Source organism: Chiloscyllium punctatum, chromosome 46 (genome assembly GCF_047496795.1).
Source record: "Chiloscyllium punctatum isolate Juve2018m chromosome 46, sChiPun1.3, whole genome shotgun sequence".
Classification (NCBI taxonomy): domain Eukaryota; kingdom Metazoa; phylum Chordata; class Chondrichthyes; order Orectolobiformes; family Hemiscylliidae; genus Chiloscyllium; species Chiloscyllium punctatum.
The window spans coordinates 31,892,226-31,964,314 of record NC_092784.1 but is presented as its reverse complement, the minus strand read 5'-3'; positions in this window follow the sequence as shown (position 1 = coordinate 31,964,314).

The following is a 72,089-nucleotide window of genomic DNA, read 5'->3' as shown; positions in this document are numbered from 1 at the left end:
AAATATGTTGCTCTGAATTGATTCCATTCTGATTTTTTTTCCTTGATTCTATTGCATTGAGTTGATTGGATTCTTATTCAGTTTGTGGAATTGATCTGTGTTTTCATGCTTTCAGTAATTGGTGTTTTCTTTCTGATGAGGAGGTGGTCTTTCTGGATTACTTTTAAATACCAATTTTTGTGAAGTTCTTTGATTTTCCAGAATCGTTCTGCATTTGTTAAACTTGTATGAATTTTTTTGTTTCTCTGCTTGATTGAAAACATTACATCCAGTTGTAACTGTCTGAAAACCAACTTTAGGCAGAAACACGGAAGTGTGAGAAATGAAAACAAAAATTTTAGTTCATCGACGGTTTTCTTTTTATTTTCAGTTCTGATTGTAAACTAAGTAAAAGTCTGTTTTGAGTCGCCACATTCAAAATAATATTTGGGACTCAGATCTGAAACTGAAGAATTGATCAGATTACATAATTGAAACTAAACTTACGATGACACACAATTATAATGTGGTAATATTTGTCCATTGAACTAATTTTGTTTTGACCTTAAAGTGATTAATCAATATTAATCAACTGTTCTACTGTGCACTGCACAAGATTGTCATGCTCAGAAAAGGTGTTCAGGTTGGAAATAAATTGAGCTGTTGTTGGAAACATTAAAGTTTTACGTGTTGTTAAGAAAATTCCCTCACAAGCGAGGCTGCTGTTATGACTTCTTATTTCTATTCAATTTAATCATTAGTTTGCTTGATAGTGAGCGGTTTTGTGAGAGTTCAATGTGAGATTTTTTTTGTGAGGTTACATCATGTTCTTGGTTCTGTTGAAAATGTTTGCAGAGCCAGTTCTGCTGCAAACACATCGGTGTTCCTCAGCGTTGTGGTTTGGTGATCTTTGTTCTGTTGAGGAGCAAATGTGCTTGGGTAAAATTAACTTTGTTATATTTGTGAAACCGTTTCTGGTTTCTACATTGTTATTGCACTGATTACATGGTTGGTAACAAGTCAACCGCTCCAGTTTCCTTATTCAATGCAATCAGCATGTGAGTTGAAATTTCATCAAGCTTAATATGAAGTTAAAAGCAGATCGCAAAGGGTTTGGAAATGGAGGGAAAACAGATACCTTAGGGTGTGATTTTTACTTCGAATCAATCATTAAGGATTAATCTAATCCACCCTACCATTCCAAATTCAGAGCACAAGTATAGGCGGCACAGTGGCCCAGTGGTTAGCATTCCTGCCTCACAGCGCCAGGTACCTCTGTTTGATTCCATCGTCAGGTGACTGTGTGGAGTTTGCTCTTTCTCTCCTTGTCTGCATGGGTTCCCTCTGCGAGCACTGGTTTCTTCCCTCAATCAATAAGATGTGCAAGTTAGGTGAATTGGCCATGCTAAATTGCCCATTATGTTAGGTGCATTACTCAGGGGTAAACGTAGGGAAATGAGTCAAGGTGGGTTACTCTTCAGAGGGTTGGTGTGGAATTGTTGGGCTGAAGGGTCTGTTTCCACACTGTAGGGAATCTAATCTACCTGTCTATCTCAATCACAAGGTCTGTCTTCAAACAGTTTTCAAGTCACAGAGGAAAAATAAATAGAATTTCAAATGTATAATGTTCTAATAGTTCTTGCTCTGTGACTATGTTATAATTAACCAAGATTCACATTTCAATTCCACAGTACACTACACTCCAGATATATGGCTGTAAAAGATCATTGGCAAAGACCATTTGGAAATTCTGCTCAAAATATTTCGATGAAAAACAGATCAGTTTCACTGCTTGATCAGTTTCACAATTAACTTGAGATAATAAATTGTTATATCCCTGATTAAGCTGGATTTGCAGGGAAAAAGAATAAAGGTTAACTGAATAATTTAATCTACACAGTGCTTTCGGTGTTCCCAATCCGTGCGTTTTAAATAAAATGTTACATTTTACAATAAAATATCAACTGAAGAATCATTCTTTCAGAAACAATTGCTTTCGTGAATTATGTAACCAAGGCCAAATTCCGAATTAAATAAAATAATCCATTCATTAACTCACAGGACAGCGTGGTGGCTCAGTGGTTAGCATTGCTGCCTCACAGCGCCAGGGACCTTGGTTCAGTTCCACCCTCAGGTGACTCTCTGTGTGGAGTTTGCACATTTTCCCTGTGTCTGTGTGGGTTTCCTTTGGGTGCTCCAGTTTCCTCCCTCTGTGTGGGTTAGGTGAATTGACTGTGCTAAAGTGAACACTGTTCAGGGATGGGTAGGTTAGGGTGCATTAGTCAGAGGTAAGTATAGGGTAGGGGGAATGTCTCTGGGTGGGTTACGTACTGTTCAGAGGGTCGGTGTGGAATTGTTGGGCCAAATGGAATGTTTCCATACTGTTGGAAATCTACTCTAAAACTATAGGAATATTTGCATGAAAGCAGAGAATGTATTTTACATCAATGAGTTCAGACATATGCAGAGTTCACAAATTAGCAGAAGACGTGAACTAGAGGATAACAGAGCACATTGTTCATTCAGACTGAAAATGGAGTAATATTTATTTTAATTAATATACTTAGATAGCAATGTACCAATATAGCAATGTACCAATCTGAAGGAGACGGCTCGCATTAGTTAAGTGTGACGATCATTTGGATGAGATTTCCTGCAGTATGGAAGCGGACCATTTGGCCGAACAAGTCCACACCAATCCTCTGAAGAGTAACCCACCCAGACCCATTCCCCTACCCTATATTTACCCCTGAGTAATGCACCTAACATTATGGACAATTTAGCATGACCAATTCACCTAACCTGCACATCTTTGGGCTGTGGGAGGACACCAGAGCACCCAGAGGAAGCCCACACAGACTGCCGCACGAAGCTGGAATCAAACCTGGGTCCATGGTGCTGTGAGGCAGCAATACTAACCACTGAACCACCCCGTGCCACCCACATTTATTTAGACATCAGTTAAAGCGGGCACCGCTGGAGAGAAACATGTTTTCAATTCAAAGAACATTGAACATAGAAAAATACAGCGCAGTACAGGCCCTTTGGCCCTCGATGTTGCACCGATCCAAGCCACCGCACCTACACTAGCACACTATCCTCCATATGCCTATCCAATGCCCGTTTAAATGCCCATAAAGAGGGAGAGTCCACCACTGGCAGGGCATTCCATGAACTCACGACTCGCTGAGTAAAGAGTCTACCCCTAACATCTGTCCTGTACCTAACACCACTTATTTTAAAAGTATGTCCCCTCGTAATAGCTGACTCCATACGTGGAAAAAGGTTCTCATGGTCAACCCTATCTAAACCCCTTATCATCTTGTATATCTATATCAAGTCACCCCTAAACCTTCTTTTCTCCAATGAAAACAGCCCCAAGTGCCTCGGCCTTTTCCTCATACGAACTTCCTACCATACCAGGCAACATGCTGGTAAACCTCCTCTGCACCCGTTCCAGTGCCTCCACATCCTTCCTATAGTATGGCGACCAAAACTGCACACAATACTCCAGATGCGGCCGCTCCAGAGTCTTAGACAACTGCATCATGACCTCAGGACTCCGGAACTCATTTCCTCTACCAATAAAAGCCAGTACGTCATATGCCTTCTTCACCACACTATTTTACCTGGGTGGCAACTTTCAGAGATCTGTGTACATGGACAACAAGATCCCTCTGCTCATCCACACTACCAAGTATCCGACCATTAGCCCAGTACCCCATCTTTTTGTTACTCATACCAAAGTGAATCACCTCACACTTACTCACATTGAACTCCATTTGCCACCTTTCTGCCCAGCTCTGCAGCTTATCTAAATCCCGCTGTAACCTGCCACATCCTTCCTCACTGTCAACAACTCCTACGACTTTCATATCATCCGCAAACTTGCTCACCCAACCTTCAAGCCTCTCATCCAGGTCATTTATAAAAATGGCAAAGAGCAATGGACCCAAAACAGATCCTTGCGGAACACCGCTAGTAACTGCACTCCAAGATGAACCTTTCCCATCACCTACTACCCTTTGTCTTCTTCCAAACAGCCAATTCCTAATCCAATCATCTAATGCACCCTTAATGCCATACCTCCGTATTTTTTGCAGTAGCCGACCATGGGGAACCTTAACAAACGCCTTACTAAAATCCATATACACCACATCTACTGATTTACCCTCGTCCACCTCCTTAGTCACCTTCTCAAAGAATTCAATAAGGTTTGTGAGGCACGACCTGCCCTTCACAAAACCATGCTGACTATCCTTGATCACATTATTCCTATCCAGATGTTCATAAATACTATCCCTTACACTTCTCTCTAATACTTTGACCACAACAGAAGTGAGACTCACTGGCCTATAGTTACTACGGTTATACCTACTCCCCTCCTTGAACAAGGGAACCACATTTTCTATCCTCCAGTCTTCTGGCACTATTCCTGTAGACAATGAGGACATAAAAATCAAGGCCAATGGCTCTGCAATCTCCTCCCTTGCTTCCCAGAGAATCCTAGGATAAATGCCATCAGGCCCAGGGGACTGATCTATTTTCACCCTTTTCAGAATTTCCAACACCTCTTCTCTACATACCTCAAAGCTGTCCATTCTAACTAATTTTCAACGTATATTTGAAGAGATTAGTCCTAGGCTGTGTTGCATTATATTAAACCAGTGTTGTGGCTGAATGTTATTGTTCAATACAGTGGGGTGTCGCTGAATACAACACTTGCAGCAGATGGTGATATCTTTTGAAATGGTCTTCAATCGCTATCTCAGACCATCCAGTACCTCTGCTAGGAATCATTTTCCAACAGGAGTCAAGCCAACACAATCGCTGTCTAACTCAACAGGTGTGTGTCCTTGTGCCAAAAACATGAAAACAATTTGCTGAAGGGGGATCTCTGGATGTAAAACGTTAACCTTGCTTTCTCTCCACAGTAGCTGCCAGACTGGCTGAGTTTCTTCAGAAAGTTCTGTTTTTATTTTCAGTTTTCTAACATTCAAAGTTTGTCGTTACATTTTTTAAAATGTTCTGTTCAATGAAACAAGTTGTTCAGAGAGAAAAAGCATTTGAACAAATTGAGAATGTTCAGAGCTATTTAATATCAGAGAATCATTGAATATGAGCGCACATATCTCAAGCTGTAGTTCTACAAGTAACAACACACTCCAGAGAGCAGTGGCTGCTGTAATTGGATGGTAGGTATTATGATCACTCAAGTGGAGAATGGCAATGCTCCCATTCCAAATACCTGTAATCAACAGAAGTTTTTTCATGAATGTGTGAAACAATTAATTTGCTAAAATATTTTTAAAAAGTGTTCACCACCAGTGCTAGCCTAAGGAATGACGCAATGATAGGAAGGGGCAGGAGTAGGGCACTCAGTCCCTCGAGCTGTTCCACCACTTACTTCGATCATGGTGCATCTGCGTGCTAACTCCACAGGCGTTTATTTGGTTAAAACTCTTTACCACCTTTGATTAACAAGCAAAAACTATCCCAGATTTAATGATTCGACTGCCCATAACAAAGGGAGACACCGTTTTTGAAAGACATTTCAGTGAGAAGTTAAAGTGACACAATGAGGCTAAAATTAATTGGTCATGAAATTAAGCTTTAAATTTCTGATAATTTCCAATTTAAACATCCCAGTCATCATATTCCATTAATTTAACATTATACCTGCCTAGAATAAAGAAATATAAGTTGTGCTTGCCGTGCTAAAAATGAGGGAAGCTTCATTCCCATTATAAGATTAAGAATTCCCACCTCAGGCGACCCTTTGTGAGGAGTTTGCAAATTCTCCCCGTGTCTGCGTGGGTTTCCTCTGGGTGCTCTGGTTCCCTCCCACAGGCCAAAAATGAGCAGGTTGGGTGAATTGGCCATGCTAACTTGCCCATAGTGTTAGGTGAAGCAGTGAATATAGGGGAATGGGTCTGGGTGGTTGCGCTTTGGCGGGTCGGTATGGACATATTGGGCCGAAGGGCCTGTTTCCACACTGTAAGTAGTCTAATCAAGTAGCACTGTTTGTTCAGTGAAATCACAGTCAAACCACACAAAAGGAAACCATTCACAAGTCCCTCAAATAATTTTCAATTCTTCCAGTGATTATCTGCATCTCTAGACAGGTGTGGAAGTGCCAGACTTTGTCTATCTCCTTGAGAAACCAGTCGTCATCGGCCGACTTGAATTGCTGAAGTTTGTGTGGTATGAGGACATTCACAGCGCTGTTAGAAAGTGAGTCCCATGGCTGTGAGGAAGGAAGAGCAAAGGGGAAGGCAAATAGTTGCAAGTCAAGACCGAGTCTAATTTGGAGGAAGGCTCTCAGGTGTAGCATTTACATGCATGCACGCCCTTATCCACAAAGATCACAGTTTTGGAACATGCTGCCGAAAGGATAAGTCAGCATACAAATTAGAAGCTGAAGAGGGTGCCTTAGTCCCTCCAGAATGCTATTCCATTCATGGGGCCATCATAAATCTTGCTGCTCACCAGTCTTTCCAACACCTGCTAAAAATGAATACGATTGTTAACTGCTCAACGAAAGAATGGTGAACATTTGGAATTCTCCACCACAGAAATTGATTGAGGTCAAATCATAAAATGAATTCAAGAAGGAGATAGGTTCCTTCAATCCTAATAAAAAAAAGTTACAGGAATGTGGGGGAAAAGGCAAGCAGGGTACAATATTGGTTAAAAGTCTTGAAAACATTGAATGGGGCATGATTTGTAAGTTTGCACATGACACCAAAATTGGTGGTATAATTGGCAGTGAAAGTTATCTAAAAGTACAACAGGATCTTGATCAGCTGGGCCATTGGGTTGAGGAGTGGCAGATGGAGTTTAATTTAAAAGAATATGACGTGTTGCTTTTTGAGAAAATAAATCCGATCACAACTTACGGAGTTAATGGTAGGGCACTGGGTATTTTTGTCGAATATAGAGACCTGGGCGTTCAGATACATAGATTCTTACAGAGTTAATGGTAGGGCACTGGGTATTTTTGTCGAATATAGAGACTTGGGCCTTCAGATACACAGATTCTTACAGAGTTAATGGTAGGGCACTGGGTAGTGATGTTGAACAGAGGGAAGTGGGGGATCAGACTCATAGATTCATGAAAGCATTGTCTCAAGGAGCTAGCATATTGAAGGTGTTTGGTACATGTGCTTTCATTGGTCAGAGCATTGAGTGAAGCGTTTGGGGCTTCATGTTGTAACTGGACCAGACATTGGAATGAACTGCCAGAAGAAGTGGTAAATGCAGAGACAGGTACAACATGTAGAAGACATTTGGACAGGTGCAGGAGCTGGATAGGTTTGGATGGATATGGGCCGAAGGGAGACAAATGGAATTAGTTTAATTTGGGAACTCTGGTCAGCATGAATGGGCTGGCCAAAAGAACTGTCTCTGTGCTCTATGAATTTATGACTCTCTGACATTATGGTGGAGTAGGCTCAAAGTTGGAAGCTGGTGAGCTAGTGAGGGGATAGATTGGGAATGTGGGAGGGTTTGAGCTGGTAGGTTGTGTGGTGTTGGGTGGCTGCTGGGTAAGCTTGCATGCAGCTGTCTGGCAGGGTGGCATCAAGGCAAATGGTAATGGTCACAAGGATCATTTGGTGAAATTGTGCTTGGTAGGTGAGGGATATTTTAGCTGAAATGTAGGAGGTCTGCCTTTGCAAAGCTTGTTAGTGGTGAGACTGGCAGGGTGCCAGGCTGGTTAGTGGAGAGATTGACAGGATGCCAGGCTGGTTAGTGGAGGGATTGACAGGATGCCAGGCTGGTTAGTGGACAGGTGGGCAGAGTGTCAGGCTGGTTAGTGGAGAGACTGGCAGGGTGCCAGGCTGGTTAGTGGAGAGATTGGCAGGGTGCGAGGCTAGTTAGTGGAGGGATTGGCAGGGTGCCAGGCTGGTTAGGGGAGATGTGGGCAGGGTGACAGGCTGTTTAAGAGGTAGAAGGTCACTGTAATAAAGTAGCAGGTGAACGTGATTTCAAAATGCAAAGCTCAGAGTCTGGCAAAATGGCAGGTGGTAAAGGGCAGATGCGAAAAGAGCTAGGATGCAAAGTGCGAGGCTAGTTAGTGGGTAAGTTGAGATGTCAGTGACCAAGGGATGAGGTCATGGCTGGGGAGTGCGGTTCTGTCAGAAGTTGTGAAAATGATGGTGCCAGGTCCAGTAAGGGCCAGATTCAAAATGTACCAGGTGTAGGGTGGCAGTAGTGGAATTGAGTGAAAGGAATTGAGATTATATGTCCACCTGGATTATAGAACATAGAATGTTACATTGTAGGATAGGCCCTTCAGCCCTCGACGTTGTGTCGACCTGTAGAACCAAACTGAAGTTTATCGATCCTGCACGATTCCATTTTCATCCATATGTTTATCCAATGACATTTTAAATGCCCTTAAAGTTGGTGAGGATATTATGGTTGCAGGCAGTGCATTCCACGTCCCTACTACTCTGAGTAAAGAAACAATCTCTGACATTTATCTATCAGCCCTCAGATTAAAGTTATGTCCTCTCCTGCTGGCCATCACCATCCAAGGAAAAAGAGCCTCACTGTCCACCCCATCTAACCCTCTGATTATCTTATATGTCTCAATTACGTCACCTCTCAACCTTCTTCTCTCAAACAAAAACAGCCTCAAGTCCCTCAGCCTTTCCTCATAAGACCTTCCCGCCATACTAGGCAACATCCTGGTAAACCTCCTCTGAACTCTTTCCAAAGTTTCCACATTCTTCCTATAATGTGGTGACCAGAAGTGTACTCAAGACTCCAACTGCGGCCACACCAGAGTTTTGTACAGCTGCAGCATGACCTCATGGTATTGAAACTCAGTCCTTCTACCAATGAAAGCCAACTCAAATTATGCCTTCTTAACAACCCTATCAACCTGACTGGCAACTTTTAGTGATCGATGTACATGGACACCAGCATCTCTCTGCTCATCTACACGACCAATATGGATTGCCTTGAATATGGTTCTTGTGATCGGGGTGGTGGATTCCGGGCATGAATAGGTGAGTAACAGGGTAGGGTTTGTCAATGTGAGTGGAAATTTAGTTTGAGACAAAGTGGGAGTGGTTAGTTTGAGAAATGAGAGTTTTGGTGGTGATAATTATTAAAGTTAAAGAGTACTTGTTAATTTCTCAAATCATATTGACATAAATAGTCAGCTCAGTTAGTTGTAATGATTCAATGTCTCTGAACCTTGATGGTCCTCCATTTTTCAGAGGCGTCCAGATTTAAGCTAATAATAAATTAGCAGTTTCAACTTCCAGCCAATTGGCATGAGGTCAGTTGTGACTGGCATCCTCCCAGTCCCAGTGCTCAGCTCCTGCCTGTTCTGCTGCTGCTGCAGTGACCTTCGTCCCAGAGAGAACATTCTGACTTGCATTGATCAATGAGGAAGGCTCCCTGGGTCTGAACTGTTCACTCTGATTTCTGTCCAGAGATACTGCCAGCTGTTGGGTTTTTCCAGCAATTTCTGTTTTTGTTTCTGCTTTCCAGCAGCATGGTGGCTCGTGGGGCAGCACACCGGTTCCATGGTTAGCATTGCTGCCTCACAGCGCTAGGGAATCTGGTTCGATTCCAGCTTCGGGTGACTGTCTGTGTCGAGTTTGCATATTCTCCCCATGTTTGTGTGGGTTTCCTTCCAAAGTCCAAAGATATGCAATTTGGGTGAATTTGCCATGTTGTGTTCAGGGATTGGGAGGTTAGGTCCATTAGTCAGGGTTAAATGTAGAGTAATAGGGTAGGTGAATGGAACTGGATGGGTTACTTTTCAGAGGGTGGGTGTGGATTTGTTGGGCCAAATGGCCTTTTGTAAAAACTGTAGAATTTTAATGAATCCCCATTTCCTTGGTTTGTATTTTGTGAAACCTCTCTGCTCTTCACTTGCAATCCAGTGAAAGTGTCAGTTGATGAGATTTTCAAACAATTACTGGTGGTGGGATCCAGATGTTCTTCTTCCCAAAATATATGGTAATGGCCAAGGTAGAGGGAATGTTTCTGAAGAGGGAACCAATAGATCATGATCAGCAACTGGTAAGAAACAAAAATAACCGCCATTTATACTGTAGACTTCAGTAGGAGCTTACTGCCAAACGTTTACAGCTGAGGATACATTTGAGTAACTGATATGGTCAAATTAACAGGAACTAACGTACTCAATTGGTCATTCTATCCTCGAGACATCGTCTCCCCACACACTTTATGGCCTGGTCTCCTCCTGTCAGGACTACAACACCGGTTCTGTGATCTTAGGTTGTTTGGCGATGGACTATTCCCCTGCCGTCACGCAGGGAACCTGGAAGAACGGTGGGGAGCTAATCACGACTGGATTGAAGACTTACCCAACAGTGAGAAACAAGATGGGAACCTACACCCAGAGCAGCTCGTTAACCCTCCCCGGGTCAGCGGTACATTGCCCCAGCAAAATCTACTGTGAGGTTCAACACAGCGGGTCACACAAGAGCAAAGAAATGTCATGTCCAGGTACGTGTTGTGGGAACTGAGATAAACAGAACATCTGTGATTCACATGAATTAGGCATTATTGATAACGGTTTTCACAGAATCACCTTATAGAGCACAGGAAAAGGCCCTTTGGTTCATCCAGTCCACGCCTGTAAATAACAGCCACCATGGGCGGCACGGTGGCACAGAGTTTCCACTGCTGCCTCACAGCGGCAGAGACCTGGGTTCCATTCCTGCCTCGGGCAACTGTCTGTGCGGAGTTTGCACATTCTCCCCGTGTCTGCATGGGTTTCCTCCGGGTGCTCCAGTTTCCTCCCACAGTCCAAAAATGTGCAGGTTAGTTGAATTCGCCATGCTAGTGTGAGGTGAAAGAGTAAATGTAGGGGAATGGGTATGGGTAGGTTGCTCTTCGGAGGATCACTGTGGATTTGTTGGGCCGAAGGGCCTGTTTCCACAATGTAAGTAATCTCATCTAACTGTTACAGTCTCATGTGCCATTGCCTTGTGTGACTTGCCTTTGCAAGTATGCATCTAAATACTTCATACATGGTGTGAGGGGTTCAATTTCTACATGACTTGTCGGCTCTGAACTCCAGACTCACACCACCCTCTGTTTGATTTTGTTTTCCCCTAAACCACCTGGCGTTACCTTCACCTTGTGCCCCTGAGGCATTAATCTCTCCCTCAAGGGGAAAGGTTTTGTACAATTTCCCCTGTCTGGAATTATTTTATGCATGGACATCACAATCAGCTTCTCCGTAATTCTCCTCTGTTCCAAGGAAAATCCCCGTCTATCTTATCTAGTTTCATAACTAAAATCCACCAACCCAGGCAAAATCCTGGCAAATCTCCACAATGCTGTCTTCAGTATAATCACATTCCATCGATAACGTGCACACAATGCTTCAGTATGGCCTAACCAGTGTTTTATTTAGTTCCAGTATCATCTCCCTACTCTTCATTGTCAATGTCTCGGCTAATCAAAACAAACCTTCTTAGCCTCTTTATCCAGCCAACACAGTACTATAGGGGACCGGTGGGCATGTACACCAAAGACCCTCAGTCACGGTGGTTAGCACTGCTGCCCCACAGTGCCAGAGATGCCTCATTCTGATCCTCTATCTTATGATCTTGTGGTCTCAAAATGACATGCTAAAAAATATGAAGTGTCCTTTACTTGAAAATAAATCAAAATTCGTTCAATACTTCATTCCCTGCTCAGGAATGAATTCTTAGCCTTGGGCATTGTACGACACAGTTTTTTGTTTAATATCTGGTACTGAGCTCTTTATCTTCATTTATGGGATCAGACCACAGACCAAATGGGTTTCACATTTGATTAACTAGGAGAAACCTGCTCTCACTGAGCTACTTTAAGATGCTCTCTGTAATTAGAGAGTGAGGCAGGAGGATAAATTCTGGGAGGAATGCGACAATTGGGACAAATGAACTAGGAATTCGAGACATGCTGATTCAGCCTGATTTGGGATGGAGATGTTTGCACAGTGAGTAGTAGACATCTGAATAAAACCTGTGCACATTTCCATCGAGTTTGGAAGTGAATTTAAGATGCTTCTGCTTGTTTTTTTTGTTCAATGAAGAAATTAAAAAATGCAGCTTGGTAAAGAAAGTGAATGTACAGACCAGTCATGAACTCATTGAATGGATGAAAAGACTTGAGGGGATGGGTGTCCTTCATGATGTCCAGTGCTGCACTCAGTGTCTTGTTTTCAGATCTACTCCAAATTCAGCCCATGAGGAATAATGTCATAAATTAGAGAATGATCTCATACCAATAATGCCAAGTATATTTGATCGCATTAAATATAATGAACAGAATTTCCATGGCCATTCACCGCTCCTGTAACACTTTAGAACCTCTGCAAATGCATGAAGCCAAAGAGAATAATTAGGATGAATTACAATTTGTCCAAAATTCGGGATCTGATTTGGCACTCAGCGTGACCAGCAGCATTTGCACGTAACGTTCATGGACATATTAATGAACTCATTATATACAGATTACTCTTGTCCATTTATCAATAGATGGTCTGAAGTGAGAGACCAACTCAGAAAGAAAATTAACTTAATGGATTAGATTATGGTATCTTTGATGATTTTACTTTTTTTCACAGGTTTCACTTGTGACAAAGCCAGTGTTCTTTCGGAATAATTACACAGATTACGTTATAAGTAATCATGAATGCTTTCACAGATCAAAATATGTAAACAATAGTAAGCATCGTTTCAGCAATATTTGGAAGTTGCCATTTCGAAGGTGGTTATTTCACCTTGTGAGGAAATAACATGAAGAGTGGGTGTTTTCATCGTGAAGAGGCATTTTCCATTGATTTTGATTTCTGTATCATAGGAGATACTGTGTGCCGTGATTACACAGTTAATATCCTCCCACCGCCAGTAGAACAGGTCTTACTGGAGGCAACGGTGACGTTAACTTGTGTTGTGTCCAATCTTCCTTCTGGAGTCAGCGTCATCTGGATACAAGAAAAGAAGCCTCTGAAATAAGAAATTGCTGACCAGCCTGGACAGAATCCCGACAGCGTGATCCGCAAATTAGACATTTCGACTGAAGCCTGGCTGAGTGGCGTTACTTTTGAATGTGTGGTGTACTATCAGAAATCGCGATATTGATTCTGGATTATTATACTTGATATATATTTGTCTCAAATATTCTGCAGTGAATAATCCATTGGAGCCATCAGTGTCTGTGCTCCTGCCACCAACAGAAGAAATCTCCGCTGAAAGGTTTCTCTCCCTCACCTGTTTAGTGAGAGGTTTCTCCCCCTGAGAGATCTTCGTCAAGTGGACAAACAATGGCAAGCCTGTAAATCCCAGTAACGACAAGAACACCGAGGTGATAGCAGAGAGCAACATCACCTCCTTCTCCATGTCCAGCTGTTATCCATTACAGCGGAAGTCTGGGCCAGTGGTGCTTCGTTCTCCTGTGTGGTGGGACATAAAGTGATTACATTGAAGATCATCAACAGAACAGTCAATAAGTCCAACGGTAAACCGAGTTTTGTAAACATTTCACTTGCACTGATGGACACTGTTTATTCATGTCAATAAAAATCTCAAAGTTGTATTTAATAATTCAACAAAAGTAATATTTTTTTCCCACCCGTTTTGAGTTAAATACACAACCACTGAATTAATTGTCTCCCACTCTTCTATTCCATCTGTGTAGTTTAGATTAGATTAGATTCCCTACAGTGTGGAAACAGGCCCTTCTGCACAGCAAGTCCACACCTGACTCCGAAGAGCGACCCACCCAGACCCATTCTCCTTCATCTCCCCCTGAGTAATGCACCTAACACTACGGGCAATTTAGCATGGCCAATTCACCTAACCTGCACATCTTTGGACTCTGTGAGAAAACCGGAGCACCCAGAGGAAACCCACACAGACACAGGGAGAATGTGCAAACTCCACAGAGTTAAATTGGATTATTAACAAGTCTGGGAAGTACGTCTTGAGCAGTTAATGTTCCCGCTCAGATTCACCCTGGGTGAGGAACAGATTATAGCTCACTCATTGCAGGATATCACCAAGTACCTATTCCAACCTAAATCCCACTGTGGTGAAATTGGACAATGTCCATTCTACGTCAAGGGTAGACCATTTCTTTTGAACTTCGTGTTCCTGATTCCCCGATTGGCCATTCTTACAAAATTTAGGTTACAGTGGTGCTGGAAAAGCACAACATCTCAGGCAGCATCCGAGGAGCAGGAAAATCAACGTTTCGGGCAAAAGCCCTTCATGAAACATCGATGTTCCTGCTCCTCGGATCCTGCCTGAACTGCAGTGCTTTTCCAGTACCACTCTAATCTTGAATCTGGTTTCCAGCATCTGCAATCCTTGTTTTTACCCATTCTTACAAAATTCACATCAGTCTTAAACTGCCACATTGCACCAATTGGAACCGTAAATTCAAGAGACTTTTAATCTCTTAAAGCGATACCAATCATAAAGAGTGCAGAGCAATTTGAATGTAACCTTTGTTTCTGGGGAAGTGCCAGGATCTTGCACCAGCGCATGAGTTGACAGAATGTATCTTCACTTTCACACCAAAGAGAACCAACAGATAAGTTGTTGTGGAGCACAGGGAAGAGGAGAGTGGAACGATGAATGGTCTGTACTCTTACTCACAGTGCAGACTTTTCACAGTAGGGGTCCTCTGTAATGTAACCCAGTTCCTAACAGGAACATTCAGCTTCTTGCTTACTATTTGAAGATGTAAAATTTCCATTAAAATTAGAACAATAAAATTAGAATAATAAAAATTGCAGTCTGGTATAACAGCAGAAACACACACAGATACAGAGACACACGTAAAGGCACATATACAGGCTCTCACCTAAAGACATATTTATACACACACGCACACACGCACACACACACACACACACAGATGTGCATTCAATAAGACGTCACATATGCATACACACACAGAGCCACACAGGGAAATGGTACTTGAACATTCATCTAAGCTCTTACAAAAACCCACACGCACCAAAAGAAAAGCTCATACACAAATAAACAGGGGTACTCACACATAACCATGAAAAACATAGACACACGGTAACACACAAATGGACACAAATACCTATGCATTCATACAGCACAATGCACACTGACATAGATGCATGAACACAGATACAACATGCGAAAAATGCCCTCCTGCATGTCGACTCACACAGGCACATAAGTGCACAGAGATAGACATTAATATAATTATTCTCCCATTTTCATAATCAAAAACATATGATGACAGAGGCACCTTAATTATTTATTTTTAAACCACTTTGATCAGCACGTATACACTGTCTCACATGCACGCAAATTCAGACACACAAGTGCACAGATCAACAAATAGTGGGGCATTTATTAAACAAGGATAATGGCACAAGCATTAGCAACAATCCACACACAATAACACAAACAAGCTTATCAGGAGTTGGTTTAGGATAGATTTCCACACAGGCAGACATCATCACATAAATATAAACATCCATCAAAACATGATGTTGCATGCTAACGTTTATTAACAATAAACAGGAAAATAACCGAGTGTAGGTAGGATCTCAAATAGACACATAAACACACATTTTAGATAGCACTAACGAAAAGTGAACAGTCACAAAGACATTACCAGGCGTCAACAAAGTGGCATATTAGCATAATGATGCTTATAATTGTGAATTGAACAAAATTTTCCTGCACAAACACGTGAGCACATCAGCAGTAAAGGAGCATGAATATCTTTATTCATGTACAGACTCCAACATGGGCAAGAGTGAAGTCAGAGTACCTCATAACCACAAACACAAACATCAAAGGAAAACTATACACATCAAGCAGTGGATCAAATACATTAAAGGACACATGCACAAAAACGTATTCCTAAATATAGAGTCCCTACAAACAAATATATGAAGCAATATAAGTGGGTGCAACTTATATTCATGATTTGCCAAGCAATTGGTCACCAATAACTAAAGATGAGAATCACATTTGAATTTTTATCCAATGATGGCCACAATTTTCAACTAAATTGCTGTCACAGCCTATATATAAAATATAATGATATAATTAACATAATCAAATAGGCATTCCTCAAATAATAATATCATTCAATAATAGATTAAAAGAAAAAAAATTAAAATGTTCTGACACGCACAGTGAAGAAAGAACATGTGCTGTTAGTATTTGCAAGTTCTTGCTGAGAGTCAAGAATGCACTAATAGATACAGATAGTCACATTTGAGAAACATCGGACTGCTTTATGAAGATGCGATGATCTGCAATTGCATGACTTGGATGCAGATAGATCAGACTGGATCAATAAACAATTTAAGTGCGTTCTCTCGGCTTTGTATTTGTAGATTCAATAGATCGCACCTGGATTGAAGATTATGAGGATGATGATGGCAACTGCTTCCACATTCATCACCCTGGTGTTCCTGAGTATTTTCTATAGCATTGCCATCACCGTGGTGAAGGTGAGAATAATCATATCTTTCACATGCCAAGCAGCCCAATATGTTCCGTGAAATCTCTAAGTATGAATAAAAATTAAAACTGGAATGTCCCTGAACATAAACATCTCCGTCATTGCTTTCTCTCCCTTTTCCAGGTTAAGTGAACGAGATGTGGACCCCGTAGGTTTTCCTAATCTGCTTATCAATTTCTCTGAATTCCCAATCTACAATCTGTCCTGTTGCTGACTCTAATAGTGAGATCCCTTCAGTTTATCAGCGTGTAACTGAGACAATTATTGATGGATTGTCCTTTTTACTTTGATATCATTGAGCTGGTTGTGGTTGGAAGAATTTGTAGCTTCCCAGTTGTTTGAAACCTATTTATTTTGTTTTTATTTGTTCCTTATTCAGAATGGTTGCCTAGAATTCATGATGTGCCTTTGTATTCCCTTTCTTTTGACTGTTAAAGATGTACAGAAAACTCACAGCTCACAGCACACACGATCTCGTCTCAATGTGGCATAAAGTCTTTGTATTCACTTCTGTTAACTTTAACATAAACTTTTGGATAAAAATGCTCTCTGAAATGGTGAATAAATCTTGAATGAATGTGCACTAACCTTGAGTTTGCTTAATTCTTTCTTCAAGGCCAGTCAGCAATAATACATTTTCCCATGCCCCACTCCTTTCCCAGCCAAGTACTTTCACTTGTTCTGTTTGGTTGTGTTTCATCCAGTCATTTAGGTTAATACTGCCGTCACCATGCAGCTCACCCATGTCAATGTATCTTTCACACTGTATGCCTTCTGATACACTCCAGAGACAGAATGATCAGTCAGCATTTCATCTTATGCACCAAAGGTATTGACTGGCCTTGGGTCACGTAATGGTACAAATAAGGAGCTTTGCTCGACCAGAAGCCGATGTAAGGCAGGCAACGGAGTTTGAAAGATTACTCTGCTCTGTCTAAACGAACAGTACCCTCAATGTGGGGACAGCCTGGGTTATTAATGCAGAAATTGCCACCTAAAGCGCCCAACGAAACATTCATCAGCAAAACGATAACCTTCAGTCAGGTATTCAGGCACAACATGTGCACAATCCGAGGATGGATTCTCAGAACTGGAGTTTATCCTCATACATAAATCTCATGGAGCACAAATCCTGGGACCTATTTGATACAGTACACCTGCCAAGTCCCAGGAAATGAGACTGAAGTATATCTGATACAGGGATATTACTGAACAGCAACCCTCAAAAAGAATAAATCAGAGGTCGATGTCGATCAGGCAAGGCAGAGCTCAGAAGTACTGGAAATATTCAACCATTGGATTCCATATGATGCAAGAAAGAATTGAGAACCAATCATAGCAACTGCTCACAGGGTCTGGAAACTATCAGCAGAGGAGAAAAGTCCATTTCTCAAAGTCGGTGAGATCCATCATCCCTGGAACAGTGTTGTCAAGCAGTCACGCAGCCTGTCTCATAGCTTTACATTTTTTCAAAACTGTGGCACCTGAACTTGGATGCAATATTCCAGGTGAGACAAGCAACTGTTTTATTTCAGTTTAACATAATCGCTTTGTGTTTGTTCTCTACATCGCTATTGATGAAGTTGGGTTGATTTGCTCTTCTATCCACATACCCAGATTAGTGCACATATACATGGAGGATCCTCTGCTCCTGCGCCCCTTTGGGTTTACACCCTTACTATTTTATGTTCCCCTGAGCTCATCACAAAACAAGAAGCACGTCACCACTCCCTGAGACTGAGATCTATCTGACACACCAATATTAATGAATAATAACTCTCAAAAATTATAAATCACAGGTCGATTTCGATCAGGGAAGGCAGAGATCCGACGTACTGGAAACTTTGCTGCTTTGCATGTCCTTTACCACAAACCCTCGGAAAGACTTTGAAGCTCTTAGCTGTTCTTCCAATATCCTAATAGTTTACTTTAAATTGTTAATAGTTTTCTGTAATTTTGCCTTGTAGACCAAAGCACAGGTTGAAACAATAAGAATGCCAAACACTGATCTCCGAGAACAGACACAATAAAACAACCTACATTCTGAAACGGTTAACACCCATGAACAGATGGTTGACAAGTATAAAACAGCCATGGTCTTAATCGCTTGAATGCTGACGAATTTGTTTAGTGTTCAAGAAAATCTTTCTCATTAATATGTAGATGTAACTACCACAGAAAGTGCAAAACCTAACCTACTCTTGTGACACATGGCAGGGCAAGTGACTGAAGTGTCAGTAGTGGAACAGTTTGGTGCTAGGGATAATCATTTGATTAGTTGTAAAGTATCTGTGGAAGGATTGACATTGTTTACAAGATAAAGTTCTTTATTGGACTCGGGCAAATGTTGATAGTATGAGACACAAACTATCAAGGGTTGATTGAAATAGACTGTTTGCAGCGAAAGTGTTGGCCAGCAAGTGGGAAGCTTTCAGAAATAAGATAACAATAGTCCAGAGTCATTATGTTCCCGTTAAAGTGAAGGTAAGGCTTTAAAGAGGAGGGAACACTGGAGGAATAGAGATATTGAGGCTCTGGTTAAGAATAAGAAGGCGTCATATATTAGACATAGATAACTGAGATCAAGTGAATCTCTTGAAGAGTACAAGAGGTGTAGGGACATTCTAAAGAGGGAAATGAGGAGGGAAAAAGAGGAGTATTGGATAGCCTTGGTAGATAATTTAAAGGATAATCCAAAGAGCAATGGAATAGAGTCAGAGAGATGTACAAAACGGAAACAGACCCTTTGGTCTCACTCATCCATGCTGAACAGAGATCCTAAACTAATCTCGTCCCATTTGCCAGGAGTTGGCCCATATCCCTCTAAATCCTTCCTATTCATATACCCAACCAGATGTTTTCTAAATGTTGTAATTGCACCAGTCTCTGTCTCTTCCTCTGGCAGTTCATTCCATACACACCACCCACTGCATGAAAAGTTGCCCCTTAGTTCCAATCAGCTTTTTCACTTCTCACGTTAAACCGATACTCTCTAGTTCTGGACTCGTCCACCTCAGGGAAAAGACCTTGTCTGTTTACCATATCTATGCTCCTCATGATTTTATAAACCTTTATAAAGCCACCCCTCAGCTTCCAGGGAAATCAGCCTCAGCCTATTCAGTCTCTTCCTATATTTCTGTACGTGGCTATGAATCCGTAACAGCCAAGAGGGATGTCTTCACAGATTATGTTGCGTTTTATACAAATGCTGGGTTTTTGTCATAGCAGTTGGTTTAAAATCATGGATGGGTTCGTTTTTAATTTGATACCAGGAGTACAGAAAGACATGAGGAAATAAACTACTACAAAAAAGGAAATGGACAAAAAGTAATTGCACTATGGATAACCTCACCATATGATTCATGGAAATATAATTTCCTGCTTTGACCTTGCAGCTAATTGAGCCTATCAATTATTCCTGTGTTTGTAATAATTTTCATTTATCTATCATTCTACATTGAATGGTCAAAGTTACCATGAGGATTACTGCACCTCCCTAAGTACTTAATTAAAAATTCAAAATAAAGTAAAAATGCAAATTAAATATTGTCTCTCATTATTACAAAAAATGCAATTCAATGACATCAAATTGGAAGACAAATGGGATAAGACAGTCAAATTTGAGGACTGCAAGAAGTTGCAAAACCAATGTAGTGTACAAAATCCCATGCAAGGACTGCACAAAACACTACATAGGACAAACAGGAAGACAGCTAATGATCCGCATCCATGAACATCAACTAGCCACGAAACGACACGACCAGCTATCCTTAGTAGCCACACACGCAGATGACAAGCAAAATGAATTCGACTGGGTCAACACTACTATTATAGGGCAAGCCAAACAGAGAACAGCCAGGGAATTCCGAGAGGCATGGCACTCATCCACAGATTCTATCAACAAGCACATCGACCTGGACCCAATATACTGGCCACTGCAGCGGACAGCTGGAACTGACAACCGGAAGCGGCAGCCGAGCCACTATAAATGCCAGAGGAAACATCACAGAAGCGCTTCACAGGAGGCTCCCAAGCACTGAGGATGTCACCTAGACAGGGGACGAAACATTTGCAACAGAAATTCCCAGCTCGGCGAACAGAACCACAACAATGAGCACCCGAGCTACAAATCTTCTCCCAAACTTTGAATAAATGTCAGGTGTTACATCTTGGTAGGGATAATGTGCAGGCCACGTATTCGAAGATGCGCATCTAAGTTGGGGAGACGAACTAAGGGGTCGTCTTTGTGGTAAAAAGACAATTGCATCAGTCACTAACAATTTCATCACAAGTTCTGCAGGCCATAAAAACGCAAACAAAGCTCAAAGCTTTATCTCTAAATGAATACGTTTGAAAGTAGGGTCCCTATAAAAATTTGGTCACCAATAATTAAGAGTATTGCCTGCAGTTCTAGTTGGCATGCTGTAGAATGGATACAGTGGCATGAGAGAGAGTGAAGAGAACATTTCTACGAATGATGCACAAGTTTCTGGCTGTGGATATCCAGGAAGAAATGTCATGCTGTTCAGTTCTCTCTTGAAAAGAAGGCTGATGGTTCTAAAATTATGAAATGTTTTGATAAGAGAAGGCACAGAGAAAACATTTCCATTTATTCTTTCGCTACCTTTTCAGTTGTCCATGACTAACAATGACTGTTGGATTCCCGTTTAATGTTAGTTGCCAGTTTCATTTACTTCTTCACTTCCCAACTGAATTGCCTATATTTAGTTCGGTTCTCACTGAGGTTATCAATAATCCTCATCCTTTGTTACATCGGGCAGGGAATTAGAGTTTTGTTTTTGCCACCATTTCCTGCTTGTGGAAACACTAAGACTGAAGCTGAACAATCTCCTCTTGGATGGCAGACTGTTGTTTCATTGCAGTTTTGCCCAAACATATGCTCAAATGTATTTGCTGCAAATGTCCTCTTGCCACATTGAAATCAGCCCTCTTCCCATTCAGAATTCTTCTGGATTGTTCCTTGTGCATTTTATACCCAAGCTAAAATCTTATGATACAATGATCAATGCTTCCTTAAGTGATCCCAATCAGATATTTAAAATATTTTACACATATTGTGTGGGCACGCAAATTATGAAGGTGGGAGTGCAGGTTGAAGAAATTATTTGGATTCTGAACTTTATAAATAGGACCTTCACATGCAAAATATGGAAGTTATGATAAATGGTTCTAAAACGTCCGGCTTTTCCCTCATGTCCACTATTTATGCACCACGCTTCAGGAAGGGATTTGAGAGGATGCACAAAAGATTCTTGCGATGAGCAACTGGACAAATATGTGGAAAGTTTGAATAAGCAAGGGCTGCTCTTTATGGAGAAGAGAAGACAAAGTAGACATTTTACATGTGTGGAATGTGGGAGAAATAATGTTACTTCTGCAATTCCATTTTACATACTAAATGAACTCACACCAATGTGTGATTGTTATCGCCAAGAGCTGAGTCAACATGAATGGAAACGATGTGGAGGAAATATATAATTGTTTTTGTATTAGCTAAAATTGTATGCCAGAATGAAACGTGACTGCAAAACAATGGTAGATATTGTTGTCAGTTCGAGCTGTCCACTGTAGTGGGCGGTATATTGGGTCCAAGTCGATGTGTTTGTTGATAGAGTCTGTGGATGAGTGCCATGCCTCTCGGAATTCCCTGGCTGTTCTCTGTTTGGCTTGCCCTATAATGGTAGTGTTATCCAAGTCGAATTCATGTTGCTTGTCGTCTGTGTGTGTGGCTACTAAGGATAGCTGGTCGTGTCGTTTCGAGGCGAGTTGGTGTTCGTGTATACGGATCGTTAACTGTCTTCCTGTTTGTCCGATGTAGTGTTTTCTGCAGTCCTTGCATGGGATTTTGTACACTACATTAGTTTTGCTCAAGTTGTTTATCGGGTCCATTGTTCTGTTGAGTTTTGTCTGAGAGTGGCTGTTGGTTTGTGTGCTGTTATGAGTCCTAGTGGTCGCAGTAGTCTGGCTGTCAGTTCAGAAATGCTCCTGATGTATGGTGGTGTGGCTAGTCCTTTGGGTTGCGGCATGTCCTCGTTCCGCTGTCTCTCCCTTAGGCATCTGTTGATGAAATTGCGAGGGTATCCGTTTTTGGCGAATACTTTGCATAGGTGTTCCTCTTGCTCTTTTTGTAGTTCTGGTGTGCTGCAGTGTGTTGTGGCCCTTTTGAATAGTGTCCTGATGCAACTTCGTTTGTGTGTGTTGGGGTGGTTGCTTTCATAGTTTAGGACTTGGTCTGTGTGTGTGGCTTTCCTGTAAACCTTTGTGGTGAATTCTCCGTTCGGTGTTCTCTGTACCATCACGTCTAGGAATGGGAGTTGGTTGTCCTTTTCTTCCTCTCGAGTGAATCGGATTCCTGTGAGTGTGGTGTTGATGATCTGGTATGTGTTCTCTATTTCTGTGTTTTTAATTATTACAAAGGTGTCATCCACGTATCTGACCCAGAGTGTGGGTTGAAGTTGTGGTAAGACTGTTTGTTCGAACCTTTGCATTACTGCTTCTGCTATGAGTCCAGAGATCGGTGAGCTCATGGGTGTTCCGTTGATTTGTTCGTATATTTGGTTATTGAATGAGAAGTGTGTTGTGAGGCACAAGTCCAGTAGTTTAAGTATGCCGTCTTTGTTGATAGTTTCAACGTCCTGTTGTCTGTTATGTCTGTCCAGCAGGTTGGCTATTGTTTCTTTGGCTTGTGTTTTGTCGATGGAGGTGAACAGTGCCGTTATATCGAATGAGACCATAGTTTCTTCCTTGTCTATGTGTATATTTCTGATGATGTCCAAGAATTCCTGTGTGGATTGTATAGAGTGTCTGGATGCGCTGATCAGGTGTTTCAGTTTCTGCTGTAGTTCTTTGGCCAGTTTGTGTGATGGCGTCCCTGGTAGTGATACTATGGGTCTGAGTGGGATGTCTGGTTTGTGCACTTTGGGTAGTCCGTAGAATCTGGGGGTGTTGTTGCTTTCAGGTTTCATTCTTTGTAGGTCAGACCCGGTTATCTTTCCTTTTTTTTGTAGATTCCTCAGTGTGTTGTTAATCCTATTGGTGAGCTGTGGGGTGTGGTCAAACTCCCTCTTTTGGTAGGTGTTGGTATCTGCAAATAGTTGTTGTGCTTTTTGCATGTACTCTGCTTTGTCCAGGATGACCGTCATTCTGCCGTTGTCTGCTGGTAGTATAATTATGTTCTTATCGTTTCATAGTGATTTTAGTGCTCCCCTCTCCTTGGTGTTGAGGTTATGTGTTTGTTTTTTTCTTGTTATCAGCGGTACGATAATTTGTCTCACAGTTTGTTGTGCCTCTTCTGTCAGTCCATTGTTTCTGAGTGTGCATTCTAGTGCTGCTTGGAAGTCTGCTGTATTGGTGTCCCTGTGGTTGTAGTTGAGTCCCTTGGCCAGTATTGTTCTTTCCGTGTCTGTGAACTGTCTGTGGGAGAGGTTTTTTACCCAGGTGTGTGTTGTGGTGTCCTCTTCTTTGTGTGTTAGTTTGGCCATTTTTTCTTTTAGTGCCGTTTTTTTGTGGTGTGTGGTCCTGTTCTGTCTTATGGTGACGGCCTGTTCTATGGTCCGGGTCCATTCCTGATTGGTGGTTTTTGAAATTAACGATTTTGGCGCGCAATTTCTTGTCTGTATTTATGTAGTCTGTTGTGAGCATCTGTCATCATTACCTGCCGCACAGTGCCAGAGCCCTGTGTTTGATACCAGTCTCAGCTGGCCGTCTGTGTGGAGTTTGCACATTCTCCACGCGTCTGCATGGCTTTCCTCCGGCTGTGCAGGTCATGCTAACTTGCCCACAGTTCATGGATGTGTATGTTAGGTGCATTAGTCCGGGGTAAATGTAGGGGAATGCATCTGGATAGGTTACTCTTTGGAGGGTTGGTGTGGACTTGTTGAGCCAAATGGCCTGTTTCCACACTGTAGGGCTTCTATTTTAAAAAGCCTTGAGAAGAAAAGGATACTGATTTAAGATGATGAGCAAAAGGTAAACAACAGTTTGGTTTGTTTTTGTTTAAAATAACATAGTTCAGAACTGGAATGCTCTGCTTAATAGAATAGTGGTGGAGGCAGCTTCAACTGATGTCTTCAAAAGGGAACTACAATTTTCTGAAGGAGGCGTTTTGCAGTAGTACTTAATAGAGAGACTTGGGAGTGAATGTAGGCAAGTTCTTATTTCAGAGCTGGTACAAACATAATCAAATCATTTCCTCCAAGCTGTTACCATTGACAGTTGTATAACATTGTACAAACTGCCAGCTCTCCAGCTATTTCCTAAGGGTTTGCCATATTCTGAAATATGACTAACTTAGTCATGCATGGAACTAAAGTTACTTTGCAAACACTTCACTTGATCCTGTAGAATCTGCATTCCCATTTTCCTCACCGTTTGCACTGACAATGTTTCCAGAATAGAAATTGATCAAAGAGCACAAATTAAGTCATTTAACATTCGTAATCTTATCCAGAATTAAGTCCAAAGCAATTTCACAAAAAAAATTCACAGACTTGAGATTCAGTATTTCAAACCTGGTCAACTAGGTTTCTTAAGTTAGTCAATGACTATGCAAAGATTATAGTTCTGAAAAAGCACAACAAGTCAGGCAGCATCCGAAGAGCAGGAAAATCGATGTTTCATCAGGAATGGCTGTGTAAGATGGTCGGGTATAGGGTTCCTTTCACTTCCACAGGATGTCTACAGGACATCACAATGAGGGTTGGGGTGTGGAAGAGTCAGTACAGAATAAAAAGAAGAGAAAGCAATTTCTTCTGTATGTCACCCTTGTTTATAGCTGTTTGTTGGCTATACAAGGCCTTCACACTGAAAGACAAGCAACATTCAACTGACCATTGAAAAACTTTGGATGTTTTATGCTGATGCAACATTGTCTACTCTCTCAAAGTAAGCCAAACATTTCAGAACCAGTCAAGTAGTTGTTTTCTGAAATTGCTGTAGCCTGGGTTGATGCCTTCCTGAGGCAACCCTGACATAATCTTACAAGAACTGCCAGCAGTTCCCTTTCATATTATTGGATACCAAATACACAGCAAGTTTAATCTGATGTCAGACCAAACTTATTTGCCACCTAGTTTCCTTTAGTTTCTGACAATCCTTGGTTTCCACCTACTTGACAGGACGAGCTATCGATATTTTCACAGCTGCAACTGGTCATAAAGTACCAGTTACAACATTTTAAATATGTGCATGATCACAAAGTTAATATTTGGTACTTCTTATCAACATCCAGATTTTGGGCTGTGAGGGCAGGGGCTGGTGGCTGGGGAGTAAAGAGGTCGAACGAAGAAACTCTGTACTGAGACGGAGGGAAAACATCCCAAATGCAGGGATTTAAGGTTCACTTCCTTATCTTGGAAAAAGAAGCTCAAGTTCTTCATAAACTATTGCTCATTTAACCCTGAAAGTGTAACTCAATGTTTGATTCAGAATGTAATATAGTAATTTCTCATTGCTCAAATTCACTGCAGGTGCATGTCATATGAGTCTGTATTGGCTGTTCTGCTGAAAAGAGATTTGTTTTCCCTTTACCTTTCTGCCGCTTTAATAATTCTACGTTTAGTGAAAGATCTGGCCATAATAAACCCAGGAGTAATTACAGGTCACTGACCCAGAGCAGTGTGATGACCTCAGTATTTAGGCTTCTATTTATTGATGACATCAGTGAAACGGTGTGGATGTGATGTTGCCTTTATTATAGTCACCATGAAAGCACTTTATAAGCTTTATTCAAACAAATAGCCATTAACTGGGAAAATGCCTGACTCTATGGATACACATGACAGCTGGCCAGCTTAGATTATAAAACCTACAAAGTATTCAATGGAGATATTCCAAGGCTAGGAGACCAGGAGCAGGTCACACTCTTAATTGTAGCCATATTTCTTCAAATTTCGCCAAACGTTGGAGACCATGTCAATTTATTTGGAGGGAGTTTGGGGTGGGGGAGGCGGTGAGGACAAGAGGAAAGAGAAACAAAGAGAAGCGATGAGGTGGGGTGAAGGGGAGGAGCCATTTCTTCAGTTTTGTTTCACTATGGCTGCATTGTCCAGAAGTAGTACCTCAATATTGATCAACAAGCAATTTCCCATCTCAGCGTTTTGGATGCTTCACTGTTGGGACTAATGTTTAAGACAACTCTGTCTCGAATATTAAACTCTTAGGGAGGCAGTCCAGCAGCCTCCTTAATGTGGCTGCTGTTGTCTGGACTGGCGTTCATTGTATTGCATGAAACATTTTGACGGAATCAATGGTTCTCCAACATTCCCTTTTCACACAGCTGTATTGCAAACGAAGCATAATTAAACTGCATCAACATCCGATCAAATCAAACTTGCTTCCTCATGGTTGTACTCAGGTCTGGAAAACTTTCATTTCCATCCTCCTGACAATTAAAAAGTCCCCAGCCACAAGTCCTGATGAAACACGAATTAAACAAAGGACTTACTCCTATAAATGACTTGCAAGCATTTGAAAACATGAAGATCAAAAGGCTATACTGAGTTGATACAGCATTTTTTTAAAAAAGAGGAAACACTCAAAATGCAAATATTGGGAGACTCTATGATCTGGAATGGTGGTGTTTGTTATAGCACTGGGAGATGTTTTCCAGAGGAAGTTTATACAGGAATCTTACAGAAAATGTTTGCTCTCCCGAAATTCCTTTAACATTACTTTTTGTTAAAAAAAAGTCTTTTTTTAATGATATAACTGCAGTGTATGCTGATATTTTTCAACTTTCGCACAGGTTTGCAGGACAATATGGTCTGTTCTCTTTTGAGGAATAGAGTGAGGGAGGTGGGCCATGCAATAGCATTGGCAAGCAAAGAACTAAGTAGTCAATGTCTTCAATATGTCGACCCTCATTGCTTAGAAATGAGCAACTGATGACCTGAACATTGAAGAGCAAGAAATATTGACTTAAAGACTGTGTGTTAATGCATGGTCAATTATTCACTGGAAAATAACTGGGAGCTGGGAGAATTGGTAAAATGACAGGGAGGTAGTCTGGCACCTTCCCATTGCGAAGCCATGCTGACATAGACTAATTCTTTTTGACATCTTGACTCTCCATGAGCTCTCAGGCTTGCCTCCCTCATTTCCCTGGTTGCGCCCACCTTTGCAGTCTCAGCGATGGCCAGTATGATGAGTAGGGCTCACTAATGTGCTGATCTGTTCTCCCTCTTACTGGACTAGCAGCTCTTGAAAATAATCACCTGATGAGTAACCCTGGCATGAATCTCTTCATTGGTCACTGCAGGCAACATACCATCTTTGGCATAGGCCAAAGCCTCCAGGTTTCAGTCCCAGCATCAGGTCTGCCACATTAACTGCAAGCTTCCATCTAAAATGTCTTTTTACAACACTAATGATAGAGCAAAGATTATATGCCGGTCAATCGTTTCTTTAATGTAAAGGAACAAATTGTGGAGTTGACAATCTGAAAGTAATGCAGAGGTTGCTGGAGAAGCTCAACATATTTTGCAGTATCTGCGGAGAGAAAGCAGAGTTCACGTTGAGTCGTGGCCCTCCTTCACAGAGACCTGAAGTTCTGAACATGAGTCATTCAACTAAAAACATTAACTCTGCTTTCTCTCCACAGATGCAGCCAGATCTGCTAGCTTTTAGTAGATAGTCACACATTGTGTTCAGCTAACATTTTAATTGCCTCCTTAGTTTCTGGAGAACCGGAATCGCCAGCTCCCTTGCACTTTCAGCAGTTGACATTTTCAGAGCTGCAAATGGTCATCAAGTGCTATTAAGTGAATTTAAGCAAACATTTACAATCACATGAAAAACATTTTTATAAACTTGATTAGGATTGTCAAGATTTCAAGCCACTGACAGTTGGGCTGGAACATGGAAATGAAGGATGTGACAAACCCATTTTTTCAATACTTTATACGTATTACATAGTCTATAAAAGTCTCAGATAAAGAGCTTAGTGCAATTATAGAATGGCAACTAACTGTCCAATTTCTCCAGTGAAGAGCTTTGGATACTGGATCTACATACATGATTGAACTTTCTTCATAAATGGATATTGCCGCAGCAATTGCAAACATTAATGATGGCACAGAAGGGTTTGCCACTCTGCTATCATTCCAATTACACCATTAGCTCTTTAGATTGGGCCATTTCTTCCTTGGAATAGTGACCCAGCAACAGCTTCTTGATCAGGCCAAATCAGCAGCATGCCAACATTAGTGATGCCATCATTCACAGCAGTACGACTCCAGCTCTCAGTCCAAATAGCAGGGCTCTACCACAATTCACAACAGTATTACTGCAAATGTCTTTTAAAAAAACACTACAATCTAACTTCTAGGAAAAACACACACTTGGGAGGCAGAGCCCAGCAGATTCCGTAATGTGCTAACTATGGTCTGGAATAGCGTATTTGACATTATTCCCGCATGTATGCAGAAGGAAATGCCTACATAACTTCACAGGAATTGCTGATTCTCCAGCAGTAACCTTTATTCCAAATACAATATTAATCAGTAATTAAATTGTACTTTGGATCAAACTGACACTTTCATTTCTTCAGTTGTTCCTGACAGACTATAGGTTTCATTTCCATCGCAGTTTGGATTTTCGCACTTATTATGCCTGCAATTGATCATAATAGATAAATGTAGTCAGTTAAATGAGTATTTGCCTCCATCCCACAATTGTGTGCCAGCTATTTGAAAGACTGAAGATTCTGTTTTCCCGACTACAGCCTGCATTCAGCCGTTTGTGTGAAACTGGCCACACTCCAGATGGGTGACTGCAATAGATGGTGAATTTGTTCTTCAAAACATTTCAAGGATTTGAAGAACACTGTTGCTGGTGATAACAATTAGTGACAGAAATGGGGTCTCAAGTTCTTGGATATAGTCATATTCAGAGTTGAGAAACTTCAACAACAAAATGCAAGCAAACTTCCAATGAAGTGTCTTTGATGTTCTCTCCAAATACAATATTTTTGAAAAAAATTCTGAAGCCCTCATAATGATACAGATAACAGAGAGAGAGTGATGCAAACACTCTTGCCTGGAGTGATGTTCCCTGCGCTGCTGTGTGATGTTTCCTGAAAAGTCCCGACAATATCTTACAGTAACTGCCAGCTCACTATTAACATCCTTTCTATGTTTTGTACTCTGAATGAAGCAAAACATTAATCACATATTGTTTTCAAACTTACTTTTTCATGACAGATTTTGGAGTGTAGAGTTTTTCATCGACCTTGTCCTTTGGACTGTCAGGTGATCTGCAAATGGTCAGAAAAGTGCTATTCAGTCATTTTAAGCAAACGTCCACATGCACAATAAAATCATTATAAATGTGAAAAATTGAGTAAGTATTTCAAGCCATTGACAGCTGGTTTTGTAAAACCACTTCAAGACACAATTGCAGTAGATGGTGATTTATTTTCCCAAAAGCTTCATTGGCTGTTTGCAAGATAAGATAGTGAGGCTGGAGTGTGGGAGCAAAGAAAGGGAGATACGATGCAACATCTTCCTTTCTTCAATGCTTTATACTTGTTACAACGTCTCGAAACGTCTCAACTAAAGAGCTCCAGGCCCAAAAACAGAGTAACCAACTTTCCAATGCCTCCAATGAAGTCCTTTGGTACTGTCTGTACATAAGGGGCTGAACTTTCCATGTCAACTGGCATTTGCTAAGATTGTCATGAGTCAGGCCAAGTGGAGGTGAGTTCAGGAGGAAAGCCCAACTCCCTTCTGCACCATTCTATTACCTTACCAGTTGGGGGGCAAATGAAGTCACCAACTGAGAGCCACTCATATCAGTCTGAGTTTTGAATAATAGAGCTCCTCGACTCACACAGTGGGTTTTGGCCTGCAAATCTCTTTAGGACAGGCTCAGCAATATCCACCACTAATGACAGCAAAGAAAAGGTCGTTGGTATGCCTTCACTCTGTTGATTCCTGATGAAGGGCATTTGCCGGAAACATCAATTTTCCTGCTTCTTGGATGCTGCCTGACCTGCTGTGCTTTTCCAGCACCGCTCTAATCTAGACTGTTGCTCTTAGCTCCTGGGCTCATGCCATTTCAATAATGGTTTGTGACCAAGCAGCAACTTCTGCATTAGCTACTGTCTGTACCATGCCACCTTTGGTGCTGCCAACCGTCACTTCTGGATGTAATACATATTTTATGGGTTAAACTTACTTGGATAACTAGGGCCTCGATTGAGGTTTGCTACATGGATCCTGGATGCAGAAGGAAATATCCATAACTTCACAGGAACTCTGTGTTCTCCAATAACTGCCTTTGAGAATATATTATCAAATGAAGTACGAATTATACAAAAGATCAAGCATATTTTCCAGTTATTGCAAACAATGATGGAGAAGTATTTTCCATATCCCTTGCAGTTTGGATTGTTAACCTTACCATACCTGCAACTGGTTAGACAAGACAAATTAAGTCCTCAAGTTAGCATTTGACTCTCGATACTACTGAGTGCCAGCTGCCTGAATGGCTGAAGACTCTGGATTCAGTACTGAGTTCAGCTTGAGTTAATCTGCTTTTGTTAAACTTCTCACAATCCAGATGAATACTGTAATCAGTACTGATTTTGTTCTTCAACCCCTTTCGTAGGTTTGATGAACACAAAAGCTGCTGATAAGTGTGAGAGAGTGATGGGATACACATTTCTTGAATATATTCATTTTAAGAGACTAAGATTATCAGGGACAAGTAACACAAATTTGAATTCTTAAAGGCAAGCAATTTTGAATTCAAGCTTCTTTGATGTTCTCTTATAAAACTGTCTGTTTTGAAAAAAACCCTCTGACCCGAAGAATAATGTGTCTAATAGAGAATCATGCTATGGTCGAGAATGGTATTCTCTGCATTGCTGTGCGATGTTTTCATGAGGAGTCCCTACATTATCTCACCATAACTGCTCGCCCACCAGCAATTTACTATTATTTTGTTGTACATGGAATGAAGCAACATCATGGTCACAAATTGTACTAAACATCCTTTTCTGTGACCAACCTTAGATGTGGATGGCACGGTTTGCCATCTCCATCGCAATTTACGCTGTCAAGTTTACCATGCCTGTAATTGAACAGACAGGTTTCGTCGTTGAAATCAGCATTTGCCTTTATCTACAATTATGCACCAGCTGTTGGAATGGCTGAAAGACCTGGATTCAGTCTTGCAGCTCTTATTCAGCTGCTTTTGTAAAACTGCTCACACTGCAGAAGGATGACTGCATTAGTTGGTGATTTTTTTTGTGTCAAACTTACATAACTGGTTTTCAAGAAAGCTGAGTACAGGCAGGGGGCGAGGCAGAGACTGTCTGGGAGAAGGGATTTTTCCTTGCAGTATAGACCAGAGAGGTCAATGGGAGATAAACCGTTTAGGGCCGGGCTGAGGAAGGGGAAACATTTCACTGAAGAGGTTTGGATGCTTTACAGTAATGGCTTTTCCAGCAACTCTGTTTTTCTTTCTGATTTTCAGCATTTGCTGTTGTTTCGGGTTTTATTCGGATACTGTCTGTTGTTCTAGTTAAATAAAAGCTTCAATAGGAACAAAGCAAGCATTAGAGATGCAAATTTAGTGCGATTGCTGTGGTCGAGTCTGCAAAGGTGTTTGTTACACTGCTGTCACATGATTTCAAGAGGAAGCCCCTGAAAAATCGAAACAACAGTTCTCCAGCAACATCCCTTTCACGTCTTTGAATTCTGAATCAAGGTTCATTTGTACGCAAATTGGAGCAAACTAACTTTGTGATCACTGCAACTGTCCCTGGAGACATTAGGTTTCCAAGTTCTTCACAATGTCCACAGCTGAAATTAGTCATGAAAAAACACTAGGTCTTGTGTCCACAATTGGTTGGCCACTGGTATGAAATTGCTGGATACTCAGGGATTCAGCATCACATTCTTTGATAAACCCTTTTAGCGAAATAGATCAACTTCCAGACGTCGCGGGACAATGGAAAACAATAGGTTTCTCTTTAAAACTTTCAAAGGGGATTTGAAAGACACCACAGGCACAACTAAGGGAGCGGAAAAGATTGGAACCCGAATATGTTTTAATATTTGTTCTTGTTTCAGAGTTCAGCAATCTAAATGTTCAACTACAAATTGAGATCTGAACATTGAATGGACAAGCAGTTTTCCACTGACAAATTTTGAATGTTTTGAATTGATGCAATTATTTTTTAAGCAAACAAAATCTCTAATCTCTTGGAAAAATGCAAACATTATAGACATATTAAAGCAACTTTGTTAATGTGACTGCTGTGGGCTGCTGTTTTTTTTGCATTGCTCTGGCATGTCCTCATACAGAAGCCCCACCAGAGAACTTCCAGGAAGTGGCACGAATTTTCTTCCACATTGCTGTCTTCTGGATGAAGCTTAATTAAGTCACACATTGGACTAAAACTTGTGATCACCTCATTCATTACTGGAAACTCTTCTGCCTTGGAAATATCACAGTTCTCATATCTGCAATTGGTGTTACAGCGCAAATTAATTGATTTTAAACAAACACTTGAAAAATTCAACCAGTGGAAAAATCCCTGAGGGTTGAGGATTTCAGCATTAGAAAGTGTTTGTTGAAACTTCATATTGAAACTCCAATTTGGCATTTTAATCAACGTACCACATCCCATACAAACCGGGAGATTTAGATATTCAACATGAGTATGTCTCATCTAATTGTAAATTTAAATCCACATTCCTGCCTACCCTGAAAACGTTGCACCACCCCTCTCTCAACAAGAATCTATTTATCTTTGCCTTTAAAATAACCTATAGCTCTGCTTTAGTGACTTTTCAGATATTACACATTTTGAGAGAAAAACAAATCACATCATCTGTTTGAAAAGGACAACCATTGACATTTAGACAGTAACCCTTCATTCTCGTCTCTTCTGTCAGAGGCAACATCTCATTTCAATCAAGTTTCCTGTTCCTCCCCTAAACACAAACTGACACAAGCCTCACCTATCCAAATTTCCTTTGTACGACAAGTCGCTCAGTAGGTATCATTCTGGTCAACATTTTTCCGAACTGCCTCCAATGTATTTACTTCCTTCCTTAAACACGGTGAACAATAGGAATTAGAGCATTGAAGATATAGGCTCACCAGTGATCTCCACTTTTGTGTTTAAATTCCCCATGATAAAATGAAAATGTTTCTTCGCTTTACTAATTACTTACTGTACCTATATACGAGCACTTTGTGATTCACGTGCAGTTACACTCTGATCCCACGGCATTACAGTGGGAGTTTTTTAAAATTAAAATCTCCCCCTTTAAAAAAGGCCTTTGCTTTTCCACCTGTCAAATGGACAACTTCACATTTATCCACGTAAAAATTCTATTTGTCAGGTCCTTGATTACTCCCTTAACCTATATTCGTCTATACCATTCCAATGTCCTCTTAGGTTAATTTTTTAACCCTTCTTTGTCTCATCAGCAAATCTGTCTGTTGCATATTCATTCCTTTGTAAGTCACGGACTGTTCGTTAATAATTGGAAAATTGGAGCAGAAACCGATTTATAAAAAATGGCTGCTCAAGTTGTATGTTCCTAATCATTTTGAATACTGGTTAATTTTCAGCTCCAACTAAAAAGCAAAGCAAATGTGAATATTTGTGTAAAACAGGATGAATTCCCTGGAACTAATTAGCGAATAACAAAGTAACAACAACATTCTAGTAAGCCTCTCTCTCTCAACATGGATAAGGGAAAATCTTGAAATGTAAGATGCCTGGAAGGCAAATGGATACTATAAACACCCACTGTACCATGATAACCTTTTAGTGAAACTACACTGGCTGACTCAAACACCAATGTTAAACAAAGCACTCCTCTGGTTGGAAAAGGCACTTGAAGTTTTGAATGTCACTTGACAAGGAAACTATTTAGTTGTTGACTTTGTAAAAATGCCAAGATGCTACTTGCAGACGGAGAATCCATTAAAAGCCAATAATCCAGTCAAGGATCGAAGAATCCAAAGTAATAAACAGTTACATCATGAAACGAAGCCTCATTAAAAACAAGAAATGCCTGTCTTAACCTTAGCCACCATTGAGTTTAGTGAGAACCACCCTCCTGAAATTTGAACAAACCTCCATTTGCTGAGATTCCTTGGGTTTACAAGATTTTCACTTCACCTGTACAGGAGTACCACCATCTAAGTCGACTATAAGCTGAACACAAAAGTGAGGGAGAAAGTAATAACCCACACTGTGTTTTTTAGTCCACTATCGAATTGTTGAGAGATAATGTGAGATACATGAGTAAGCTGTCATGTTTAAATATCCAAAGCAAGTATGGGTAGGCTTTCTTTTTCAAACTCAAAAGCTTATTGCTGGAATTACTTCATTGAAGCATTTATTTACATGAGCAAGAAAACAGTTTATTTTCGCCATGGGCACAAAAAAAAACAAATTGCCTTTTGAAAGTTGCAATTGAATCAGTTTCTACAATCATTTGGGGTCATGCATTCCAGATTATTAGCTTACTACTTTGGAGAATAATCAAATTGCCTCTGGTTCTTTGTTGATCCTCACCAATTTTATAACCTTTACACATTTGGGAAACTCTTCCTAATCAGTTGCAGCTTTTCTCTCTAATGCCAGAGATACGTCAATTGAAGGTTAACAGTGAGGGGATTTGCTGAGTCCCCTAACTAAGGTTTGATCAGTAACCCCAATAAACCATTTTTGAATTGCATAAAGTGTTAAACAGTTCCCTAGCATTCAGAAAACTGACGCATAAAAACGCAATTAAGAAGAGAAACCAGCATTGATGGCATTTAAAAAAAAACATTTAACTCATTATTCCAGAACTCTGGTAGTCCTGCATATTTCAGTCATAAACAGACATTCAATTGACCAACATTTCAGTTTTCCCAAAAAGACTTCTCACTCTGCACCCTGCTTCGAAACTTTGATTGCTCTGCCCAATGTAGACTGACAGACAATTTCTCGACTTTCTTCAATTAAAATAATATAATTCCGTCCACCACATTCAGAAATGTAGACATGCCAAACATTGTTGTAGGGTCGCTCCAAGCTCCACACAAAGCCGCGAAGGCAGTCACTCCCATTGTTTATCTTTAATATTGATGTCTCATCACTGTCCTAACCCACTCACTGCATGTTTTAAATTTTGCATTGTACGGGGCTGAGATTACATCCTTATTGTGAAAACCGAAGCAAAAATGTGTTGCCACCTGTTTCTGCATTATGCTTTTTGGGTATGTTGTATTCACTTCTGTCCCAAACCAAAGGTGCTTCATTTGGTTTTGTGGCTTCATTTAGGATCAGGACTATTGAGAGGAGAAGAGTGACGGACTGTTTGCCTTGTTGCAAAGAAACAAGTTTAACCTTTAATGACCTTTTTCAGACATATTATGACACTGCAGCAGATAGAACTTGAACCTGGACCTTTTAGGCAGGACGTCAGGGCATTATCATTGCTTCAGTTTGTAGGATATGGCTTTGCAAAATAGTTTAAGAAAAAGAAAAATGAGAGCTTTTCTGATGAAATTAGATGAAAAATAAGACCCGGATGCACAGAGTTCTATGTAAGGAGGGTCAGACAAGCAGCTAAATTAATGTCTCCATTGACAAAAATATTACTGTCCCTTTCTGAGGGGTGGATGGGGGTTCTCGTTTCACAACTGATGACCTTAGAGATGTTTCCAGACAGCTAGCTTCAGTGATTCATTACCAGATTAATTACTAACGAAAATGACTCGAGTGAAGAACCTTCTCGGTCATCACCATTAAACAAAGGAGATGCTCTGATTCATGCTCACTTGTCCAGGAGAATGTCTGACACGCCTTCAGTACTAGCATATATCTTGTATGTGGCAAGTAACATGTCGGTATAGAAAACAAAAATGTTGTTCATGAAAGCAGTTATTACATTTTCTGTGTTTTTTCTTAATATTCCAGAATTAAGCATTTGGATGTTGGAGGTTTTGACAGTGAGAGGAAGCCTACAGAGAGTATAAGTTTTAAAAAGTCAATGTAATGCAGGAATACCTTTCATTATATAGATCTTTGACAAGACAGAAACATTCCACAATACCTCCAGTTAATTCATCATTTAAACATTGACTCCAAGCCTCATGAAGCTGTTACTAGGAGAGGTGACCAAAAGCTTGGTTAGAAATTTGATTTTGAGTAGTGTGCAGAAGCTGCCCCGTTAATAAGGTGATGTTGTCTTTGTTTTTTTCACAGAGAGATCATGAGCACATAATTTATAGCCAAGGGAGTGCAGTGACACAGAGATGTGATGCATTACACTATGCGATATTAAATCTTTCATCTTTCATACTGGGATATGTTGGTTTCTGTTCTTTGATATGTATATCCCAGAGCTTCATTTAAGTTACATTCTCAAGACAGTTCAGCTTTTCTAGCAATAGTGTGAAGTCTGTCTGTGTCCCAATGTGTAGTCATACTGACAAGCCCTCTGCATCCTCATGAAACTCTGTAAACTATCCATGTACAGAGCTTCACACAGATCATGCACCTTTGGAGCAAAATAAAATACAATTCTGCAAAACCAAATTCACCCCACAAACTTATATGTATGTGCAGATAGGGTGACAGAGTGAGTGTACGTGTGGATGTGAGTGCTCATGATAGTGTGTGTGTGTAAACTAGGTTCAGTGTGTGTGGGTGTGTGAGTATGTAGAAGTGTGTGTGTTTGTGTGCGTGCAAGAACGAGACACATACTAAAGAGCAGTCCATCATAAGGCAAAAGTGAGGACTGCAGATGCTGGAAACCAAAGTCTAGATTAGAGTGGATCCAAGGAACAGGAGAATCGACGTTTCGGGCAGAAGCTCTCCTGTTCCTTGGATGCTGCCTGACCTGCTGCGCTTTTCCAGCAACACATTTTCAGCTCTGATATCCAGCATCTGCAGTCCTCACTTTCTCCTCTAGATTAGAGTGGTACTGGAAAAGCACAGCAGGTCAGGCAGCATCAGGATGAAGGGCTTTTTGCCCGAAACATGGATTTTCCTGCTCCTCGGATGCTGCCTGACCTGCTGTGCGTTTTCCAGCACTACTCTAATCTGGAGCCCAGCAGTCCATTATAAATCTGATGGTGGGATGAAATTCGTTGATACCATTGTGTAGTTATTTCAGTGATTCACTGAAGGGAGGAACTGAATGAATACTTTTCGTCAGTATTCACTCAGGAACAGGACATTGTTGTCGATATGAATACTGAGGCACGAATAAGTAGAATGGATGGCTTTGAGATATGTAGAGAAGAGGTGTTGGAAATTCTGGCAAGGGTGAAAATAGATAAGTCCCCTGGGCCTGATGGCATTTATCCTAGGATTCTCTGGGAAGCAAGGGAGGTGATTGCAGAGCCATTGGCCTTGATTTTTGTGTCCTCTTTGTCTACAGGAGTAGTGCCAGAGGACTGGAGGCTAGCAAACGTGGTTCCCTTGTTCAAGAAGGGGAGTAGGGATAATCCTAGTAACTATAGGCCAGTGAGTCTCACTTCTGTTGTGGGCAAAGTCTTAGAGAGAATTGTAAGGGATAGGATTTATGTACATCTGGATAAGAATGATGTGATCAAGGATAGTCAGCATGGTTTTGTAAAGGGCAGGTCGTGCCTCACAAACCTTATTGAATTCTTTGAGAAGGTGACTCTGGAGGTAGATGAGGGGAAAGCAGTAGATGTGGTATATATGGATTTTAGTAAGGCGTTTGATAAGGTCCCCCATGGTAGGCTACTGCAGAAAATACAGAGATATGGCATTGAGGGTGAGTTGTAGGTTTCGATTAGGAATTGGCTGGCTGGAAGAAGACAGAGGGTAGTAGTTGATGGCAAAGGTTCATCTTGGAGTGCCGTCACTAGCGGTGTTCCGCAAGGATCTGTTTTGGGACCATTGCTGTTTGTCATTTTTATAAATGACCTGGAGGAAGGGTTAGAAGGTTGGGTGAGCAAGTTTGAGGATGATACGAAAGTCGGAGGAGTTGTAGACAGTGAGGAAGGATATGGCAGGTTACAGCGGGATATAGAGAAGCTGCAGAGCTGGGCAGAAAGGTGGCAAATGGAGTTCAATGTAGCTAAGTGTGAGGTGATTCACTTTGGTAAGAGTAATAAAAAGATGGATTACTGGGCTAATGGTAGACTACTTGGTAGTGTGGAAGAGCAGAGGGATCTTGGTGTCCATGTACACAGATCTCTGAAAGTTGCCACCCAGGTAAATAGTGCAGTGAAGAAGGCATATGGCGTACTGGCTTTTATTGGTAGAGGAATTGAGTTCCGGAGTCCTGAGGTCATGCTGCAGTTGTATAAGACTCTGGTGCGGCCGCATCTGGAATATTGTGTGCAGTTTTGGTCGCCATACTGTAGGAAGGATGTGGAGGCACTGGAACGGGTGCAGAGGAAGTTTACCAGGATGTTGCCTGGCATGGTAGGAAGATCCTATGAGGAAAGGCTGAAGCACTTGGGGTTGTTTTCATTGGAGAAAAGAAGGTTTAGGGGTGATTTGATAGAGGTGTACAAGATGATTAGGGGGTTAGATAGGGTTGACAGTGAGAACCTTTTTCCACGTTTGGAGTCAGCTATTACAAGGAGGCATAGCTTTAAATTAAGGGGGGGTAGATATAGGACTGATGTTAGGGGTAGGTTCTTCACTCAGCGAGTCGTAAGCTCATGGAATGCCCTGCCAGTAGCAGTAGTGGACTCTCCCTCTTTATGGGTATTTAAGCGGGCATTGGATAGGTAAATGGAGGATAGTGGGTTAGTGTAGGTTAGGTGGGCTTTGATCGGTGCAACATCGAGGGCCGAAGGGCCTGTACTGCGCTGTATTGTTCTATGTTCTATGTTCTATTCCTCATCATGGGTCCAGAGGAAGAATATGCTGTCAGTACATCTGGCGTATAGTGTTGGTTGGATGTCTGGTGCAGAAAAGACGTCTTGTTCAAACTTGTGCACGAAAATGTTGGCATATTGGGGTGCAAATTTGATCTGGGAGAAAGTGAGGACTGCAGATACTGGAGATCAGAGTCGAGAGTATGGTGCTGGAAAAGCACAGCAAGTCAGGCAGCATCCGAGGAGTAGGAGAGTCAACGTTTGGGCATCGGCCCTTCATTAGGTTGCTGTCTGACCTGCCGTGCTTTTTCAGCACCACACTCTAGACTGCAAATTTGGTCCCCAAGGTTGTTCCGTGTGTCTAGATGAAGAATTGGTTGTGGAAGGTGAAAACGTTGCGGTCGATAATGAAGCAAATGAGTTGTAGGACGGTGATTGGAGATTTGCAGTTGTTGATGTTGAGTACTGAGACTGTTGCCCTGATGCCGTCATCGTGGAGGACGCTAGTATCCAGTGACAAAACATCCATTGTGATGAGGAACATTCCTGCTTCGACTGGTCTGTGGGTGCTGAGCTTCTGCAAGAAAACTGTAGTGTTGTGACAGAATCTGTGGTGTACTGTGATGCCAGCACATCAGGTTTCTCAGGTGGACAAATTTGAACAAGAAGTCTTTTCTGCACCAGACCTCCAACCAACACTATACACCAGATGTACTGACAACACTTTCTTCCTCTGGACCCATGATGAGGAGTCACTGAAACAACTATGAAATGATATCAATGAATTTCATCCCACCATCAGACTTATGATGGACTGCTGGGCTCCAGATTAGAGTGGTGCTCGAAAAGCACAGCAGGTCAGGCAGAAACCGAGGAGCAGGAAAATCTCTGTTTCGGGCAAAAAGCCCTTCATCCTGATGCTGCCTGACCCGCTGTGCTTTTCCAGCACCACTCTAATCTAGACTTTGGTTTCCAGCATCTGCAGTCCTCACTTTTGCCTTATGATGGACTGCTCTTTAGTATGTGTCTCGTTTTTGCACGCGTGCAAACGCACACACTTCCACATACTCACACACCCACACACACTGAACCAAGTTTACTCTATCATGTGCACTCACAACCACATGCACACACTTGCATGCACACTCACTCTGTCACCCTACATGCACATACATATATGTTTGTGGGGTGAATTTGGTTTTGCGGAATTCAATTTTATTTTGCTCAAAAAGTGCATGATCTGTGTGAAGGTCTGTACATGGATAGTTTACAGAATTTCACGAGGATGCAGAGGGCTTGTCAGTATGACTACACATGGGGACACAGACAGACTTCACACTCTTGCTAGAAAAGCTGAACTGTCTTGAGAATGTAACTTAAATGAAGCTCTGGGACATACATTTCAAAGAACAGAAACCAACATATCCCAGTATGAAAGATGAAAGATTTAATCTAACATTGTGTAATGCATCATATCTCTGTCAGATTTATAATGGACTGCTGGGCTCCAGATTAGAGTAGTGCTGGAAAAGCACAGCAGGTCAGGCAGCATCCGAGGAGCAGGAAAATCCATGTTTCGGGCAAAAAGCCCTTCATCCTGATGCTGCCTGACCTGCTGTGCTTTTCCAGTACCACTCTAATCTAGAGGAGAAAGTGAGGACTGCAGATGCTGGATATCAGAGCTGAAAATGTGTTGCTGGAAAAGCGCAACAGGTCAGGCAGCATCCAAGGAACAGGAGAGCTTCTGCCCGAAACGTCGATTCTCCTGTTCCTTGGATCCACTCTAATCTAGACTTTGGTTTCCAGCATCTGCAGTCCTCACTTTTGCCTTATGATGGACTGCTCTTTAGTATGTGTCTCGTTCTTGCACGCACACAAACACACACACTTCTACATACTCACACACCCACACACACTGAACCTAGTTTACACACACACACTATCATGTGCACTCACATCCACATGTACACTCACTCTGTCACCCTAACTGCACATACATATAAGTTTGTGGGGTGAATTTGGTTTTGCAGAATTGTATTTTATTTTGCTCCAAAGGTGCATGATCTGTGTGAAGCTCTGTACATGGATAGTTTACAGAGTTTCACGAGGATGCAGAGGGCTTGTCAGTATGACTACACATTGGGACACAGACAGACTCACACTATTGCTAGAAAAGCTGAACTGTCTTGAGAATGTAACTTAAATGAAGCTCTGGGATATACATATCAAAGAACAGAAACCAACATATCCCAGTATGAAAGATGAAAGATTTAATATCGCATAGTGTAATGCATCACATCTCTGTGTCACTGCACTCCCTTGGCTATAAATTATGTGCTCATGATCTCTCTGTGAAAAAAACAAAGACAACATCACCTTATTAACGGGGCAGCTTCTGCACACTACTCAAAATCAAATTTCTAACCAAGCTATTGGTCACCTCTCCTAGTAACAGCTTCATGAGGCTTGGAGTCAATGTTTAAATGATGAATTAACTGGAGGTATTGTGGAATGTTTCTGTCTTGTCAAAGATCTATATAATGAAAGGTGTTCCTGCATTACATTGACTTTTTAAAACTTATACACTCTGTAGGTTTCCTCTCACTGTCAAAACCTCCAACATCCAAATGCTTAATTCTGGAATATTAAGAAAAAACACAGAAAATGTAATAACTGCTTTCATGAACAACATTTTTTTTTCTATACCGACATGTTACTTGCCACATACAAGATATATGCTAGTACTGAAGGTGTGTCAGACATTCTCCTGGACAAGTGAGCATGAATCAGAGCATCTCCTTTGTTTAATGGTGATGACCGAGAAGGTTCTTCCCTCGAGTCATTTTTGTTAGTAATTAATCTGGTAATGAATCACTGAAGCTAGCTGTCTGGAAACATCTCTAAGGTCATCGGTTGTGAACCGAGAACCCCCATCCACCACTCAGAAAGGGACAGTAATATTTTTGTCAATAGAGACATTAATTTAGCTGCTTGTCTGACCCTCCTTACAAAGAACTCTGTGCATCCGGGTCTTATTTATCATCTAATTTCATCAGAAAAGCTCCCATTTTTCTCTTTCTTAAACTATTTTGCAAAGCCATATCCTACAAACTGAAGCAATAATAATGCCCTGACCTCCTGCCTAAAAGGTCCAGGTTCAAGTTCTATCTGCTGCAGTGTCATAATATGTCTGAAAAAGGTCATTAAAGGTTAAACTTGTTTCTTTGCAACAAGGCAAACAGTCCGTCACTCTTCTCCTCTCAATAGTCCTGATCCTAAATGAAGGCACAAAACCAAATGAAGCACCTTTGGTTTGGGACAGAAGTGAATACAACATACCCAAAAAGCATAAAGCAGAAACAGGTGGCAACACATTTTTGCTTCGGTTTTCACAATAAGGATGTAATCTCGGCCCCGTACAATGCAAAGTTTAAAACATGCAGTGAGTGGGTTAGGACAGTGATGAGACATCAGTATTAAAGATAAAAAATGGGAGTGACTGCCTTCGCGGCTTTGTGTGGAGCTTGGAGTTACCCTAAAACAATGTTTGGAATGTCTACATTTCTGAATGTGGTGGACGGAATTATATTATTTTAATTGAAGAAAGTCGAGAAATTGTCTGTCAGTCTACATTGGGCAGAGCAATCAAAGTTTCGAAGCAGGGTGCAGAGTGAGAAGTCTTTTTGGGAAAACTGAAATGTTGGTCAATTGAATGTCTGTTTATGACTGAAATATGCAGGGCTACCAGAGTTCTGGAATAATGAGTTAAATGTTTTTTTAAAATGCCATCAATGCTGGTTTTTCTTGTTAATTGAGTTTTTATGCGTCAGTTTTCTGAATGCTAGGGAACTGTTTAACAGTTTATGCAATTCAAAAATGGTTTATTAGGTTTACTGACCAAACCTTAGTTAGGGGACTCAGCAAATCCCCTCACTGTTAATCTTCAATTGACGTATCTCTGGCATTAGAGAGAAAAGCTGCAACTGATTAGGAAGAGTTTCCCAAATGTGTAAAGGTTATAAAATTGGTGAGGATCAACAAAGAACCAGAGGCAATTCGATTTTTCTCCAAAGTAGTAAGCTAATAATCTGGACTGCATGACCCCAAATGATTGTAGAAACTGATTCAATTGCAACTTTCAAAAGGCAATTTGTTTTTTTTTGTGCCCATGGCGAAAATAAACTGTTTTCTTGCTCACGTAAATAAATACTTGAATGAAGTAATTCCAGCAATAAGCTTTTGAGTTTGAAAAAGAAAGCCTACCCATACTTGCCTTGGATTTTTAAACATGACAGCTTACTCATGTATCTCACATTATCTCTCAACAGTTAGATAGTGGATTAAAAAACACATTGTGGGTTATTACTTTCTCCCTCACTTTTGTCTTCAGCTTGTAGTCGACTTAGATGGTGGTACTCCTGTACAGGTGAAGTGAAACTCTTGTAAACCCAAAGAATCTCAGCAAATGGAGGTTTGTTCAAATTTCAGGAGGGTGGTTCTCACTAAACTCAATGGTGGCTAAGGTTAAGACAGGCATTTCTTGTTTTTACTGAGGCTTCGTTTCATGATGTAGCTGTTTATTACTTTGGATTCTTCGATCCTTGACTGGATTATTGGCTTTTAATGGGATTCTCCATATGCAAGTAGCATCATGGCATTTTTACAACTTTAGCAACTTAATAGTTTCCTTATCAAGTGACATTCAAAGCTTCAAATGCCTTTTCTAAACAGAGGAGTGCTGTGTTTGACATTGGTGTTTGGGTCAGCCAGTGTCGTTTCACTAAAAGGTTATCATGGTACAGTGGGTGTTTATAGTATCCATTTGCCTTCCAGGCATCTTACATTTCAAGATTTTCCCTTATCCATGTTGAGAGAGAGAGAGGCTTACTAGAATGTTGTTGTTACTTTGTTATTCGCTAATTAGTTCCAGGAAATTCATCCTGTTTTACACGAACGTTAACATTTGCTTGCTGTTTTGTTGGAACTGAGAATTGACCGGAGTTCAGAATGATTAGGAACATACAACTTGAGTAGCCATTTTTTAAAAATCGGTTTCTGCTACAATTTTCCAATTATTAACGAACAGTCCATACCTGACAAAGGAATGAATATGCAACTGACAGATTTGCTGATGAGACAAAGAAGGGTTAAAAAATTAACTTTGGGATGCTGCAGAGAAATATAGGTTAAGTGAGTAGTCAAAGACCTATCAAATAGAATTTTACGTGGATAAATGTGAAGTTGTCCATTTGACAGGAAGTAAAGCAAAGGCCTTTTTTTAATGGGGGAGATTTCATTTTTTAAAATCTCCCACTTTAATTTCGTGGGATCAGTGTGCAACAGCACATGAATGACAAAGTGCTCGTATGTAGGTACAGTAAGTAATTAGTAAAGCGAAGAAACGTTTTCATTTTATCATGGGGAATTTAAACACAAAAGTGGAGATCACTGGTGAGCCAATATCTTCAATGCTCTAATTCCTATTGTTTACCGTGTTTAAGGAAGGAAGTAAATACATTGGAGGCAGTTCTGAAAAAATGTTGACCAGAATGATACCTACTGAGCGACATGTCATACAAAGGAAATTTGGATAGGTTTGGCTTGTGTCAGTTTGTGTTTAGGGGAGGAACAGGAAACTTGATTGAAATGAGATGTTGCCTCTGACAGAAGAGACGAGAATGAAGGGTTACTGTCTAAATGTCAATGGATGTCCTTTTCAAACAGATGAGGTGATTTTTTTTTCTCAAAATGTGGAATATCTGAAAAGTCATTAAAGCAGAGCTATAGGTTATTTTAAAGGCAAAGATAAATAGATTCTTGTTGAGAGAGGAGTAGTGGAACGTTTTCAGGGTAGGCAGGAAAGTGGATTTAAAGTTACAATTAGATGAGACATACTCATGTTGAATATCTAAATCATCCCGGTTTGTATGGGATATGGTACGTTGATTAAAATGCCAAATTGGAGTTTCAATATGAAGTTTCAACAAACACATTTCTAATGCTTAAATCCTCAATCTTCAGAGATTTTTCCAGTGGTTGAATTTTTCAAGTGTTTGTTTAAAATCAATTAATTTGCGCTGTAACACCAATTGCAGATATGAGAACTGTGATATTTCCAAGGCAGAAGAGTTTCCAGTAATGAATGAGGTGATCACAAGTTTTAGTCCAATGTGTGACTTAATTAAGCTTCATCCAGAAGACAGCAATGTGGAAGAAAATTCGTGCCACTTCCTGGAAGTTCTCTGGTGGGGCTTCTGTATGAGGACATGCCAGAGCAATGCAACAAACACCAGCCCACAGCAGTCACATTAACAAAGTTGCTTTAATATGTCTATAATGTTTGCATTTTTCCAAGAGATTAGAGATTTTGTTTGCTTAAAAAATAATTGCATCAATTCAAAACATTCAAAAGTTGTAAGTGGAAAACTGCTTGTCCATTCAATGTTCAGATCTCAATTTGTAGTTGAACATTTAGATTGCTGAACTCTGAAACAAGAACAAATATTAAAACATATTCGGGTTCCAATCTCTTCCGCTCCCGTCATTGTGCCTGTGGTGTCTTTCAAATCCCCTTTGAAAGTTTTAAAGAGAAACCTATTGTTTTCCATTGTCCCGCGACGTCTGGAAGTTGATCTATTTCACTAAAAGGGTTTATCAAAGAATGTGATGCTGAATCCCTGAGAATCCAGCAATTTCATACCAGCGGCCAGCCAATTGTGGACACAAGACCTAGTGTTTTTTCATGACTAATTTCAGCTGTAAACATTGTGAAGAACCTGGATACCTAATGTCTCCAGGGACAGTTGCAGTGATCCCAAAGTTAGTTTGCTCCAATTTGTGTACAAATGAACCTTGATTCAGAATTCAAAGACGTGAAAGGGATATTGCTGGAGAACTGTTGTTTAGATTGTTCAGGGGCTTCCTCTTGAAATCATGTGACAGCAGTGTAACAAGCACCTTTGCAGACTCGACCACAGCAATCGCACTAAATTTGCATCTCTAATGCTTGCTTTGTTCCTATTGAAGCTCTTATTTAACTAGAACAACAGACAGTATCCGAATAAAACCCGAAACAACAGCAAATGCTGAAAATCAGAAAGAAAAACAGAGTTGCTGGAAAAGCCATTGCTGTAAAGCATCCAAATCTCTTCAGTGAAATGTTTCCCCTTCCTCAGCCCGGCCCTAAACGTTTTACCTCCCATTGACCTCTCTGGTCTATATTGCAAGGAAAAATCCCTTCTCCCAGACAGTCTCTGCCTCGCCCCCTGCCTGTACTCTGCTTTCTTGCAAACCAGTTTTGTAAGTTTGACACAAAAAAATAACCAACTAATGCAGTCATCCTTCTGCAGTGTGAGCAGTTTAACAAAAGTAGCTGAATAAGAGCTGCAATACTGAATCCAGGTCCTTCAGCCATTCCAACAGCTGGAACATAATTGTAGATGGCGGCAAATGCTGATTTCAGTGACTAAACCTGTATGTTAAAATACAGGCCTGGTAAACTTGACAGCCTAAACTGCGATGGAGATGGCAAAACGCGCCATCCAAATCTAAGGCGGTCACAGAAAAATATGTTTAATACAATATGTGACCATGATGTTGCTTCATTCCAAGTGCAAGAAAATGAAAGTAAATTGCTGGTGGTTATGGTGAGATTATGTAGGGACTCCTCATGAAAACATTACATAGCAATGCAGAGAATACCATTCCCGACCATAGCATGCCTCTCTGTTGTATACATTATTCTTCGGGTCAGAGAGTTTTTTTTTCAAAACAGACAGTTTTAGAAGAGAACATGAAAGAAGATTGAAATCAAAATTGCTTGCCTTTAAGAATTCAAATTTGTGTTACTTGTCCCTGATCATTTTAGTCTCTTAAAATGAATATATTCAAGAAATGTGAATCACATCACTCTCTCACACTTATCAGCAGCTATTGTGTCGATCAAACCTACGAAAGGGGTTGAAGAACAAAATCAGTACCGATTGCAGTATCCATCTGGATTGTGAGAAGTTTAACAAAAGCAGATGAACTCAAGCTGAACTCAATACTGAATCCAGAGTCTTCAGCCATTCAGGCAGCTGGCACTCAGCAGTATCTGGAGGCAAATGCTAACTTAAGGAATAAATTTATCTTGTCTAACCAGTTGCAGGCATGGTAAGGTTAACAATCCAGACTGCAAGGGATATGGAAAATATTTCTCCATGATTGTTTGCAATAACTGGAGAATATGTTTGATCTTTTGTATAATTCGTACTTCATTTGATAATATATTCTCAAAGGCAGTTATTGGAGAACACAGAGTTCCTGTGAAGTTATGGATATTTCCTTCTGCATGCAGGATCCATGTAGCAAACCTCATTCCAGGCCCTAGTTACCCCAGTAAGTTTAACCCATAAAATATGTATTACATCCAGAAGTTTGAAGGTGTTGTTCTTTCTGACACAACGACATTTGCAGTCATAATTTTATGAATTCTCGTGAAGCACTGCTGCTTGAACTGAGAGTTGGAGTCAAACGTGACGGTTGGCAGCACCAAAGGTGGCATGGTACTGACAGTAGGTAATACAGAATTTGCGTCTTGATCACAAACCAATTGAACATAGAACATAGAACATAGAAAAATACAGCGCAGTCCAGGCCCTTCGGCCCTCGATGTTGCGCCGACCGAAGCCTACCTAACCTACACTAGCCCAATAACATCCATATGCTTGTCCAATGCCCGCTTAAATGACCATAAAGAGGGAGAGTCCACCACTGCTACTGGCAGGGAATTCCATGAACTCCCAACCCGCTGATTAAAAAATCTACCCCTAACATCTGTCCTATACCTACCACCCCTTAATTTAAAGATGTGTCCCCTAGTAACAGCTGACTTCATGAGCAGAACAAGGTTCTCACTGTCAACCCAATCTAAAACCCTAATCATCTTATACACCTCTATCAAATCTCCCCTAAACCTTCTTTTCTCCAATGAGAAAAGCCCCAAGTGCCTCAGCCTTTCCTCATACGATCTTCCTACCATGCCAGGCAACATCCTGGTAAACCTCCTCTGCACTCGTTCCAATGCCTCCACATCCTTCCTATAATATGGCGACCAAAACTGCACACAATACTCCAGATGAGGCCGCACCAGAGTCTTATACAACTGCAACATGACCTCAGGACTCTGGAACTCAATTCCTCTACCAATAAACCCCAGTACACCATATGCCTTCTTCACAGCACTATTTACCTGGGTGGCAACTTTCAAAGATCTGTGAACATAGACACCAAGATCCCTCTGCTCATCCACACTACCAAGTAGTCTACCATTAGCCCAGTAATCCATCTTCTTGTTACTCCTACCAAAGTGAATGACTTCAAACTTAGCGACATTGAATTCCATTTGCAACCTTTCTGCCCAGCTCTGCAACTTTTCTCAATCCCGCTGTAACCTGCCACTTCCTTCTTCGTTGTCCACAACTCCACCGACTTTCGTGTCATCCGCAAACTTGCTCACCCAGCCTTCAAGCCCCTCCTCTAGATCATTTATAAAAATGACAAACAGTAATGGTCCCAAAACAGATTCTTGTGGAACACCATTATTGAAATGGCATGAGCCGAGGAGCTAACAGCAACAGTCTAGATTAGAGTGGTGCTGGAAAAGCACAGCAGGTCAGGCAGCATCCAAGAAGACAGGAAAATCCACGTTGCAACAAGTATAAAGCATTGAACAAATGAAGTTGTTGCATCGTATCTCCCTTTCTTTGCTTCCACACTCCAGCCTCACCATCTTGTCTTGCAAACAGCCAATGACGTTTTTGGGGAAATCAATCACCATCTACTGTAATTGTGTCTTGAAGTGGTTTTACAAAACCAGCTGTCAATGGCTTGAAATACTTACTCAATTTTTCACATTTATAATGATTTTATTGTGCATGTGGACGTTTGCTTAAAATGACTGAATAGCACTTTTCTGACCATTTGCAGATCACCTGACAGTCCAAAGTCCAAGGTCGATGGAAAACTCTACACTCCTAAATCTATCATAAAAAGTAAGTTTGAAAACAATATGTGATTAATGTTTTGCTTCATTCAGAGTACAAAACATAGAATGAATGTTAATAGTGAGCTGGCAGTTACTGTAAGATATCGTCGGGACTTTTCAGGAAACATCACACAGCAGCGCAGGGAACATCACTCCAGGCAAGAGTGTTTACATCACTCTCTCTCTGTTATCTGTATCATTATGAGGGCTTCAGAATTTTTTTTCAAAAATATTGTATTAGGAGAGAACATCAAAGACACTTTATTGGAAGTTTGCTTGCATTTTGTTGTTGAAGTTTCTCAACTCTGAATATGACTATATCCAAGAACTTGAGACCCCATTTCTGGCTCTAATTGGTATCACCAGCAACAGTGTTCTTCAAATCCTTGAAATGTTTTGAAGAACAAATTCACCATCTATTGCAGTTACCCATCTGGAGTGTGGCCAGTTTCACAGAAACGGCTGAATGCAGGCTACAGTCGGGTATCCAGAATCTTCAGTCTTTCAAACAGCTGGCACACAATTGTGGGATGGAGGCAAATACTCATTTAACTGACTACATTTATCTATTATGACCAATTGCAGGCATATTAAGTGTGAAAATTCAAACTGCGATGGAAATGAAACCTATAGTCTGTCAGGAACAACTGAAGAAATGAAAGTATCAGTTTGATCAAAAGTACAATTTAATTACTGATTAATATTGTATTTGTAATAAAGGTTATTGCTGGAGAACCAGCAATTCCTGTGAAGTTATGTAGGCATTTCCTTCTGCATACATGCGGGAATAATGTCAAATACGCTCTTCCAGGCCAAAGGTAGCACATTACGGAATCTGCTGGGCTCTGCACCCCAAGTGTGTGTTTTTCCTAGAAGTTAGATTGTGGTGCTTTTCCTAAACAAGACATTTGCAGTAATACTGTTGTGAATTGTGGTAGAGCCCTGCTGTTTGGACTGAGAGCTGGAGACGTGCTGCTATGAATGATGGCATCACTAATGTTGGCATGCTGCTGATGTGGTCTGATCAAGAAGCTGTTGCTGGGTCACTATTCCAAGAAAGAAATGACCCAATCTAAAGAGCTAATGGTGTAATTGGAACGATAGCAGAGTGGCAAACCTTTCTGTGCCACCATTAATGTTTGCAATTGCTGCGGCAATATCCATTGATGAGGAAAGTTCAATCCTGTATCTCGATCCAGTATCCAAAGCTCTTCACTGAAGAAATTGGACAGTTAATTACCATTCTATAATTGCCCTAAGCTCTTTATCTGAGACTTTTATAGACTATGTAACACGTGTAAAGTATTGAAAAAATGGGTTTGTCACATCCTTCATTTCCATGTTCCAGCCAAACTGTCAGTGGCTTGAAATCCTGACACTCCTATTCAAGTTTATAAAAAAATGTTTTTATGCTGAATGTAAATGTTTGCTTAAATTCATCAATAGCACTTGATGACCATTTGCAGCTCTGAAAACATCAACTGCTGAAAGTGCAAGGGAGCTGGCGAGTCCGGTTCTCCAGAAACTGAGGAGGTCATTGAAAAGTAAGCTGAGCACAATGTGTGACTATCTACTAAAACCTCGCAGGTCTGGCTGCATCTGTGGAGAGAAAGCAGAGTTAATGTTTTTAGTTGAATGACTCATGTTCAGAACTTCAGATCTCTGTGAAGGAGGGCCAACTCAACGCGAACTCTGCTTTCTCTCTGCAGATACTGCAAAATATGTTGAGCTTCTCCAGCAACCTCTGCATTAATTTCAGATTGTCAACTTCCACAATTTGTTCTTTTTCATGAAAGAAATTGTTGGCTGGCATATAATCTTTGCTCTATCATTAGTGTTGTAAAATGACATTTTAGGTGGAAGCTTGCAGTTAATGCTGCACACCTGTTGCTGGGACTGAAACCTGGAGGCTTTGGCCTATGCCAAGGATGGTATGTTGCCTGCAGTGACCAATGAAGAGATTCTTGCCAGGGTTACTCATCAGTTGATTAGTTTCAAGAGCTGCTAGTCCAGTAAGAGGGAGGACAGCTCAGCACATTAGTGAGCCCTACTCATCATACTGGCCATCGCTGAGACTGCAAAGGTGGGCGCAACCAGGGAAATGAGGAAGGCAAGCCTGAGAGCTCATGGAGAGTCAAGATGTCAAAGAGAATTTGTCTATGTCAGCATGGCTTCGCAATGGGAAGGTACCGGACTCCCTCCCTGTCATTTTACCAATTCTCCCAGCTCCCAGTTACTTTCCAGTGAATAATTGGCCATGCATTAACACACAGTCTTTAAATCAATATTTCTTGCCCTTCAATGTTCAGGTCATCAGTTGCTCATTTCTAAGCAATGAGGGTAGACATATTGAAGACATTGACTACTTAGCTCTTTGCTTGCCAATGCTATTGCATGGCCCACCTCCCCTCACCTCATTCCTCAAAAAAGAACAGACCATGGTGTCCTGCAAACCTGTGCGAAAGTTGAAAAATATCAGCATATACTGCTGTTATATCATTAGAAAATGACTTTTTAAACAAAAAGTAATGTTAAAGGAATTTAGGGAGAGCAAGCAGTTTCTGTAAGATTTCTGTAGGAATTTCCTCTTGAAAACATCTCCCAGTGCTATAACAAACACCACCATTCCAGATCATAGAATCTCCCAATATTTGCATTATTCCTGGTGATTTAGAGTGATTCCTCTTTTTAAAAAAATGCTGTATCAACTCAATAGAGCCTTTTGATCTTCATATTTTCAAATGCTTGCAAGTCATTTATAGGTGTAAGTCCTTTGTTTAATTTGTGCTTCATGAGGACTTGTGGCTGGGGACATTTTAATTGTCAGGAGGATGGGAATGAAAGTTTTCCAGAACTGAGTGCAACCATGTGGAAGCAAGTTTGATTTGATCGGATTTTCATGCAGTTTAAATATGCTTCGTTTGCAATTCAGGTGTGAGAAAAGGGAATGTTGGAGAACCATTGATTCCGTCAAAATGTTTCATGCAATACAATGAACGCCAGTCCAGACAACAGCAGCCACATTAAGGAGGCTGCTGGACTGCCTCCCTAAGAATTTAATATTAGAGACAGAGTTGTCTTAAACAATAGTCCCAACATTGAAGCATCCAAAATGCTGAGATGGGAAATTGCTTGTTGATCAATATTGAAGTTCTACTTCTGAACAATGCAGCCATCGTGAAAAAAAACTGAAGAAATGGCTCCACCCCTTCACCCCACCTCATCGCTTCTCTTTGTTTCTCTTTCCTCTTGTCCTCACCGCCTCCCCCACCCCAAACTCCCTCCAAATACATTGCCATGGTCTCCAACGTTTGGTGAAATTTGAAGAAATATGGCAACAATTAAGAGTGTGACCTGCTCCTGGTCTCCTAGCCTTGGAATATCTCCATTGAATACTTTGTAGGTTTCATAATCTAAGCTGGCCAGCTGTCATGTGTATCCATAGAGTCAGGCATTTTCCCAGTTAATGGCTATTTGTTTGAATAAAGCTTATAAAGTGCTTTCATGGTGAATATAATAAAGGCAACATCACATCCACACCGTTTCACTGATGTCATCAATTAATAGAAGCCTAAATACTGAGGTCATCACACTGCTCTGGGTCAGCGACCTGTAATTACTCCTGGGTTTATTATGGCCAGATCTTTCACTAAACGTAGAATTATTAAAGCAGCAGAAAGGTTAAGGGGAAAAGAAATCTCTTTTCAGCAGAACAGCCAAGACTGACTAATATGACATGCACGTTCAGTGAATTTGAGCAATGAGAAATTACTATATTCCATTCTGAATCAAACATTGAGTTACACATTCAGGGTTAAATGAGCAATTGTTTATGAAGAACTTGAGCTTCTTTTTCCAAGATAAGGAAGTGAAACTTAAATCCCTGCATTTGGGATGTTGTCCCTCGGTCTCAGTACAGAGTTTCTTCGTTCGACCTCTTTACTCCCCAGCCACCAGCCCCTGCCCTCACAGCCCAAAATCTGGATGTTGATAAGAAGTACCAAATATTAACTTTGTGATCATGCACATATTTAAAATATTGTAACTGGTACTTTATGACCAGTTGCAGCTGTGAAAATGTCGATAGCTCGCCCTGTGAAGTGGGTGGAAACCAAAAAGTATCAGAAACTAAAGGAAACTAAGTGGCAAGTAAGTTTGGTCTGATATCAGATTAAACTTGCTGTGTATTTGGGATCCAATAATATGAAAGGGAACTGCTGTCAGTTCTTGTAAGATTATGTCAGGGTTGCCTCAGGAAGGCATCAACCCAGGCTACAGCAATTTCAGAAAACAACTACTTGACTGGTTCTAAAATGTTTGGCTTACTTTGAGAGAGTAGACAATGTTGCATCAGCATAAAACATCCAATGTTTTTCAATGGTCAGTTGAATGTTGCTTGTCGTTCAGTGTGAAGGCCTTGTATAGCCAACAAACAGCTCTAAACAAGGGTGACATACAGAAGAAATTGCTTTCTCTTCTTTTTATTCTGTACTGACTCTTCCACACCCCAACCCCATGCATTGCCTCATTGTGATGTCCTGTAGACATCCTGTGGAAGTGAAAGGAACCCTATACCCACACGACCATCTTACACAGCCATTCCTGATGAAACATCGATTTTCCTGCTCTTCGGATGCTGCCTGACTTATTATGCTTTTTCAGAACTATAATCTTTGCACAATCATTGACTAACTTAAGGAAACTAGTTGACCAGGTTTGAAACACTGAATCTAAACTCTGTGATTTTTTTTGTTAAATTGCTTTGGACTTAATTCGGGATAAGATTACTAATGTTAAATGAGTTAATTTGTGCTCTTTGTTCAATTGCTATTCTGCAAATATTATCAGTGCAAACGGTGAGGAAAATGGGAATGCAGGTTCTCCAGGATCAAGTGAAGTGTTTGCAAAGTAACTTTAGTTCCATGCATGACAATGTTAGTCATATTTCAGAATATGGCAAACCCTTTGGAAATAGCTGGAGAGCTGGCAGTTTGTACAATGTTATACAACTAACAATGGTAACAGCACGGAGGCAATGATTTGATTATGTTTGTACCAGCTCTGAAATAGGAACTTGCCTACATTCACTCCCAAGTCTCTCTATTAAGTACTACTGCAAAACGCCTCCTTCAGAAAATTTTAACTACCTTTTGAAGACCTCAGTTGAGGCTGTCTCCACCACTAATCTATTAAGCAGAGCATTCCAGTTCTGAACTATGTTATTTTTAACAAAAACCAACCAAACTATTGTTTTTCATTTGCTGATCATCTTAAATCAGTGTCCTTTTCTTCTCAAGGCTTTTTTTAAATAGAAGCCCTACAGTGTGGAAACAGGCCATTTGGCTCAACAAGTCCACACCAACCCTTAAAAGAGTAACCCATCCAGATGTATTCCCCTACATTTACACCGGACTAATGCACCTAACCTACACATCCATGGACTGTGGGCAAGTTAGCATGGCCTGCACAGCCGGAGGAAAGCCATGCAGACGCGTGGAGAATGTGCAAACTCCACACAGACGGCCAGTTGAGACTGGTATCAAACGGAGGGCTCTGGCACTGTGAGGTAGTCGTGCAAACCACTGAGCCACCGATTGTTTGTTTGCTCTTACCTGCTCTATCTAAACCCTTCATGATTTTGAACACATGTGTGAGAAACAAACCTCATACAATTCAATAATTGCAGTCCGAGACAAAATCAGATTCAGCAGTGTCCTGTATTTTGCACTTGCAAGTGGGTGTGATGTCCAGTGCCGAGAGGCAGAGGACATACACACCCCAAATTCAATTCATACACGATATTTTTATAATTTGGTTTCTTTTGTTTTACATTGCTCCTCCACTGCTTACATCTTCCACTCCCCTTAGACCGGCCCCCATTACCCTGTTTATCTCTTGCCTTGTCAGGTCTTGTCTGTGACAAAATGTTTATTTCTGGCCTCACAAGGCCGTTTGACCTCATCCCGCTGTAGGTCATTTTTAGACATACTCTTTCTTGATCATGATCTACCCACGCCATCTGTGCCTTTCCCCGAGGCCATTCTGATCCCTATGACCCTTTTACTTGGGGGTGTTGCTGTGTCTCTGTAAAAGTGGGAAACAGATGTTTATACCTGCTGTTTGTATAGGCGTATCTAGCTTAACTTCATCCCCTCACAACATCTTATCTATTTGCCCGTAATATCTACCATTGTTTTGCAGTCACGTTTCATTCTGGCATACAATTTTAGCTCATACAAAAACAATTATATATTTCCTCCACATCGTTTCCATTCTTGTTGACTCAGCTCTTGGCGATAACAATTACAACCTGGTGTGAGTTCATTTACTATGTAAAATGGAATTGCAGAAGTAACATTATTTCTCCCACATTCCACACATGTAAAATGTCTACTTTGTCTTCTCTTCTCCATAAAGAGCAGCCCTTGCTTCTTCAAACTTTCCACATATTTGTCCAGTTGCTCATCGCAAGAATCTTTTGTGCATCCTCTCAAATCCCTTCCTGAAGCATGGTGCATAAATAGTGGACATGAGGGAAAAGCCGGATGTTTTAGAACCATTTATCATAACTTCCATATTTTGCATGTGAAGGTCCTATTTATAAAGTTCAGAATCCAAATAATTTCTTCAACCTGCACTCCCATCTTCATAATTTGCTTGCCCACACAATATGTGTAAAATATATTAATATCTGATTGGGATCATTTAAGGAAGCATTGATCATTGTATCATAAGAATTTAGCTTGGGTATAAAATGCGCAAGGAACAATCCAGAAGTTTTCTGAATCGGAGGAGGGCTGATTTCAAAGTGGCAAGAGGACATTTGCAGCAAGTACATTTGAGCATAATATGGAAAAAACTGCAATGAAACAACAGTTTGCCTTCCAAGAGGAGATTGTTCAGCTTCAGTCTTAGTGTTTCCACAAGCAGGAAATGGTGGCAAAAAAAATTCTAATTCGCTGCACAATACAACGAAGGATGAGGATTATTGATAACCTCAATGAGAACCGAACTACATATAGGCAGTTCAGGGGGGAAGTGAAGAAGTAAATGAAACTGGCAACTAACTTGAAACGGGAATCCAACAGTCATTGTTAGTCATGGACAACTGAAAAGGTAGCGAAAGAATAAATGGAAATGTTTTCTCTGTGCCTTCTCTTACCAAATCATTTCATAATTTTAGAACCATCAGCCTTCTTTTCAAGAGAGAACAGAACTGCATGACATTTCTTCCTGGATATCCACAGCCAGAAACTTGTGTATCATTCTTAGAAATCTTCTCTTCAATCTCTCTCATGCGACTATATCCATTATACAGCAAGCCAACTGAAACTGCAGGCAATAATCTTGAGTATTGTTGACCAAATTTTTAGAGGGACCCTACTTTCAAACGTATCCTTTTAGAGATAAAGCGTTGAGCTTTGTTTGCATTTTTAAGGCCTGCAGAACTTCTGGTGAAATTGTTAGTGACTGATGTAATTGTCTTTTTACTACAAAGACGATCCGTTCGTTCGTCTCCCCCACTGAGATGCGCATCTTCGAATATGTGGCCTGCACATTATCCCGACCAAGATGTAACACCTTACATTTATTCAAAGTTTGGGAGAAGATTTGTAGCTCGGGTGCTCGTTGTTGTGGTTCTGTTCGCCGAGCTGGGAATTTCTGTTGCAAACGTTTCGTCTCCTGTCAAGGTGACATCCTCAGTGCTTGGGAGCCTCCTGTGAAGCGCTTCTGTGATGTTTCCTCCGGCATTTATAGTGGCTTGTCTCTGCCCCTTCCGATTGTCAGTTCCAGATGTCCGCTGCAGTGGCCGGTATATTGGGTCCAGGTCGATGTGCTTGTTGATATAAATCTGTGGATGAGTGCCATGCCTCTAGAAATTCCCTGGCTGTTCTCTGTTTGGCTTGCCCTATAATAGTACTGTTGTCCGAGTCGAATTCATGTTGCTTGTCATCTGCGTGTGTGGCTACTAAGGATAGCTGGTGGTGTCGTTTCGTGGCTAGTTGGTGTTCATGGATGCGGATCGTTAGCTGTCTTCCTGTTTGTCCTACGTAGTGTTTTGTGCAGTCCTTGCATGGGATTTTGTACACTACCTTGGTTTTGCAACTTCTTGCAGTCCTCAAAGGTGACTATCTTATCACATTTGTCTTCCGATTTGATGTCATTGAATTGCATCTTTTGTAATAATGGGAGACAACATTTAATTTGCATTTTTACTTTATTTTGAATTTTTAATTCAGTACTTAGGGAGGTGCAGTAATCCTCATGGTAACTTTGACCATTCAATGTAGAATGATAGATAAATGAAAATTATTTCAAACACAGGAATAATTGATAGGCTCAATTAGATGCAAGGTCAAAGCAGGAAATTTTATTTCCATGAATCATATGGTGAGGTTATCCACAGCGCAATTACTTTTTGTCCATTTCCTTTTTTGTAGTAGTTTATTTCCTCATGTCTTTCTGTACTCCTGGTATCAAATTAAAAAGGAACCCATCCATGATTTTAAACCAACTGCTATGACAAAAACCCAGCATTTGTATAAAACGCAACATAATCTGTGAAGACATCCCTCTTGGCTGTTACGGATTCATAGCCACGTACAGAAATATAGGAAGAGACTGAATAGGCTGAGGCTGATTTCCCTGGAAGCTGAGGGGTGGCTTTATAAAGGTTTATAAAATCATGAGGAGCATAGATATGGTAAACAGACAAGGTCTTTTCCCTGAGGTGGACGAGTCCAGAACTAGAGAGTATCGGTTTAACGTGAGAAGTGAAAAAGCTGATTGGAACTAAGGGGCAACTTTTCATGCAGTGGGTGGTGTGTATGGAATGAACTGCCAGAGGAAGAGGCAGAGACTGGTGCAATTACAACATTTAGAAAACATCTGGTTGGGTATATGAATAGGAAGGATTTAGAGTGATATGGGCCAAGTCCTGGCAAATGGGACGAGATTAGTTTAGCATATCTGGTCAGCATGGATGAGTGAGACCAAAGGGTCTGTTTCCATTTTGTACATCTCTTTGACTCTATTCCTTTGCTCTTTGGATTGTCCTTTACATTATCTACCAAGGCTATCCAATAGTCCTCTTTTTCCCTCCTCATTTCCCTCTTTAGAATGTCCCTACACCTCTTGTACTCTTCAAAAGATTCACTTGATCTCAGTTATCTATGTCTAATATATGACTCCTTCTTATACTTAACCGGAGACTCAATATCTCTATTCCTCCAGGGCTCCCTCCTCTTTCACGCCTGACCTTCACTTTAATGGGAACATAATGCCTCTGGGCTCTTGTAATCTAATTTCTGAAAGCTTCCCACTTGCTGGCCAACACTTTCGCTGCAAACAGTCTACTTCAATCAACCTTTGATAGTTTGTGTCTCATACTATCAACATTTGCCCGAATCCAATTAAGAACTTTAGCTTGTAAACAATGTCAATCCTTCCACCGATACTTTACAACTAATCAAATGATTATCCCTAGCACCAAACTGTTCCACTACTGACACTTCAGTCACTTGCCCTGCTATGTGTCACAAGAGTAGATTAGATTTTGCACTTTCTGTGGTAGTTAGATCTACATATTAATGAGGAAGAATTTCTTGAGCACTTAACAAATTCGTCAGCATCCAAGCTATTACGACCATGGCTGTTTTATACCTGTTAACCATCTGTTCATGGGTGTTAACCGTTTCAGAATGTAGGTTGTTTTATTGTGTATGTTCTCGACGTTCAGTGTTTGGCATTCTTATTATTTCAACCTGTGCTTTGGTCTATAAGGCAAAATTACAGAAAACGATTAACAATTTAAAGTAAACTATTAGGATATTGGAAGAACAGCTAAGAGCTTCAAAGTCTTTCCGAGGGTTTGTGGTAAAGGACATGCAAAGCAGCAAAGTTTCCAGTACGTCGGATCTCTGCCTTCCCTGATCGAAATCGACCTGTGATTTATAATTTTTGAGAGTTATTATTCATTAATATTGGTGTGTCAGATAGATCTCAGTCTCAGGGAGTGGTGACGTGATTCTTGTTTTGTGATGAGCTCAGGGAACATAAAATAGTAAGGGTGTAAACCCAAAGGGGTGCAGGAGCAGAGGATCCTCCATGTATATGTGCACTAATCTGGGTATGTGGATAGAAGAGCAAATCAACCCAACTTCATCAATAGCGATGTAGAGAACAAACACAAAGCAATTATGTTAAACTGAAATAAAACAGTTGCTTGTCTCACCTGGAATATTGCATCCAGGTTCAGGTGCCATAGTTTTGAAAAAATGTAAAGCTATGAGACAGGCTGCGTGACTGCTTGACAACACTGTTCCTGGGATGATGGACATCACCGACTTTGAGAAATGGACTTTACTCCTCTGCTGATCGTTTGCAGACCCTGTGAGCAGTTGCTACGATTGGTTCTCAATTCTTTGTTGCATCATATGGAATCCAATGGTTGAATATTTCCAGTACTTCTGAGCTCTGCCTTGCCTGATCGACATCGACCTCTGATTTATTCTTTTTGAGGGTTGCTGTTCAGTAATATCCCTGTATCAGATATACTTCAGTCTCATTTCCTTGGACTTGGCAGGTGTACTGTATCAAATAGGTCCCAGGATTTGTGCTCCATGAGATTTATGTATGAAGATAAACTCCACTTCTGAGAATCCATCCTGGGATTGTGCACGTGTTGTGCCTGAACACCTGACTGAAGGTTATCGTTTTGCTGATGAATGTTTCGTTGGGCGCTTTAGGTGGCAATTTCTACATTAATAACCCAGGCTGTCCCCACATTGGGGGTACTGTTCGTTTAGACTGAGCAGAGTAATCTTTCAAACTCCGTTGTCTGCCTTATATCGGCTTCTGGTCGAGCAAAGCTCCTTATTTGTACCATTACGTGAACCAAGGCCAGTCAGTACTTTTGGTGCATAAGATGAAATGCTGACTGATCATTCTGCCTCTGGAGTGTATCAGAAGGCATACAATGTGAAAGATACATTGACATGAGTGAGCCGCATGGCGACGGCAGTATTAACCTAAATGACTGGATGAAACACAACCAAACAGAACAAGTGAAAGTACTTGGCTGGGAAAGGAGTGGGGCATGGGAAAATGTATTATTGCTGACTGGCCTTGAAGAAAGAATTAAGCAAACTCAAGTTTAGTGCACATTCATTCAAGATTTATTCACCGTTTCAGAGAGCATTTTTATCCAAAAGTTTATGTTAAAGTTAACAGAAGTGAATACAAAGACTGGATGCCACATTGAGACGAGATTGTGTGTGCTGTGAGCTGTGAGTTTTCTGTCCATCAGTAATAGTCAAAAGAAAGGGAATACAAAGGCTCATCATGAAGGGTAGGCAACCATTCTGAATAAGGAACAAATAAAAACAAAATAAATAGGTTTCAAACAACTGGGAAGCCACAAATTATTCCATCCACAACCAGTTCAATGATATCAAAGTAAAAAGGACAATCCATCAATAATTGTCTCAGTTACACGCTGATAAACTGAAATGATCTCACTGTTAGAGTCAGCAACAGAACAGATTGTAGATTGGGAATTCAGAGACCTTGCTAAGCAGATCAGGAAAACTTATGGGGTCCATATCTCGTTCACTTAACCTGGAAAAGGGAGAGAAAGCAATGATGGATATGTTTATGGTCAGGGACATTCCAGTTTTAATTTTCATTCATACTTAGAGATTTCACAGAACATATCGGGCTGCTTGGCGTGTGAAAGATGTGATTATTCTCACCTTCACCAGGGTAATGGCAGTGCTGTCGAAAATACTCAGGAACACCAAGGTGATTAATATGGAAGCAGTTGCCATTATCATCCTCATAATCTTCAATCCAGGTGCGATCTATTGAATCTGCAAATACAAATCCGAGAGAACGCACTTAAATTGTTTATTGATCCAGTCCGATCTATCTGCATCCACGTCATGCAATTGGAGACCATCGCATCTTCCTAAAGCAGTCCGATGTTTCTCAAATGTGACTTTCTGAAGAACTTGCAAATACTAACAGCACATGTTCTTTCTTCACTGTGCGTGTCAGAAGACTTTAATTTTTTTCTTTTAATCTATTATTGAAGGATATTATTATTTGAGGAATGCCTATTTGATTATGTTAATTATATCATTATATTTTAAATATAGGCTGTGACAGCAATTTTTGTTGAAAATTGTGGCCATCATGGGATAAAAATTCAAATGTGATTCTCATCTTTAGTTATTGGTGACCAATTGCTTGGCAGATCATGAATATAAGTTACACCCACTTATATTGCTTCATATATTTGTTTGTCGGGTCTCTATATTTAGGAAGACGTTTTTGTGAATGTGTCCCTTAATGTAGTTGATCTACTGCTTGATGTGTATGGTTTTCCTTTAATGTTTGTGTATGTGGTTATGAGGTACTGTGACTTCACTCTTGCACATGTTGGAGTCTGTTCATGAAGAAAGATATTCATGCTCCTTTACTGCTGGTGTGCTCACGTGTTTGTGCAGGAAAATTTTGTTCAATTCACAATTATAAGCATCATTATGCTAATATGCCACTTTGTTGATGCCTGTTTATCTGGTAATGTCTTTGTGACTGTTCACTTTTCGTTAGTGCTATCTAAAATGTGTGTTTATGTGTCTATTTCAGATCCTACCTACTCTCGGTTATTTTCCTGTTTGTTGTTAATAAACGTTAGCGTGCAACGTCATGTTTTGATGGATGTTTATATGTATGTGATGATGTCTGCCTGTGTGACAATCTATCCTAAAACCATCTCCTGATAAGCTTGTTTGTATTATTGTGGATGGATGGTTGCTCGTGCTTGTGCCATTATCCTTGTTTAATAAATGCCCCACTTTTTGCACTTGCATGTCTGAATTTGCGTGTATGTGAGACAGTGTATACGTGCTGGTCAAAGTGGTATAAAAATAAATGATTAAGGTGCCTCTGTCACCATATGTTTTTGATTATGAAAATGGGAGAATAATGATATTAATAGCTATCTTTGTGCACTTATGTGCCTGTGTGAGTCAACATGTTGGAGGGAATTTTTCGCATGTTGTATCTGTGTTCATGCATCTATGTCAGTGTGCATTGTGCTGTATGAATGCATAGGTATTTGTGTCCATTTGTGTGTTACCGTGTGTCGATGTTTTTCATGGTTATGTGTGAGTACCCCTGTTCATTTGTGTATGAGCTTTTCTTTTGGTGCATGTGGGTTTTTGTAAGAGCTTAGATATATGTTCAAGTACCATTTGCCTGTGTGGCTCTGTGCGTGTATGCATATGTGACGTCTTATTGAATGCACATCTGTGTGTGTGTGTGTGTGCGTGTGTGCGTGTGTGTATAAATATGTCTTTAGGTGAGAGCCTGTATATGTGCCTTTACGTGTGGCTCTGTATCTGTGTGTGTTTCTGCTGTTATACCAGACTGCAATTTTTATTATTCTAATTTTATTGTTCTAATTTTAATGGATTGCCAACAATTTGATCTGACCTTGGTGTTGTAAGAAACATTTCCCATCATCGTAAAGAGATAAGCGTTTTATGAGCGACTCTTCTGTTGCAGTGAGAGAATTTCGGTCTCTGAGACAAAAGTCCTGAGTTCAAATCCCCACTGCCCCAGAGATAACATTTCTGAATGTGTGTATTATAAAATACTGACTCGTGTTCTTTATTTGAAACAATGCAACATCAGGTGTTCGAATACTATAATTGATCCCATGTGCTCCAGAAAACTGAGACAAGAAGATGGAATACAAACCTGGATGATGCAAATAACCGTTTCTGATTATGGGAGTCACTGTTAATCATTTGTTAACAGGGCCAAGCATGTGCAACATGCTTCAAAGGTATTATTTTGCATGGAAATTTTACCTCTTCAAACAGTAAGCAAGAAGCTGAATGTTCCTGTTAGTAACTGGGTTACATTACAGAGGACCCCGACTGTGAAAAGTCTGCATTGGGAGTAAGAGTACAGACCGTTTATCGTTCCACTCCCCTCTACCCTGTGCTCCACAACAACTTATCGGTTGGTTCTCTTTGGTGTGAAAGTGAAGATACATCTGTCAATTCATGCGTTGGTGCAAGATCCTGGCACTTCCCCAGAAACAAAGGTTACATTCAAATTGCTCTGCACTCTTTACGATTGGTATCTCTTGAAGAGATTAAAACTCTCTTAAATTTATGTTTCCAATTGGTGCAATGTGGCAGTTTAAGACTGATGTGAGTTTTGTAAGAATGGGTAAAAACAAGGATTGCAGATGCTGGAAACCAGATTCTAGATTAGAGTGGTACTGGAAAAGCACCGCAGTTCAGGCAGGATCCGAGGAGCAGGAACATCGATGTTTCATCAAGGGCTTTTGCCCGAAACATTGATTTTCCTGCTCCTTAGATGCTGCCTGAGATGTTGTGCATTTCCAGCACCACTCTAACCTAAATTTTGTAAGAATGGCCAATCGGGGAATCAGGAACACGAAGTTCAAAAGACATGGTCTACCCTTGACGTAGAATGGACATTGTCCGATTTCATCACAGTGGGATTTAGGTTGGATTAGGTACTTGGTGATATCCTGAAATGAGTAAACTATAATCTGTTTCTCACCCAGGGTGTATCTGAGCGGGAACATTAACGACACAAGACGTACTTCTTAGTCCCGTTAATAATCCAATTTAACTGTGTAGAGTTTGCACATTCTCCCCGTGTCTGTGTGGGTTTCCTCTGGGTGCTCCGTTTTTCTCCCAGAGTCCAAAGATGTGCAAGTTAGTTGAATAGGCCATGCTAAATTGCCCGTAGTGTTAGGTGCATTACTTAGGGGGAAATGTAGGGGAATGGGTCTGGGTGGGTCGCTCTTCGGTGACAGGTGTGGACTTGCTGTGCAGAAGGGCCTGTTTCCACTCTGTAGGGAATCTAATCTAATCTAAACTGCACAGATGGAATAGAAGAGTGGGAGACAATTAATTCAGTGGTTTTGTATTTAACTCAAAACTGGAGGAAAAAACTTCATTACTTTTGTTGAATTATTAAATACAACTTTGAGATTTTTATTGACATGAATAAACAGTGTCCATCAGTGCAAGTGAAATGTTTACAAAACTCGGTTTACCGTTGGACTTATTGACTGTTCTGTTGATGATCTTCAATGGAATCACTTCATGTCCCACCACACAGGAGAACGAAGCACCACTGGCCCAGACTTCCGCTGTAATGGATAACAGCTGGACATGGAGAAGGAGGTGATGTTGCTCTCTGCTATCACCTCGGTGTTCTTGTTGTTACTGGGATTTACAGGCTTGCCATTGTTTGTCCACTTGACGAAGATGTCTCAGGGGGAGAAACCTCTCACTAAACAGGTGAGGGAGAGAAACCTTTCAGCAGAGATTTCTTCTGTTGGTGGCAGGAGCGCAGACACTGATGGCTCCAATGGATTATTCACAGCAGAATATTTGAGACAAATATATATCAAGTATAAAAATCCAGAATCAATATCGCGATTTCACTTAATATTAAAATATGCCATTTTTAATTTGGGATTTATTCACTTTCATTTTCTAAAAGGAGCAGAATGGTATCCACGATGTTCAGTAAAAGAAGTAAAAATTTTAATTTGAAAGTCGCCTCCATGTTTCCAGGCCACAACGAGGACATTCTGGCCATTTGTCATTGCTGATGGTGACGGCATAACCCAGGCTTGTTCCCACCTTATCTGACTGAATCAGAATAGAATATCCTTTGGTCTGTCTCTTTCTTCATCAGCTACTTAGCTATCCTGCCTTCAGATGCATCACTAATGCTCCCAACGGTGTTTGCTTATTACCAATCAAAGCCTGCCATTGATGTAACTGGTTTGGATGCACATGAGATCCTGTGTGCTTTAATCTCACCGCTCACCTTTCTCCTTGTGGATGGAGTCTCTCAGCCGAGTCGGAAGATTCTGATAGTACACCACACATTCAAAAGTAACGCCACTCAGCCAGGCTTCAGTCGAAATGTCTAATTTGCGGATCACGCTGTCGGGATTCTGTCCAGGCTGGTCAGCAATTTCTAATTTCAGGAGCTTCTTTTCGTGTATCCAGGTGACGCTGACTCCAGAAGGAAGATTGGACACAACACAAGTTAACGTCACCGTTGCCTCCAGTAAGACCTGTTCTACTGGCGGTGGGAGGATTTTAACTGTGTAATCATGGCACACAGTATCTCCTATGAAACAGAAATCAAAATCAATGGAAAATGCCTCTTCAGGATGAAAACACCCACTCTTCAGGTTATTTCCTCACAAGGTGAAATAAACCCTTCGAAATGGCAACTTCCAAATATTGCTGAAACGATGCTTACTATTGTTTACATATTTTGATCTGTGAAAGCATTCATGATTACTTACAACGTAATCTGTGTAATTATTCCTAAAGAACACTGGATTTGTAACAAGTGAAACTGTGAAAAAAAGTAAAATCATCAAAGATACCATAATCTAATCCATTAAGTTAATTTTCTTTCTGAGTTGGTCTCTCACTTCAGACCATCTATTGATACATGGACAAGAGTAATCTGTATATAATGAGTTCATTTCTATGTCCATGAACGTTACGTACAAATGCTGTTGGTCACACTGAGTGCCAAATCAGATCCCGAATTTTGGACAAATTGTAATTCATCCTAATTATTCTCTTTGGCTTCATGCATTTGCAGAGGTTCTAAAGTGTTACAGGAGCGGTGAATGGCCATGGAAATTCTGTTCATTATATTTAATGTGATCAAATATACTTGGCATTATTGGTATGAGATCATTCTCTAATTTATGACATTATTCCTCATGGGCTGAATTTGGAGTAGATCTGAAAACAAGACACTGAGTGCAGCACTGGACGTCATGAAGGACACGCATCCCCTCAAGTCTTTTCATCCATTCAATGAGTTCATGACTGGTCTGTACATTCACTTTGTTTACCAAGCTGCATTTTTTAATTTCTTCATTGAACAAAAATAAAACAAGCAGAAGCATCTTAAATTAACCTCCAAACTCGATGGAAATGTGCACAGGTTTTATTCAGATGTCTACTACTCACTGTGTAAACATCTCCATCCCAAATCAGGCTGAATCAGCATGTCTGGAATTCCTAGTTCATTTATCCCAATTGTAGCATTCCTACCAGAATTTATCCTCCTGCCTCACTCTCTAATTACAGAGAGCGTCTTAAAGTAGCTCAGTGAGAGCACGTATCTCCGAGTTAATCAAATGTGAAACCCATTTGGTCTGTGGACTGATCCCATAAATGAAGTTAAAGAGCTCAGTACCAGATATTAAAAAAAAAATCTGTGTCGTACAATGCCCAAGGCTAAGAAGTCATTCCTGAGCAGGGAATGAAGTATTGAACGAATTTTGATTTATTTTCAAGTAAAGGACACTGCATATTTTTTACCATATCATTTTGAGACCACAAGATCATAAGATAGAGGATCAGAATGAGGCATCTCTGGCACTGTGGGGCAGCAGTGCTAACCACCGTGACTGAGGGTCTTTGGTGTACATGCCCACCGGTCCCCTATAGTACTGTGTTGGCTGGATAAAGAGGCTAAGAAGGTCTGTCGGATATTTGTTTTGATTAGCCGAGACATTGACAATGAAGAGTAGGGAGATGATACTGGAACTAAATAAAACACTGGTAAGGCCATACTGAAGCATTGTGTGCACGTTATCGATGGAATGTGATTATACTGAAGGCAGCATTGTGGAGATTTGCCAGGATTTTGCCTGGGTTGGAGGGTTTTAGTTATGAAACTAGATTAGATAGACGGGGATTTTCCTTGGAACAGAGGAGAATTAGGGAGAAGATGATTGTGATGTCCATGCCTAAAATAAATTCAGAAGGGGAAATTATACAAAACCTTTCCCCTTGAGGGAGAGATCAATGCCTCAGGGGCACAAGATGAAGGTAACGCCAGGTGGTTTAGCGGAAAACAAAATCAAACAGAGGGTGGTGTGAGTCTGGAGCTCAGTACCTACAAATCATGTAGAGACTGAGCCCCTCACACCATGTATGAAGTATTCAGATGCATACTTGCAAAGGCAAGTCACGCAAGGCAATGGCACATGAGACTGGAACAGTTAGATGAGATTACTTACATTGTGGAAACAGACCCTTCGGCCCAAAAAATCCACAGTGATACTCCGAAGAGCAACCCACCCATACCTATTCCCCTACATTTACTCCTTCACCTAACTGTAGCATGGCCAATTCACATAACCTGCACATTTTTGGACTGTGGGAGGATGCTGGAGCACCCAGAGGAAACCCATGCAGACACGGGGAGAATGTGCAAACTCCACACAAACAGTTGCCCGAGGCAGGAATGGAACCCAGGTCTCTGCCGCTGTGAGGCAGCAGTGCAAACTCTGTGCCACCGTGCCGCCCATGGTGGCTGTTATTGACAGGCGTGGACTGGATGAACCAAAGGGCCTTTTCCTGTGCTCTATAAGGTGATTCTGTGAAAACTGTTATAAATAATGCCTAATTCATGTTAATCACAGATGTTCTGTTTATCTCAGTTCCCACAACACGTACCTGGGCATGACATTTCTTTGCTCTTGTGTGACCCGCTGTGTTGAACCTCACAGTAGATTTTGCTGGGGCAATGTACCGCTGACCAGGGGAGGGTTAACTAGCTGCTCTGGGTATAGATTCCCTTCTTGTTTCTCACTGATGGGTAAGTCTTCAATCCAGTCGTGATTAGCTCCCCACCTTTCTTCCAGGTTACCTGGGTTACGGCAGGGGAATAGTCCATCGCCAAACAACCTAAGATCACAGAACCGGTGTTGTAGTCCTGACAGGAGGAGACCAGGCCATAAAGTGTGTGGGGAGACGATGTCTCGAGGATAGAATGACCAATTGAGTACATTAGTTCCTGTTAATTTGACCATATCAGTTACTCAAATGTATCCTCAGCTGTAAACGTTTGGCAGTAAGCTCCTGCTGAAGTCTACAGTGTAATTGGCGGTTATTTTTGTTTCTTACCAGTTGCTGATCATGATCTATTGGTTCCCTCTTCAGAAACATTCCCTCTACCTTGGCCATTACCATATAATTTGGGAAGAAGAACATCTGGATCCCACCACCAGTAATTGTTTGAAAATCTCATCAACTGACACTTTCACTGGATTGCAAGTGAAGAGCAGAGAGGTTTCACAAAATACAAACCAAGGAAATGGGGATTCATCGAAATTCTACAGTGTTTGCAAAAGGCCATTTTTCCCAACAAATCCACACCCTCCCTCTGAAAAGTAACCCATCAGATCCATTCCCCTACCCTATTACTCTACATGTAACCCTGACTAATGGACCTAACCTCCTAATCCCTGAACACAACATGGCCAATTCACCCAGATTGCATATCTTTGGACTTTGAGAGGAAACCCACACAAACATGGGGAGAATGTGCAAACTCGACACAGACAGTCACCCAAGGCTGGAATCGAACCAGAGTCCCTCGCGCTGTGAGGCAGCAATGCTAACCGTGGAACCAGTGTGCTGCCCCACTCGGCACCATGCTGCTGGAAAGCAGAAACAAAAACTGAAATTGCTGGAAAAATCCAACAGCTGACAGTATGTCTGGACAGCAATCAGAGTGAACAGTTCAGATCCAGTGAGCCTTCCTCATTGATCAATGCAAGTCAGAATGTTCTCTCTGGGACGAAGGTCACTGCAGCAGCAGCAGCACAGGCAGGAGCTGAGCACTGGGACTGGGAGGATGGCAGTCACAACTGACCTCATGCCAATTGGCTGGAAGTTGAAACTTCTAATTTATAATTAGCTTAATTCTGGTGGCCTCTGAAAAATGGAGGACCATTAAGATTCAGAGACTTTGAATCATTACAACTAAATGAGCTGACTATTTATGTCAATATGATTTGAGAAATTAACAAGTACTCTTTAACTTTAATAACTATCACCACCAAAACTCTCATTTCTCAGACGAACCGCTCCCTGTTTGTCTCAACCTAAATTTCCACTCACATTGACACACCCTACCCTGTTACTCACCTATTCATGCCCGGAATACAGCACCCCTATCACAAGAAACACATCCAAGGCAATCCATATTGGTCGTGTAGATGAGCAGAGAAATGCTGGTGTCCATGTACATCGATCGCTAAAAGTTGCCAGTCAGGTTGATAGGGTTGTTAAGAAGGCATAATTTGAGTTGGCTTTCATTGTTAGAAGGACTGAGTTTCATGCTGCAGCTGTACAAAACTCAAGTGTGGCCGCATTTGGAGTCTTGATGACACTTCTGGTCACCACATTATAGGAAGATTGTGGAAGCTTTGGAAAGAGTTCTGAGGAGGTTTACCAGGATGTTGCCTGGTATGGCGGGAAGGTCTTATGAGGAAAGGCTGAGGGACTTGAGGCTGTTTTTGTTTGAGAGATGAAGGTTGAGAGGTGATGTAATTGAGACATATAAGATAATCAGAGGGTTAAATGGGGTGGACAGTGAGGCTCTTTTCCCTTGGATGGTGATGGCCAGCAGGAGAGGACATAACTTTAAACTGAGGGCTGATAGATAAATGCCAGAGATTGTTTCTTTACTCAGAGTAGTAGGGACGTGGAATGCACTGCCTGCAACCATAATATCCTCACCAACTTTAAGGGCATTTAAACTGTCATTGGATAAACATATGGTTGAAAATGGAATCGTGCAGGATCGATAGGCTTCTGTTTGGTTATACAGGTCGGCACAACGTCGAGGGCCGAAGGCCCTTTACTACACTGTAACATTCTATGTTCTATAATCCAGGTGGACATATAATCTCAATTCCTTTCACTCAATTCCACTACTGCCACCCTACACCTGGTACATTTTGAATCTGGCCCTTACTGGACCTGGCACCATCATTTTCACAACTTCTGACAGAACCGCACTCCCCAGCCATGACCTCAGCCCTTGGTCACTGACATCTCAACTTACCCAAGTCAACTTTAGTACTTTGCATCCTAGCTCATTTCGCATCTGCCCTTTACCACCTGCCGTTTTGCCAGACTCTGAGGTTTGCATTTTGAAATCACGTTCACCTGCTACTTCATTACAGTGACCGTCTACCCCTTAAACAGCCTGGCACCCTGCCCACCTCTCCCCTAACCAGCCTGGCACCCTGCCAATCCCTCCAAACACCAGCCTGGCACCCTGCCAATCTCTCCACTAACCAGCCTGACACTCTGCCCACCTGTCCGCTAACCAGCCTGGCACCCTGTCAATCCCTCCACTAACCAGCCTCGCACCCTGCCAAACTCTCCACTAACCAGCCTGGCACCCTGCCAGTCTCACCACTAGCAAGCTTTGCAAAGACAGACCTCCTACATTTCAGCTAAAATATCCCTCACCTGCCAAGCACAATTTCACCAAATGATCCTTGTGACCATTACCATTTGCCTTGATGCGACCCTGCCAGACAGCTGCATGCAAGCTTACCCAGCAGCCACCCAACACCTCACAACCTACCAGCTCAAACCCTCCCACATTCCCAATCTATCCCCTCACTAGCTCACCAGCTTCCATCTTTGAGCCTACTCCACCATAATGTCAGAGAGTCATAAAGTCATATAGCACAGAAAAAGTTCCTTTGGTCCAGCCCATTCATGCTGACCAGAGTTCCCAAATTAAGCTAATTCCATTTGTCTCCCTTTGGCCCATATCTATCCAAACCTATCCAGCTCCTGCACCTGTCCAAATGTCTTCTACATGTTGTACCTGTCTCTGCATTTACCACTTCTTCTGGCAGTTCATTCCAATGTCTGGTCCAGTTACAACATGAAGCCCCAAACGCTTCACTCAATGCTCTGACCAATGAAAGCACATGTGCCAAACACCTTCAATATGCTAGCTACTTGAGACAATGCTTTCATGAATCTATGAGTCTGATCCCCCACTTCCCTCTGTTCAACATCACTACCCAGTGCCCTACCATTAACTCTGTAAGAATCTGTGTATCTGAAGGCCCAAGTCTCTATATTCGACAAAAATACCTAGTGCCATACCATTAAATCTGTAAGTTGTGATCGGATTTATCTTCTCAAAAAGCAACACGTCATATTCTTTTAAATTAAATTCCATCTGCCACTCCTCAACCCAATGGCCCAGCAGAACAAGATCTCGTTGTACTTTTCGATAACTTTCACTGCCAATTATACCACCAATTTTGGTGTCATGTGCAAACTTACAAATCATGCCCCATTCAATGTTTTCAAGACTTTTAACCAATATTGTACCCTGCTTGCCTTTTCCCCCACATACCTGACACATTTTTTGAAGGATTGAAGGAACCTATCTCCTTCTTGAAATCATTTAATGTTTTGACCTCAATCAATTTCTGTGGTGGAGAATTCCAAAGATTCACCATTCTTTCATTGAGCAGTTAACAATCGTATTCATTTTTAGCAGGTGTTGGAAAGACTGGTGAGCAGCAAGATTTATGATGGCCCCATGAATGGAATAGCATTCTGGAGGGACTAAGGTGCCTTCTTCAGCTTCTAATTTGTATGCTGACATGTCCCTTCGGCAGCATGTTCCAAAACTGTGATCTTTGTGGATAAGGGCGTGCATGCATGTAAATGCTACACCTGAGAGCCTTCCTCCAAATTAGACTCGGTCTTGACTTGCAACTATTTGCCTTCCCCTTTGCTCTTCCTTCCTCACAGCCATGGGACTCACTTTCTAACAGCGCTGTGAATGTCCT